General features: G+C 43.1%; 1 protein-coding gene and 1 long non-coding RNA gene across 2 annotated transcripts; one reads left to right on the top strand and one right to left on the bottom strand.

Moving 5' to 3' along the window:
* Positions 1-35,866: 35,866 nt before the first annotated feature.
* On the bottom strand, positions 35,867-56,520 carry E2F7 (E2F transcription factor 7). Its single transcript, XM_014963269.1, has 12 exons — positions 56,387-56,520; positions 52,898-53,173; positions 50,763-50,931; positions 48,094-48,378; positions 47,288-47,446; positions 46,089-46,226; positions 45,068-45,262; positions 44,355-44,439; positions 43,244-43,763; positions 42,106-42,391; positions 40,458-40,882; positions 35,867-39,102 (listed from the first exon to the last, which is right to left on the bottom strand). The coding sequence occupies exons 1-12, from the start codon at positions 56,465-56,467 to the stop codon at positions 38,926-38,928; spliced, it is 2,796 nt and encodes a 931-aa protein (XP_014818755.1). The 5' UTR covers positions 56,468-56,520; the 3' UTR covers positions 35,867-38,925.
* A 1,132-nt stretch (positions 56,521-57,652) lies between these two features.
* LOC106901145 lies at positions 57,653-67,781 on the top strand. The gene is made up of 3 exons (XR_001414256.1): positions 57,653-57,795; positions 58,165-58,275; positions 66,651-67,781. It is a non-coding gene; the product is annotated as an uncharacterized LOC106901145 (long non-coding RNA).
* Positions 67,782-72,089: the final 4,308 nt, after the last annotated feature.

Here is a 72,089-nt window from a genome sequence, read left to right as displayed (position 1 = left end):
GTAAATCGAAGACTTCCCCTTTCTGAGGTGCAATGGAGAAACAACCCAGAAGCTGCTGTGTTTACAGCAGGACGTTTGCAAGCAATGGGAGGATGAGGCCGACAGCCTCCCGGCTCAGCTCCAGCACCCTGGCCCCAGGCAAGCAACTCCCACGTGTGTGCCTCCACTCTGGCCAGAAAGAAGGGAGGAATAATTAACTCAGAGGTCTGAGAAGTGCCTGAACAAGAAAAGAGTGGTGTTTTGGAACAGGACCTCCGTCCAGCTGAGCCTACCTCTGCGATGCCCCAGCCAGACTGCTGGGGCTGCCCTTATCAGGGTGGGACCCACCAGCCGCGGGACGGAGAGATTAGCTGCTCCTATCACTGCATTTACTGAGATAAACTGCTCACACACTCACCTCATGGGGAGCCGTAAAGATTAAGGTTGGCAAAGTCCCTTGATGGTGAAAATGCTATTGAACAGCGCTAACGTTTTATCGCTGCTGCTTGCCGCTCAAATACTGGCTATTACATTTATTATTAAAACATGTTTCCCATAGAGCTGAAGATTGTAAGGCCATGAATAGTATCGGGCTGAAATCAGGGTGATCTTATTTCAAGGAATTCCAGAGGAATGAACAATAATTTGCCACTAATTGCAAAGAAGCTTTGATAAAAGCTCTGAACAGATTCCCAACAGCGCATATTTTCCAGAGCCCGCCTGGTAATTTTCAATAAACCCCAAGAACAATATGACCATTAACTATTTTGTTAAATGTCATCCAGATTTGTTCATATCATTCTTCACTGCACTGCATCTTTTCTATGCGTGTTTTCATAATTTATGGTGTGTGGCCACATTTGGGCTCGCTCAGTTATACACCCGCGGAAAGGCATTAGATGAAGGTCAAATGAAGCCCACAAGGGATGGGTGATTACCAGTCCCATTTGACTCTTCTTTAAAGAGCACAGAAGTTATCTTCTGGCTTGTGGCTTCATGTGCAGACAGATTGCATCTACACAAATTGCTTCCCACATGAAGGTTTAAATACGTGGAGTAGATACTTTCTTGGAGCGGACAAGGTCATGAGCAGTGTCAGCATCTGGATTGCAGGGTGAACCTCTCGGTGATGTCCTGTGGCAGTGTCTGCAGAACTGTGCACATGCACCACTTCCTCACTGAGTCTGATGGGGGAGGAGAAAGCGATATCTGACCCTAACTGTACAGCCTGGAGTTGGGCAGGACATCTGCCCATGCCTCAGCAAGGTCCTTGGCTGTGTTAGGAGGCTGTTGTTGGAGACCTGATTCAAGACCCACTGCGGTCTGTGGAGATCTCCACTGACCTACCAAGATTTTTGAATGAGGGTCTCTTTGTGCTGGAGCATGCTGAATAACACAGAATGTTTGCTGAAAAACATATTACCATTTCATGCATGGCTAGTGCTGCTCATGTTGTTTGATGGTTGTAAACGTCCAGAAAGCTATTTATGAGGCTATTGAAGGTATCCCAATTGCAAGAATACCATTTCATTATTGTGAGCACTTATACAAGGTGCAGGTTGGTTTTGCTTAATTTTCTTGCCATTTAAAGTTCCAATAGCAGTAATCAGAACCAGATGACTTAAGTTACCAGCCAAACAAGAAGACTGGCGGATGGTCGAAACGATTTGTAATACCTCATGGGAAAGTTAATTTTTCAAATTATTCAGCAAATGTTGCAAATTCACAGACAATGTTAAAATCTTTTGAATATTTTGTCATCATGAAAGATCTGTGTCTACACAGAATGTTATTTTAAATTAATATTTCAACTGGCTCATGTTTAATTTATTCTGTGTAGCTGGCCTGGTTTTGTCCTATTGACAGAGGAAGTAACAAATGTATGAATGTGCTCCGATTCCCCAATTCCCTATTTAATAAAATATATTAAAAAATTAAGAACCAGCTTTAAGGCACATCCCACTGCGTGGTTAGTTCTCTTAAGAAGATTAGCAGACGTTATGGCATCCTAGTCCTAGCTGTGCTGGGATCTCAGCTGCCAGTTGCTTAAAGGCTGGGGTCCCCCCTCACGTACACACAAGTCATTAAAAAATATAATTGTTGGTATTTTAAGTTGCCTAAATTAGGAGATGTCTTGATATTGTCTAACCCAGGAGATATGCTTGATATTCACTAGGGCAAATGCACTGCTGACGAAGAACCAAGAAAGAAATTGTATAAATGCAACTGATGATCTAGACAGGCCTTTGCTACAAGACTTCTTACTTCAAAACAAAAAAAAAATCAGGTATTATCTTAATTTTTTTTTGTTTAAATGCCACAAAAGATAATGCAAATTAGTTTCTTTGTACTTGAGATACACTGTACTTGCTAAACATGTAGGTCAGGTTTCTTTTTTATGCTCTGCTTTATGGTGTCCTCTCCACCTCATGATTCCATTGTGGCCACCGATCTGCCCAGCAATATGTCAGACTGAAGGTTCAAAAGAGAAATTTTGAATGTTTGAATGTCTGTCTAATAATTTAGATAATTTTCTAATGATTTAAATGGCATTTATAATAATTTAAATGATTTGAAATGCTGAACGTTGTCAGATGCTGATGTATTTTTGCTCAAAAATAGCCTGCAGCTTGTTATGCAATGAAGCCTCCTTGAGAACTTTTGGATGGCTTATGCCCAAGCAAAGCACCGGGAGGTGTTGGGCCGAATTTTTTTATAGACAAGAACATGACTATGTATAGTAGCAAGCAGTACCAAGAGACGACAGTGTGCTTATCTTGGGGACAGCAGTTTTCCCTCTGCTTTAAGTTACAGGAGCTGAAGAGACAAGGTGTCACTCCTCTGGTTTCTGAAAGCTTCTGCCCAGATGGCACTGTGCACTTGCACGTTCAATTAAATGATAACTTAAGTTTCCTAAAATACCTGAAAATCTGCTGTGGTTGCTCTCCACACACTTGAGCACAGATGTATCGCTCACCCATGGGACCAGCCAAATTAAAGATGGAACCTTTGAAAACTGGTGCAAATGTTAGCAACTTGTCTTTTTTAATAGAAAATCCATTATAAATGCAATTCCAGAGTCAGGCACAAAGCAAAGACAGCCCAGGTAGGACTGTCAGACAAGGTCTGGCACAGCTGTAGGGCTGGGAGGGGCAGAGCATGGGCATCAGCTTCCCCTGTTCACGTCACAGCCTCTCAGTAGGCTCTGCCACAGAGGACAAGCATTCAGTAAGGTAATTACTGAACCGGAGTGCTCAATGTGCAATTAATTACATATTCTAATTTGTCAACTTTAGTCTAATAATAGGAAAAAACAACCACAAACAAAAATCCATAGCAAAAACCACGATTAAAGAAAAACCTGGTTTTCATCCAGACAAATTTCAAATCTACATCTGAATTCTCCTACAGTCTAGGAAGCTTGTCCTTTCAAACATTTATGGTAAAAACCATGGATAACTATAATACCTTCATTTTTGCTAATTTATGTCCTTTTGTGTAATAAGCTGTTTTTAAATGACTCCCTTCTGACACCTTTATATGAGAGCTATGATTTCTTTTCTCCCTCACTCGCTGTGCTTTGCAAAGTCACATTACACTGCAACATGTAAAGCGTGGATAGAATTTGACAGTACTTCATACAAAATGTACTTTTCAAGAACAGGAATAATAAATGCCCAGGAAATTGCTATTTTTTCTGTTATTGTCCATTAAACCCCTGGAAGGGAAAAAAGTACACTGCAAAGTCACTAAAGGATCCACCAGCCCAACCTGTTTTTTAAACACAGAGGAAACTTCAGGATACAGTGCTGTGATTCCTGCAAGTAGGCAATTTTGAAGCTAAGAAAATTTCGTTCGGAAACCACTATTATAATTTGCAACTTTATTTATACTTTGCCTTCTATTCTGCAAATAAGTTTGCCATATTTTTGTTCTAGTATTAGGTGTTCCGTTTCAGGCCAGGCAGATGTTGTAAGGCCAAAACCTCAGTTGTCATTAGATTTGTGAATCAGTTCTGCTACAATAGGGAGCTCTAAAAGAAGTGAAGCCATCCAATATTTCTGCTATAGGAAATGAATATTCTTCCATATACTCAAAAGCATATTTTTGGTTGTTTAATGATAATATTATGTTCTTTTCCTGATTTACATATTTTGGCCCTTCCGAATACCCTTCATCTTCCAATTAGTTTCCCCATTACATGTATAATTAAAGACAAATCAGATTATGGTGATTAGCATATATTATAAACCATTTTACTAATTTCTGAGGGCATATTCCTACAAGGGATAACATAGAAATTAGAAGGCTAATTAGGCCAAAATTACCTTTGCTAATGAATCTAAGCAGTAGCTAAATCCTCTAACAAAAGAGACGATTTTGTGCTTTGGAGGTTGAAGGTGTGATTCTCAGGAATCAACATTAGGAGTAAATCTGGGAGTTTCAAGAAGATTTACAAAGGGCTGAGCTCCCAAACACCTGAACTAATTCTCTGAGAATCTGCTGCCACAGGGTCTAACTGTGGACATTCATAATACTGTAGAAGTCTGAGGGGAGGAGAAACACTTCTGCATGAAGTACAGCTCTTCCCACAGTTCTTGGGGCTCACAGGGAGAAAAAAAGGAGGTTTGAGGAGGGAGTGCCAACTTCTGCATGCAGTGTGAGGGTACGGTCAGGGAAGAGCGATGTCACCTGGCCAGCGGGGTTGGTGAAGGCAGGGTGGGTGGCCACGGTCTCGCCCCAGGGCTATTGCCCAGGCAAAGAGACTTAGAGTTGCAATGGATGAGGAATGGATGTGGGGTCATGGCCAAAGTGTCAAAGGCAGAGACCCACAGTGGAGGCACGCCAACGCTTCTATCTACCCACCTTGTAAGTGCAGTGGTACCACTCCCTTGTTCAACGAGGAAGTGTACTGAATTCAGGAGCAGCTGTAACAGATGAAAACATCTCTAGGTATTGAAGCACGAGCCCAGGGCTCGGGACACCCAAGGTGGTTTACAGCCACAGAGTGCGTACGCAGCATTTGAAGGTTGGTTAGTCCCAAACCTTTATGTGCATTTGAGTTATTGACTCTCCTTTGAATGGATGAACCAAAATACCTCTGAGGACTTTGATCTTAGTACCCCTATCCTGGAGTCTCCTATCTGTAAAAGGGAAAAAATAGTACTTTCTACTCTGGATATGCTAAGTATGTTGAAGAGAGAGGAGTGTTTCAACAGTAGAAATGAAAAGGCATAAAAGTACCTACAAACCACCAAAGAAGGACTGCCAGAGCTATTGCAGGCACAGTCCTTCCTCAGTCTCAGACTCATAGTGAAACGACACTATTCACTGGAGGCTTCCTTTCCCCCGGCTTCTCCACTGGGATAGATATCTGTGCTTGGCCTGGAACAGAGTGCTTCTTCCCCTCCTTCTTCACTGGGATGTATATTTGGAATATCACAGTCAAACTGTTCCTGTTCAACGGCTCTATTTTCAGATGCTAATTACCTGCTGAAACTTTCAGCCTCTGAGTTGAAGCTTTCCAGACCAGGTTTCTGCCCGGATTAATTTCATTTAAATGTGTAAGTAACAAAGCACAGCTATTCTTGTAGACAAGGAAAATATTCTCCCTTCATCTGAAGAAAAAAAAAAGAAGAAAGTGATAGATTGTTTTGAACAGCTTTGGTGTTGAAATGGGTGGGAGCAAGAAAAGACTGAAACACTATAGGAAAATAGTCCTTGGAGAGGCGACAAGGCTCTTGGTGTTCCAGTGAAGCTAGCCAAGGTTTGGGGATGATAGTTTCCATATGCACAACTGTTTTGCACAACTATTTCCCTGTATTCTACGTAAAATGAGGCAGTTCTGTGCATGGTGGTACTGTTCTTTGTACACACTGAAACACCTCACTACAGGTAGGGCGGATTGTACCTCCGTTGCTCCACACTCCATTGCTCCACAGTAAGTGAGGGTATGATAGGAGTGAAAACAAAGAGAACGAGCTTTAAGATGTAAAGATGTCCATTGGAGGTGATGGCTTTTGACCTGTCCAACAGCTGGGTAGCTTTTCTCTTCAAAAAACCCCAAAAGAATAGGAAAAGGCCTACTACTCCAGTCACTGAGCATGTGTGTAGGTGTGTGTAGGCTGCTCTTAAATGAAACCTGGCTTAGCTGACACCAGCCTATGTGCATCAAGCTGTCAAGTTTAAGGCAGTATATGGTATCAGAGAAAATGAACTCTACATTTCAAGAGGAGTATTTATGGACTTCAAAACTGAAAGATCTGTAGAGAACAGAACTAGGCAAAAAGGGTAGAGGGATTTTTTGGAGGAACTGAGGCTTACAAGGGGCTTGTAGCTGGTTTTCATGTCTATCTCTAGTGCAAGGGTTGCTTGAGAACATGGTCTCTCATTGAAGAACTTGGGAATCTCAGGGAGACTGATGGGACTAGTTGAAAACTACTGTTTAATAAAAGAAGCAGTTTTCCATGAGTGTCATTGGCAAAACTGTCTGTACTTCATTTAAGTTTTTGGCAAATTTACATAAAATTTTCATTTCTGATTTGGATACTGGGGAAAAGAAGACAAATAAACAAACACTTAGGGAAACACCTTTCCTCCAGATTCCCCAGACTCAACTTAAGCCAGACACCTCCTCAGCCTCAGCTTCCCTTGTTACCACCAGCCCTCTCACTCAGTCCCTCCCAGCCTCTCTGGTGAGGTGATGGGCAGCATTGGATGGTGGGTCTGCACATAAATGCTCCTTCTTGTTTTCCTCTGTCCACCAGCTGCAGAGGTGTCCTTTCCCTGGCGTGGGTCACGCATGAACACAGTCTGTCCAAGGTAATTCCTTTGTCACAGAGCAGTTCCTGCCAAGAGTGCATCTCCAGCCATGTCCCCAACAATGTTGTTTTATGTGTCTCCTCTGCATCGTCTCAGGTGGTGTGTCTGAGTGGGGTGCACATCCCTGCCCAGACAACAAGACATGGGGGAGGCTCAGGCTGGCAGTCCAGCTCCGGGAGCCTGCAGGAAGACATCCAAGCCCAGGAGGAGTGTAAGGGAGGTAGGTTATATTACACCCTTCCTTTAAGCATTTCCTTTTGGCTAGCTCAGGTTTCTGCCTCTTACCCTTCAAGGCAGGCGTAGTCAAGGACTGTAAATCCCTCTCTGGGAGGCAGCCAGCTGAAAGCTGGTCACTGCTGCAGCAGCTCTCTTTGTGGCTTTAGGTCTGTTTGCCTGTTCAAAAGATGCTACTGGTACATATACTGCTCCAAGCACAGAAGCCCACATGTCTAGCTTTTGTGGAAAAAAGCTAAATCTCAGCCAGAATTAGGTGAACATCGTTATGCACACGATCACTGGGCTATCAAAAAAGAAAAAGCTGAGAGACTCCTGGGAATGTAAAGCAAAATTGCCTTAAGTAAGTTATTGTCTTACATCCTGACTGTTAAATGGATGGGTTCCCTTCCATTCTCCCTGGCCATTGTTGCTATTCAGAACTTATGCTTCCTCTTCAACACAAGGTCTTCCTATGGGCTTGTATGACAGTTTTTCTGCTGGTGCCTGTAAGCACAGTGGTTGCCCTTCAGCAATGACTTGAAACAGTCATAAATCACAGCTCAGGCTGAATCCCTCTCACTGCCCTTCTGCACTGGCCATAAAGCCCTGCCACCAAAATTACCTTCTCCCCTTGGACGAGACCTACGTGGAGGCCTGGTCTGGCCAGCACAAGTGGAGCAGCTGGAGACCTTCTAACACATGTGATCTCCATCCTTTCCTACCCCTCCCTGACCGTACCAGGGGGTTTCATTGTTTGATTGATCTTTCTCCTTGTCCTTGTCCTCTGAGATGCACACCCCTTAGAGACCTGTCCTTGAATTTGAGATAACTGGCCTTATTCCTACTGACCATCTGTAATCATCACACATTTCATCTTGTTACAACATTTGCTTAACCTCAGGAAGGTTTTTTGTTGAGGCAAGTCCTAGGAGATGACCTGATTAAGCTCAAGTGAGTGTAATTTATATCATCTTGGAAGAAAGGTTTCCTGCAACATAACATGCAACAATTTCTTAGACTTTTCTTCCCTGTGGCACTTATAGAATATGTAAGCACAAAGAATTGCAGCCAAATATAGAATTCAAGACACAACGAACTTTAATTTTCTGGAAGAATTTATCATGGAGGAATCAGTGGGAGGTGAGAAGCAGAGCTTTTCCCTGTATTTCATTTTCCTTAGCTGTATGTGACAGTAGCTGTCTCTCAGCATGATCCTTTCTCGTAAGCATGCTTAGATGCAGCTGGATTCTGGCTAGACTGTGACGCATGGTGCCAAGCCTCTATTGTTTGGCTGAAGATGAGCATTTTGGAGTGGTTTTGCTTTAAAAACAACTATCCTCCAAACTTTCCATTCTCTTCTAGGTCCAGGAAAAGTTCCTGGTGAGGCATGAATCATGGGAAAGGTAGCTATGTAATGAGTGCAAATCTACCATTACTCTGAGATAATTTCTTCAGGCTGAAAGGTGAAAAAAACTCGGAAACATTTCCATGCCTGGGTAAGCATTATCGATGAGCCATGGCTAGAGCATCGCGCTCCAGGACAGACCTTTGACCAAAGAGCAGACAGACGCTGCCGGTTGCGTACCATCACAGCCGGCGGAGAGCTCCAGCCAGGCTTACGCTAGAAATGTTGGCTGCAACAGGAATGTTGGCTGGGCTGGAGGCATGTGTTTTAATACAGCAGATCCATGCCAGCAACAGCCGTAGTGGAGATGCAGTCATGCTAACAAAAAGTGCTCCTGCCAGTACAGCATATACGAAGTATAACAGCAACAGAGATTCCCTTTCCAGCTCTTGGCGTCTGCTTGGGGAGTTGAACTAGAAGCATCTGCTGTTCCTGTGCAAGCTGAAGTGATGAGGCCTTGGAGGTGGCGTTATCCTCTCCAGACTGGGCATAACACGCCTGCCAGAGCATGGTGGCTGCTGCTGTTCTGAGCACAGCCCCAGTAACCAGCAGTTCCCACTGATGGAACAGGTTGCACCTTCAAACAGGCTTTGGGTGCAGAAGGAGCTGGTTCCTCCTGTGCACTGGGGACTGCACGGATGTGCCTGTACCGATGTCTGGTCTCTGAGAGCTCAAATCAGGGCTAATCCCCATTGTTGATAAGTCCTTATAAAAATCCTTCTAAGAGTGGCAAATCTTGCTAAAGAGCCACTTGGCAAAAATCACAACCAGCTGGCTCAAGCAGGCTCAGCTAAACGGGACCGACAGCTTCTTCAAACCGAGCACCCTCAAGGCCCTGCAAAATGCACCCACGTCCATATGTTTCTGGAGACAGCGTAGCACGAAAGCCAAAGGGGTCTCGGGTAGATGAGATTTCGGCTTTGGTTGAGAGCTAGACACCCTGCAACAACAGCTTACCTTGTTAGAGGCTAGCGGGTGCCAGTGGGAGGGAATTTACATTCACCAGACAAATGCAAATTCCAGTGAGGAGATTAAACTTGTAAGAGCCTTACGGAAAATAAACATCCTGGTTAGGGAGAGAGGCTGGACGACTGGCACTAGGTATAACCATTGGATACTTAGACCTCAGCAAAGAGTGTTAATGGATAACTTGATACCCTAAGTGCTGAAGAAAACCTCAGAAGTCCATTTGAAAGGAGTTACAGAAACTCTCTGTGTGTCTAAGATAAGGAAGGAGGCCAACAAACTCAGCTCTGTTGAAGGCACTGGGAGTGATTTAAGAGACAGGAAGAGGATCTAAAAAGCTGTTAAGGCTGTGGAAAACACTGCTTCGAGGGGTAATGGGATTCTGATTTTCCCAACCTGAGGTGCGGGACACAAGCAGGGCAAAAGGAGTTTATTCTTAATGAAAAAGTAACCACTTGAGTAGAAAGAAGCAAAGGCAGAGCCTGTATTTCTATCATACTCAGTCATTTTTCTAGCTAAAGCATATGCTTTAGGAAAGGAAGAGAAGGAGGATGATACAGCAGAGAGTAACTCCTGCCAGACCTTTTTTTGAGAAACTCACACACACACAGACAAAGCATTTACAGATTATGGGGAAATGAAATACTGAACTACCTAGACAGAAGGACACGGACACTTCCAGGACACTGATGCTTTCAGATACTGGTAAAACTCAGTTCTGTGACATAACAATCTCCCTGAGGCTGCGTCTGGTCTATGATCACATTGAGTTTTTACCCACTAGGCCTAGATGATTATGGTCTTCCTCTCCTAAGAGAAGATAAATTCTTGCTCCTTTTTACAGCAGAGATCTTTTTTCTTGAGTCCATTAAAAGTAAATGCATGCATTCTTATATGCATTCTTTTAAGAATGTGATTTAATATAGTAGAGGAGGTCTGATTCGGCACCACCTCAGTGCTTGAAATCAGAGGGAAACAAGAATGAATAAACAACTGCAATGACTTCTTGGGTTTGGCAGCTTTTTTACTCACTTATTCTATTAACTTCTTGAAAGTGGAGATGACTACAGAATGTGCAAGGCCCTAAAAGCTGCAGTGCAATAAGGTGTCAGTGTTACACCTTCAGAGGCTTCACTCCAAAAATAAAAAAAGCCACTTCATCATGTAGGACCCTGGCTGTGCTATGGCTCATCTTTTTCATTCTTCTTCATTGCACAAAAACCAGTTTTGCAGATATAGCAGGAAATCCAGTTTCTTCAGACAGTGTCAGAAGACAGAAGCAGACAGATAAAGAGCAGAATTCATCCTACCCAGGAAGGTACAATGGGCTTGTTTAGATAAGAAACAGATTACGTTATTAAAAAATGATATATTTTAAAAGTGATTCCATGCCTTAGCAACCAGGACAAAAGTTGAGAAACCTTTCTAGCTACTGAACTACTTCTGAAGAGCTTCTGGTTGAGCTCACAGAGGAGATTTCAATGATCCAGGCATCTGTCAGAAGGGCAACTTGATGTAGTTCAGGCAATTCAGGCAGATCCTAGACTGATAGTCACACTTTTGTAATGTAAATTGTGAAACTGTCCACCGGGGCAATGCTCTCTTGATGTGCTGTTCACAGGAAGAGAAGAATTGGGATCAAATGGGGCTGCAGTTTCAGCTGCAGTGACCACAAAAGGGTTGCATCCGTGATCCAGAGGAGAGATGGGAATCTGAGTGGTAGAGTTAGGACTGGAGTTCAGGAGAGTGCACTCCAGCTCAGTGAGGAATTCGCTAGGTAGAATCCTTTGGAAAATGCCGCGAATGGGAAGAAGGCTGATTTTCAAAGAAAAAATAGGGAGAGCTCAGGGACAAACCGTCATGTTGTGCAGGAAGAGCGGGTGTTGCAGCAAGAGGCCAGCATGGTGAAGTAGGGAGCTTCTTAATGTACTCTAACACCAAAAAGGATCATACCAGGTACTAATAGAAGGGCAGGCAGCAAAGGAGTTGTATGAAACCATTGGTTGCCTATGTACATACAAAATTAGGAATGTCAAAGCCCTGGAGCTGATATAAGTGAAGGATCTTAAAGGGTACCAAGAATCCTACAGGTATGGTAGTTGCAAAAGTGCATGTAGATCTGTTGGAGGAGACGAGTTAGAGCTGGATGATATGGAAAATGCTGAGAAACTAAATTAACTCTTTTTTTGCTTTGGCTTTCAGAAGCAAAACCTGCTCCCAAACCACTGCGTATATCAGCACAATCTGAAGACTGGAGGGATAGGCAACAGTGAGGGAACACCACAGTTAGGCACTGGTGGGAGAACCTGGATGTATTCAGACAAGTCATGGTGATTGGGAGAGATCTGTGACAACAGGAAAACGACTAGCAGAAAGTCCTTAAGGAGTGCTAAAGGGGCAGCCTCAGGAACTTCACTGTGTGGAGGCCAGCCAGCTTCTCTTTGGTTCCTTAAAAGATAGTGGCACATCTCTTCTTGAAAGCCATTTACAGACATGTGACAAGAAGGTAATCAGAAATAGTTGACATGGACTGCCTACTACAACAGTGTGACTGTCTGTGTGGAGAAGGTGAGGACCATGAATATAATACACCTTAACATTACTAATGATTTTCTTGCCCTCACCCACAGCATTCTCTTTTGGAAGCTGAAGAAATATGGGCTGGAGACACAAACTGCTAGGTGGACTGAAGGGCAGCTGAACCTCTGGGCTCAAAGGATGGCTGACATTCAGGTGGTGGTCGTTTATGAGAGGAATACTACAGGGGTTGTTTAACATCTTCATCAATAACTTGTTCAATAACACAGAAAAAGCCATCAGCAATTTTGTAGAAGGTATTTAATTAGAATAAGCAGATGGCAAGATGAGTGGCAGAGCATGAGTGGAGTCTTCAATCCAAAAGACTTTTGCTAAGCAAGAGGGCAAGGCCAAGCTAAACAGCTTTAATGGTTTAACGAAGAGGAATGCAAAGTTTTGTACCTGTGGCAGAATAACCCTGTGCATCAGCACAAGCTGGGGAGTGACTGGCTAGTGGTAGTCCTGCTAGAAAAGTCCTGGGTGTTTATGATGGATGGGTGCTGACAGGGCACTCTCACTGCAAATAAGGCAACCTATACACTGAGCTACATCAGGAAGACCTAACATAGATCTCCATGAGGAAGAGCCTTGGGACGGCAACAGTCCTACTTTGAGTGGGAGATTGGATTAGATGACCTCTGGATGTATATTCCAATCTACACATCATCCTATAGCTTCAATCTCAACAACAGCTTAATCTCTGAATAACTTCATGGGTTTTTTTTCCCAGAAAATATGTATGAAAAACTCCACTGATCTATGCATCAGTGTGAACTTGAGGCAGCACTTGAATTTTCCATACAGAGTCATCTCCCTCCCCAGGCAAGAACACTTACTGTGAAATTATAAGGTAGGCAGAAAGTTATGAATGTGGTGTGTGAAAGTTGGGAGTTTGGTCATTTACACTCCTACCTTGGATATTTCTGACTGGCTTAAAACTATTTGCTTTATAGCTTAGTAAAGCGATGCCAGTTGTTATGAATCTTGATAGCTGGGAGGAACGGGGTAATAGTCCTTTCTTGTTTTCATTACTGGCCTGTATAATTGCAGTTTATAAAAGCAATGATTTCTTAAAATGCACTTTGTGTATTGCAGCTGTCCTCAGGCAAGAGGACAGCATGTCTGGTTAAACACTCAGCCTTTAGAGCAATAGCAGAAAGTCTGATATTCTCCTCTGAATCAGGTAAGAGGAGAAAGGAGCATATCCCTTCCTGAGGACAGGGGTTTGAAATGATATTTTCCATCTTGCTCTGGTTTCCCCAAACCCTTTTGGTACACTCATCTATACACCCACTCTCTTTCTAAATTGAAAATTGAATGCTTTGTGCTTTTGGGGATTGAGCAGAGCCACTGGGATGAGATCAAAGGCTTGTGGGAAAATTATGAGCTTGCCTTTCTCCAAGTAGAAACACAGCAGCAACCCTCCCAGGGTTCTATTGTTGCAAGAGGCATGAACGCTTTCACCCAAATTCATCCCATGGCATCCTAGGCACTTAATAAGGCACCTAAATTAAGAGTCTCTTTGTCTTAAGATCTCTTATTCCTGGAGACGTGGAGCTCTGGAATGCAATTTAGTCCTCCTATGACCTGAATTACTCTTTCAGGGTGTCTGTCTCTCTCTGGACACTAAGAAAGCCTTGGGTGACTAATGTAGGCATTCCAAACCTCTCTTTTTGTTTATCAGCTTGAAAGTCAGGATGTAAATATTCTGTCTATGTAAAGCTTACAAGTTGTGGCTAATTCTGTTGGCTGAATGATTCGGTGAGATGAGTCAGCCCAAGGCTGATACGTGGCTGATACACACTACCCAGGCAGTCTAGAGGATACTACAGAGGAAAGAAGAGGGTCATTAACATCAGTGACTCTGCTGTGGACAGACGGACAAGAGATAAGCTAAGGGTAAGGTCTGAACTTGAAAAACAGTGCCACAGCTGTGTGACAGCACAAAGGCTAAATACTGCCAACGTGCTGCAGCTGGCCTTCCCTCATTTTCTTCCTTTTCTTTCCCTCTTGGATGCATCAGACCTGCTGTGAGAGCACTGTGCTTTGCTGTGTTGGTCTGCACATGTTGAGGGAACAGACTTCAAAGATTTCCACGAGCCACATAGAACAGTTCTGACTCCCTTGCTAGCTGTTTGAAACTCTGAAACATAAGTCTACATGGAAGAAGACCTGCCCAAAAATGTCTGATGACATTTAATTGGTCTTCTTTATTCATGCCTTCTCTAGTCCCCCTGGATGATCCAATCTCACTGGAGATGCAGGCAAGCATGAGCTGATGGGCTGTTCCCTGAGCCTGTGCCTCCTGTCAGATGAGCTCTTCCAGAAGGCTTACGAGATCATCAGGGAAGCATCCTTTCAGGCATCATTTTGCACACAGGTGCTGCTGCTGCACGTTACCTGTGTTGCAGATAGTAATGAGCATTTCCTTAGCACTGTTGGATGGCCTCCTGTTAATTATTTCCTTACCAGGTACTCATCCTCTTAGACTTCAGATGCAGTGCCTGAGAAGGTCTGATTCAATCGTGTTATTTCTCAGCACCAGGTAAGATATCTCCAAGCTCTTCTTCTGAAAGATGGCACTCTCTTTTCTTCTGCCTTCTTCCATTCCAAGGCATGCAGTGATGTCTTGTCTGTTTACCACACTCGCCAAGTATTTTTTGGGACAGGTTAGTTCTGCTAGACTTTAAGAAATGTATCTGTTGCCAGTGTATGGGTGGAAACAGAAAGGGGTACTGCAGAGACAAGTTTTAAGTTCTGACATCGAGAAGGGTTTTGCAAAACTGTGGCCTAGGCTCCTAGCTCTTGACTTCAGGTGCGTAAAGGAGGTACCAAAGAGTCCAATCAACAGACCTGACTCCCTCTGGCAGTTAGGTTTTTTTTTAATTTGCTTCAGGTACCATCAGAAAGAGCCCATCTTTCTCTATTGTCCATTTTCCCTAGGCCAGGGCTGGGTTGTGCTGTGACTGTGTGTTGAAGAAGGTTGTCTGTATCCTGGAAATCCTCTTTCCTGCTGTGACCCTGGAAAACACATCCCAAGCCTCAAGAGTTGTTCCTATGAAATAAAGATGTTGGTACCCATAAAAAATGTTGCCTTTCCTGTTCAGATGGCAAAATACACGTTTAGCTTTTGTTTCATAGAGCTACCCACTTGTTTGAAGTTGAGAGCACACGCTGAGTGTTAGTTTCCTTCTTTCCTTGTTTCAAAGTGTACACTGCATGTCTGTATAGAAGTATCTCTAAGCGTAGGAAATCCTTCTTCCTTTCATTGTGCATCTATTGGCCATGTCACCCATTTGTGTAAACAAAAAGGCAAATTTTGAAAAGGTGGAAAATCCCTAGAGCTTAATTGAATTAACTCATTTTTTGCCTTTCAGTAGATTGCATTTACCCCATTTGCAAAGTATAGCACTCCTGAAACTTTCACATGTCCCTGAGGGATCCAAACCCCCTAGGGGCTCAAAGCACCAGATTAATCAGCGATGACTCAAATTGCTGTGTAAACCTAGCCACAGAGAAAGTGGGCTCCATCTCACTGGAAAACATCTGGAGGATATAAGTTATATAAAGAAATATAAATTAATAATTAATCTAGACAGAAATAAGTTGTATGGAGGTAGTTAACCATTGCAGAACTCAGAAGAGCTGTTCTGTAGGGCATGTGCTCTCAAGCCATGCTGATGGGGAAGGCTGTAACTACGCTGGTGGTGCTGACCACTGCAGCATCTGACCTTTCAGCCTGGCAGCACAAGAAACCTGGAGAATCTGTACAGCTTCCAGCAACCAGAGCAGTGCTGATCCAGCCCAGGCTAGCATAGGGGACCTTGCTTTGTAGGATTACAGCAACACCAGCTACTGTCTAGTCAAGTGTTTCTTTATGACTTTGAAGTGTATTTTTATTTTTTTTTTTTCATAAATAGATAGCTATCTTGTTTCCCCAAAGGAAAATAGAGCATGGTTTGCTTCCCAAGGACACCCTTGTGTCTATGTGCAGGAAGGAAACATCTGTTCAGGTGAGCAGGGGTGGTGAGGAGTTTTTGCTCTGTGCTGGTTTGTGGGAATTCATTGCAAACCACTTGAGTGTTTTATATAAAGTGGGTAGTTTGATAATGTCCTAGCGCTCAGGAATATTTCAGGTCTGGGGTTTTCCATTTGTTTTACTTTTTGCTTGTTGTGCATGAGATGCCAAAGAAAATTAAATGGAAGGGCCATAACTGCACTGGCATTAGATGATGATGTTGATCCAAAATGTTCACAGTGCTGAAGGGCCTGTTCGTAGTGATAGGGGCTTTAAATCTCACCTGTCAAGACCAGCTCTTAACAAAAACCTCTTCGGAAATCAGTGCTACAGGCCTAATCTGGCAGTCACTGCATTGGAAGAGCCCAGAAGATTTGTCTGTAAAAAGACAGCAGGGTGTCCTGTGGTGTTTCTAATCCAAATTGCTATAAACTGTAATCGGATCTGTAATGCCTCAGTTGTCTGGACGGGTGCTTTGGCAATTGTTTTCCTCTTCTTGTGGCATTTTCCCATTTATTTTTTTTTAGTAGAAATACATGTATAGGAAAAAATATTCTATTTTATGGAACTGGACAAAAGCTGGACAAAAAAATAAATGAACGATCAATTAGACTGAGCAGTGACCAACCCTGTTCTGAAGTAATTCCCAAATTACAAATGTTCCTCAGCTCTCTGTTGCTATCTCTTCTTCAAGCCTGGCAGCTCTCTTCATTCCCAGGCATTCCCTTCATTCCCAGCTTGTAATGTCTGAGAAGAAATGCTATTAAACATAATTAAACATATCTAGGAGACACAATCTGTCACTGTGCCGGTATCTATAATAACTGAGGCACAGAAGAAGAGAACTCCCTTTTTTGCAAGTGTAGCTCACCTACTACTCAGTAATGGTTCTGTCAAACTAAGTCTCTGTCCCCTACTGTTAAAAACTAGGCATCTGGTATAGTATTCATTTCCAGAAAATGGCCTCTTACTTTACTGTGATGATTTAAAAATACACCAGAAATGTATTTTCCTGCATAACTATTCATTCTGCCTTAAGAAAATAGAAAGAACAGATGGGACTCATTTTCTCTTACTTGGTCCAAACATTTCAACAGGTGGGTTATTTTCCTTACCAGCCTTTGGACTCGCCACTGTTCTTAATAGGATTATTTGGATAAATAAACTCATCCAACTTTGGCCCTTTATTAATCATACACCTGAAGCAGAACACACAGAAGTTAATGGAAAGAAAGGATGTCTGCTCTGGTAAGAAATGAGCTAATGTTGCTTTACTATAAAAAGGTATAAAATTCTTTTTCCCTGAAAAAAAAAATTAATTTTTTCGGCATAAATCTCCAGTTTTGTTTCTGCTGTAGTTCAACAAACACCAAAAAATGAACTGGTTGGAATGTAGCTTGGGAGGGGAAAAGAAAGAAGAATTATTGCAACTACCTCATGGTTTACAAATGTTCCAGATAGGCATATAGATGTCTCTCTTGTCTCAGAGTTATCCCTATACGATTTTGACACTGTTCAATCTTATTTCTCCTTTTGGGGGTCTATCTACCTCAATTACAATTGGAAGAAGAGAGGTTACAGTTTACTGTGCAGCAAAAGAAAGATAAGAAAATCAAACAATGAAACAAAACCAGTTTCTACTACACGCAGGAAAAGAAATTTTTCAAAAAATGAAGTTATGAAGTAAATAGAATGGACATTCTCCATCTTTTCCTTCTGGGATGAATGACTTAACAGTGCAAGGATGCAATGAGATACATGTATCAGTGATAGATTTCAATGACAATATTGAGATGGAGATCCTGAACAAAGGAAATCAAAAGCTGAGCAGCGCTGTAAGCAAGCAGATCACAGAAGAGATGCAGGTTAAACTCCCATATGTCATGCTAGATGTCCTTTGCCTGGTTCCCAAGCTCTGATCACTAGGGAGCTGAAGCTGTAATAAAATGTGCCAAGGGGTTGGACCTACCTTTAAAGTGAAATAATCTGATGCTGGGAGTGACTGCCAAGATTGAGGTGCTCTGACACGCCACCTTGTGTAAAGTTTCGTGCTTTCTCCTCATCATCTGGCCCTTTTGTAGAGGGATTACAGGATTATAGGTGCAATGGGAATGACGCTATGGCGGAGTAGAAGTAGGAGTAGAACCAAAGCATCCCTTGTACCTGATGACTGAAGGTGTAAATGACATCGATGTGTTGTCTTAGCATGCAAGAAAATACGAATTATGAACAGATGTAACAGTGGAAGAGGGTATTATCTGCTGTTTGGTTTTTTTGTTTTTTTTCCTCCTGGGCTGCCAAAAACTCCTGTTCGCTCAGATATGCTGGTAAGGCTCACTCATAGAATCACAGAGTAGTTTAGGTTGGAAGGGACCTTCAAATGTCGTCTAGTCCAACCCCCCTGCAATGAGCAGGGACATTTTTCACTAGATCAGGTTTCTCAGCGCTCCGTCCAACCTGACCTTGAATGTTTCCAGGGATGGGGCTTCTACCACCTCTCTGGGCAACCTGTTCCAGTGTTTCACCAACCCCCTTGTAAAAACTTTCTTCCTTCTGTCTAGTCTAAATCTATCCTTCTAATACCTTCGTCCCCCAGCCTGTACTGACAGCAGGGGTACCAATGAAACTCCCTTCCCTAGTTCAGTGCAAGTAAGCTGAAATAACCAATATCTATGAATGAAGTTGTTTAGATTAACAGAAGTGATTAAGCAGATGCTGTCCTGAGGATCAGGAGAAAGTGGTGATGAGCAGATTGCAGTAAGCAAGCTAAGAGCACTCATCGGGTGCCATTGCATTTGTCCTTAGTGAATTTGGCCCAGCAAATTTATCACCCGGTAAATGTGGAGATGGTTCCACCTGTGAATTTGAAGAGCAGGCATATAATTTTGATGTCTTTACAAACTCCTTCAGCTAGAACTGCCTTAGAACAGTTAGCTATGGCACCTGAGAGACTAGCCAGATCTATCAAAGCAATTTTTCTCAAGAAATCCTCATATTTTGTATATAAAGTACTCATTAAAGATAAGTAAAGCTGTGGAAGAGTGTGTAGGTAATTGCACTGTACAGGAATTTCTCTTTATATCAGATACTATGGGAATAAACTAAGCAGAACAGAGAGGCATATTTGACAAGAGGTAGAGGAGATGACCCTTCACAAGGTCATTCTGTTTCTGGATGAGACATTTCTCGCAGCTGCAGTACTGTTCTGCTTTGGATGAGAAGGGTGTGCGATGTATTTTTTAATGAAATATTTAAGACACTGTTCCCAATGTGAATGTGCTCTAATGAACACTGTGTACTAATCTCTGTTAATGTTGACTGTGCTTGTGACCTTGAATAAATCATTGCATCTCTTTGTGTATATCCCCATCTATGTCTTTCTCACAGATACATAGTGAAGATTCATTAGTTAATGTTTACAAAGTGCCTTGAAGACATAAATACAGTTATTACTTTAACAACTCCGAAGTTTATGAGATTAAGAGGGCATTTTACCCTTTGCATTCTACTCACCAGTTGGAGGCTGCAATAACTGTCCAATAAATAAATGCATTATTCATATTAGTCTTTACACATAGCTGTTATCTGCTACTAAATGTCTTTATAATTCTTTGTGGTCACTGGCTCTCCACTATCTATGAGTTGCTAATCTTTTATAGCAGTTCAGGAATAAATTATGTTCATTTTTACAAAACTTTTACACTAGATATGAATATTTTTTGCATGCACTAGTATGATTTGTCTCTCCAAAGAACTGCAGCATGATTTTTTTTAAATCATTCCTTTATGCATATAACATAGAGCACCTCATTTCCCTGGCATACAGCAGAATCCCATCTGGACCTGGGGTTGCCATTAAAATGAAATAAGATTGAAATTCATAAGTTTAATGTGTGCTGAATCTGTGGAAGACATTGGCAGGTATTGTTGTAAGTGTCTTTTCTGAGCTTCCAGATGAAATACCCAACTGATGTACCTCTGCTTCTTATGTCACAGTTTAATATGCTGCAGGAGGTATCTCTAGCACAGGGAAGCAATAGAAGTCTTGATGACAGCTATTGTAAAAGTGTGAATGCTCATAAAAGCCGGACTAGAAATCACATATATTGCTGAACCTCAGGTTTCCACCAATGCAAGTGAGATCAGACTTTGTTCCAAGCTGGCTGGTAACATTTTTATTTTTTTTGTCTTTTTGGCAAAAGGAAGTGCCAGTGCCATGGAAATAAGCAGGAACTGTCAACTCTTAGAGTAGTTCAACTTTCCTCTGATTTATATGTTGATATATGGTATCTATGCTCACGATAAATAAGTGTACAGTTATCATCCATGCCTCCATTTCCCTATGTTCTTCTGTTCTTTTGTACTGGGGTTGAATGAATTAATTTCCACCATGAAGAAGGGACAGATATGTGGAAATATGGGGAACAACAGCTGTGTCTGGCCGTCTGTGCCGTCTGGCACGGCATGAAATGCCATGAAAAACTGGATGAGGTTACTTTCCTTCACTGGGAAAGGTTACCAGTAAGAAAGATCAGGAAAACCATGAGCATCTATTCATTGATGACACGACCAAGTGTGAAGCGACAGGTTTTTTGGCTTTGCTGCCATCTAGCAGAAGACAGACAGCCTGACACCCACTCACCTGCTGCCACAGAGGAGCAAATTAGATTCCTGAGGTAGATGGGGGATAATGTGGATTTATGGCTTTGGTCTGACCTGGCCATTCCGACCTAAGGCCTCTGTGTGTTGCTGTCAAAAGGTGGCTTGGTTTTGGAAGAGCAGTTTTTTAAGGCTGCTATTCCTTCCTGCTTGTCTTTACTTGCCTTAGCTGGAGAAGTCTTGCTCAAGTGCAGAACTAGCTGAGACTCACTTGTGTCACTGGAGGAGTGAACCAGGCTGCTGCTGCATCGCCGGTACGCTTACATTGAAGGAGATGGGTGGCAAAAATAAAGAGACTTAGAAAAATTCAGATAGGCCCTCTGAAGACAAAACTTCACAGCGAGACAAGGCACTTTTTTTCTTTCTGGGGAAAGGAAAGCACTCCTCATGTGTGCAGAACACATTTAATAATAATCAGTTAATAATAACTGCCACCTTGATCTAGGTTTGGTCAAGGCTCATGCTAAAAAAACCCTTTTAGCTTCTGAAGCATCTCAGGCAAGCCACTAGCTGATTCTCGGTTTACACTGCTTTATCATCTGAACGGTCTTGAACAAAGCTTAGTTACGTAATGATCATGTTAGGCTCCTAAATGAGTTTCCTTTCCTGTAATTACTAATCCTCCAGCTTCCCTCTTCCTTGCAATCTCATTTTCTCCTGCAGTGTATGCTCTTTTTGCAGAGACAGATAACAAGATCTTGCAGACAGTCATTTATGGTCTGTGTTCATTAGTTCACAGGCAAAGGAAGCCAGGCAGACTCTACTCTGATTTTCCTTTTGTTCAATGGAAACTGAACATTTATTATGGTTTTGTTGCTGAGGGAAAGTTCAATTGCTAACGTAACACAGGCTAAAAATTCACAGAAAGAGAAATGTTTCATCTTCTGGAACAACTGAGCTCACATGCGTTTTCCAGAGAAGGGAAAAACCTGCTAAACCTGAGTAGAGGAAATTGAAATGTGCTTGTGAGGCTAACAAATATTATGATAATGTTGCGATTAGGCTCAAACTAAGGATTAACCAGATCACTCAGCATGAAGGTTAAGCTTTAAAAGAAACTGAGGCAAGTTAAGATACAGGAATATGATCTCTGAGGTCCCTTCCAACCACTACAATTCTGTGATTCTGTAATATACCGACAAATCACCCGGGTAAGTCTGCCCTGTAGCAGTGTTCACTATATGATTGAAAGCAAGTCATTTTTCCTGCCAGATCAGATTAGATTGACTTTTTTTCAAAGATAAAGTGAGAAGTTTTATTCTCATTCTTTTTCTTTTGGACATCACACTATGGTGAAGCTCATTTTTCTGTGAGGAATACGTCAGAAGCAATGAGACCCACACTCAGCTGAGTTTCTGGGCTGTTGCTTTTCTCTGGGGCTTATGAATTCAGCACTAAATCATGTTCTAGGTCTCGAAATTAAATTAGATGTCATGTGAATGTGAATAAGTGTTAGGTAGTTTAAGAAACACCCTGCAGGGAGAATGTTGGCCAGCTTCCTTCCCACTCAGGTGCAGGTGGCCAAGGAAGGGCTCAGGGCATGTCTTGCCTAACTTGCTGGAGCTGTTGGCTGGACAATCCCCTTCAGCAGAGCCTGGGGAAACTCTCAGTGGGAGAGGGCTGGCTCAGTACCTTCAGAGCCATAACTCTTCTCAGTGCTGGGCATCAAGATATCATTTGTCAGGACCTGTGGCCAGGCTGGAATAGACATCACCACATGAATGTCCACTTCATATTGACAGGGTGACAGGCTGGAGGAAGGGAGTTGGGGGCTGAGGGTCTTCCAAGAAACCACCTGTGGTACTGCAACAGCCCCTCTCTTCAGGTTAGTTGGTATTTGGTGTGATTTCCTCCCAACCCGGGCCACATAATAATACAATCAACCAGAACTTAACGTAATGGTCTAACATGAAAGAAAGAAAAGGTGGAGAGCAACAGACCAGAACCCTGATCCCCCTGGCTCCTACTGTTTGAAGATAATAACTATAATCGATCACTCCTGACAACACATGGATCATGGCAAGAGAGGGGGGGATACTGAGACACCCGGATCTGGCAGGTTCTGGGCTTGTGTAACAGATGGAAAGTACCGAAATATTCCATTGTCTGGGCTGGGCCGGAGTGGAAAAATGCCTGATGAAAGTCAATTATCTTAGATCCTGTAAGTAGTGATTCTAGTAAAGACTCTTTGAGCTCTTCTGGATTGCAGTGGGCTGTGGCCAGTGTCTCCCCTGAGTTGAGACGCTGCTCAGGTTGGCACCTTGAGGCCAGGGCAAGAGAATCCTTCTAGAGGCCCAATTATTGCCTGTTGAGGAACACTGATACATTGTGAGTATTTAACCTAAACTAGAGAAGGGGAAATTTTGACTATAGGCTAGCCTCTCTTCCATCCACCTCTATGTTTGTGATACATTCTAGTAAAGACTCTTTGAGCTCTTCTGGATTGCAGTGGGCTGTGGCCAGTGTCTCCCCTGAGTTGAGACGCTGCTCAGGTTGGCACCTTGAGGCCAGGGCAAGAGAATCCTTCTAGAGGCCCAATTATTGCCTGTTGAGGAACACTGATACATTGTGAGTATTTAACCTAAACTAGAGAAGGGGAAATTTTGACTATAGGCTAGCCTCTCTTCCATCCACCTCTATGTTTGTGATACATACATTAGCTTTATGGATGTGGATGTTCTTCTATCTGTTAGTGAACATGTAGGACTTTAAAGCGGTATCTGTGGGCTCTTTGAAGTTGCCCCCTATTAAGAAATTGCCTATTCTAGCAATCAGAGACTTGTGTACATGCACACGCTTGTATGTTTTGCCCATATGTATATGTATTGATTTGGGATACCTTATAGTAAGTTACTGTGAATTTTCCCGTCTTCAAATCTGTAATTAGGTCGACATTCGATTATTTTGTTCACTCACTTTGTAAACCTCTAAACTGGTTAATGATTAAGTGTTGCTAAAATTAAACCTCTTGATCTACCTTGCATCATTAATAAATTTTTAATTGCTGCTAAATCATAATCATGTCAAATATTTTCATCTGAGACATCACCATGGGCCATCAGGGTGCGTGTGCCACCTGGGTCCTGTGGGACCCTGCCCTATACACTGCAGGTGATGGGTTATCCTTGTCTTAGTCTCCTTTTAATTTTGCAGTGGGGATATTCCTAAAATATTTTATTTCATAGGCCTTCTTCAACTATTTCTTTTTCATCAAGTGCAGTAGACCAGAAGGGGATGGTGTCTTTGCTCAGATGTGCATCAGTATCCAGCCCTGAAGCACCCACACCCTCTGGTGTGGTGCCTGCAGTGGGGTGGCATGGACTGCATATGCTTTTTGTGGGGCTCAGCCTGGCAGAATTTCATGGTTAGCCTCTGCACCTAATTAAGAAGGGAAACATTCATCTATGCTTAAGTAAAATAAATGACCTTAACCAAGAGAGAAAATGAGAGAATAATTTAAACCTTAAAACAAAGTAGCTTTCAAAGAATGTTGTCAGTGTCACCTAAATAATTGTTTTATGTCCACTAAAGTCAAATAAAATAGAGTTGTTTGTAAAAATGAGAATGTCATAAGCTTAAAAAAGGTGCATTTAAGCCATCCGAACAACACTATTGTGGCAGTACTATTATGATTTTGCATCAAACTACTGGTACCTTTACAATCATTTTAGTCTTTCTGAAGTTCACCTCAGTGCATCTTTCCTTTGTGGATACAGAACTCCTGGGAACGCTAAGGAACTTTCCTATTTTATGTTTGTAAAATCAAAAATGGTTGAATTAGGGTTGTTTTGAAGTGAGTCCAAACCTGCTCTCTGAAAGCAAAGAGTCTTGTAAACCTAAGTGCCAATCAGATTTCAAAGAAGGTAGAGTTATGTGCGTGCTCTTTAAATTATTCTGACTTACTGCTTCTTCCTCTATTAAATCACTCAAGGCCCTTTAAGCAGTTTCTGTGACAATTTACTTACATTTGGTCTAGCAATTGCAACGGAGCAGGTCTATGCCAACACAGTCTCCATAACTGTAGGATGCTATTGGTAATTCTCTGAGTATACTTTAACTTGAATTAAATTTTCAGAGCAGGAATTATGTTTTCAGAAATGTGTGTCAGGTAATAAGGCTCTCTTACAGTGCAGGCTCCCAAGCTGCTTTTTATGCAAGCAATAACTGCAGCTAATTAGAGGAGGCAGATTGTTGTGTCTTTTCCTTTGTAGAGAGTATATGGTATTGTCCAGAAAAGGACAGTTTGTCCAACCAACACAGAGCTGGCTAATACAGGTTTACAAAAGTCCAGTATTGTGTGGTGAATTTATGGGCTACTGATAGCTGACCAAAAGCAGGAAATAGCAAAGCTTCCTAAACCAACACCATCTCTAATATAAATGTGGTTTTATGACTTTTGATATACATTGCTAGTATTCATTCACTCTTCAGTATGTTTTATTCATTCCTTTTAACATAATGGCTGGTTTTCGCAGAGGAGGGAGGAGTGGATTTTTTTTTTTAAATGTCCTCTCTATAAGATTTTGGCTTCCTCACTCACATGAACAGTTATTTGTGTGAAAATAACTGAATGGACAATTTTGCTTCCAGCAGTGACTCTACAGATTCAGCAGATGTCAGTTAGGCATAGACATGATGCTCCAGGAACTGCAGTTCTGAAGCATGATGTTGCCTACACTGAAACTACTTCTGTCTTGTGAAAGCTGATAGCTTTGTGGAAAAAATGTCAAGAGCTATTAAAGAAAAAGCTCCCTGAAAACTATCAAAAGCTGAAAGCTTTTTAAAAACTTCTAGAAAGAATTTTAAAGTTTGCAGAAAATGTGAGGAGTGGTATCTTTGTCTCCAGGATGGAAACCATGAGCAGAAACATAAATTATTTTCTGTGTCCCCCTGCTGTTGAGATATTTCCACTCTCAGAGAATTTTGGGAAAACTTGTGTCTGGGTAGAACCACAATGAACATAAGGAAAACTGAAAGAGATGCCAAGACAGTGTCATCTATGTAATTTAAACTGTTTGTTTAGAAATGGGAAAAAAACTTTTTATCACACATAGATTAAGTTTCTTGCTCAATAAGAAAAGCAGAATTACTCACTGTTTTTTTGGAATGAGTTCCACATGATCACTCTCTAATGCTGGGGAAGAGAGTAGGGGGAGGTCTAACAGGGAGATACCATCCATGGAGGCAGTAGCATCATTTGATCCTTGGCACAGCCAGTGTCTTCAACATCATCTGAGACCAAGACTGTCAGGTTAGTAGCTATTAATTTTTCATACAGAGGCAGCAGTTATGCATCTTAACACTTGTTTGAAATGTCCATCCAGCAGGAAAAATGCCCATTACAGAGGTTATATACTGCGTCATAGCCCGTAGCCTGAAGAAATACATGTACCTGGCTACCAAGGGGGAAAATGAGGGCAGGCACTGGCAAGTCAGCTGGACCCAGAGGCTTGTTTCTTTCTTGAAGCTGAGCTAATGTCAGCAGTGCTGTGTTTCTAGGGGCAAATACTGCATTCATTCCAGTGTGGGCTCATGCTAGCGCTTGCCGCAACCCCACACCAATACATTGACTTGCTCAGGGCCTTTCTACACCCCTCCTATGTGGGGCTGCACATCACATACACAGGTGAAAAAACCACATTTTTGTTAAGGTATATTTGGGTCATGAGCATATTTGAGTCTAGAGTGTAGCATTACAGATTTGGATATATAAGGCCACCACCAATTTGCAGTCACCTGGTGAGACCATTTACCATGCAAAACTGATCGGCTGCAGTTTTGCTGCTGCTGAGGGCTTGTGGATGCTTAAAGTGGAGATAAGAAAGCTTCTTGCTCAGCCTCACTGTTAGTATTTGCTTAGAAATCAGCAAGCTATTCATGTGGATAAAGCTTTCATAGCTCAAGCATGTCAGTACTTCTCTAGTGAAGGATGCTTTAACTTGTCTGTCCTCTGGGATCCCCATTATTAAGATGCACCTGTGTCTAGGACGGTCTGAAAATCGCAGGTTTCTTAGGGCCAAAATAAACCTTTTTAATGTTCTGTTTGAAGGAGGTGTTTGGAAGCAGAACCAACTGGAAGAGCACTAAAACCTATGACATAGCTGTGCTGTTAAGAGCTTGTGGAGTCCATACCACTTCTACCAGCCCACACTTCTCTTCCTGCGAAAAAAAAAAATAAATAAAAAATCAAGCCCTACATAGTCAAATAGTAGTTTTATAGGGTAGTGTCTGTGTTAGCTAGACCACACTTCTCTTCCTGCGAAAAAAAAAAATAAATAAAAAATCAAGCCCTACATAGTCAAATAGTAGTTTTATAGGGTAGTGTCTGTGTTAGCTAGACCACACTTCTCTTCCTGCGAAAAAAAAAAATAAATAAAAAATCAAGCCCTACATAGTCAAATAGTAGTTTTATAGGGTAGTGTCTGTGTTAGCTAGAAAACCCATTTAGCACTTTTCTCAGCTCTTCAAATACAATATACGTGGAATGGATATTAATGTGATTTTCCTGGCCACAGTAGATAGGGTTCTGGGAATGGCTCACAGCAATCTGTTGCTAAGGAGAAATGTTGCTTAGTTTCATATCAACTGAAATATTTTCAGTGTGTATTGCTCCCGTTCCAGATATGCATTTCAATGGTTTAAATTCAGAAATTATGAACCTGTAGATACCCCTAGTCATACTTGACTCGGGTGCCAAAATGTTGATAGGACAGAATTTCATTGAGATAAATGCAGTGAGAAGATTTATTACACGACATGACCTTACTGCAGGCACTCAAAAATGTTTTGCAGTGAGACACCTTAACCTAACCAGCGTGCTACCAAGATGTTTTTCTTAGGCATCAATTTTATTCACATCTCCAGATATACCCATTATCCTGAATTTACTTAGAGAAGTCAGTCCTTTTCTCTTCTTTTACCCTACATTTCCTCCAGGAGCACAAAGTTAAATCCTGATTACTTCTCTTCCTTAACCAAACTGTGCTGAATTATTTCCTGATGCAACTTCATTAACTTCAGCACAGTCTCACCAAGGATTAGCTCGTCCTGCTCACCAGTCCTTAAGACAAAATAATTTAATCAGAAGTAACTGATATAACCAACAAACAGCCCAAGAAAGATTCTTTCCTTACCTTGATGTCCACTGTCTTCATAGTCTAAAAATGTTGTGTGACACAGGCAGTCTCAGATGCTTAAATGCCCTCAGAGTGGTGTGATTGATAGCCTCACAAAATTGAAAGCTTTAGGAAGCAAAGATCAAAGCAAGCTTTTATACTTTTTCTGAACAGGTAACAAATTCTCACCTTGTAGTACGTCATAATATGAATTCTGATATCTTTCAAGTGATATTTGATCCATGTCCCATGTGGGTTTTTTTTTTCTATACTGTGGCATGATGGACATCAAAAATGAGTGACTCCTCCCTAAAAATCTCCTGAAATTGTGTCACTATGCAACAAGATATTAATCAAAAAAAAAATCTATCCCTGAACAACAAACCAAAATTGCACTGCTGAGTTACAGATTCATAAAAATAGGAGGTGATTGTGGTAAGGCTGAGTGATGACTCTATTAAATGGAAAGTTTAAAAATTTCCTCCAGTGTTTTATATATATAGATATTTATGGATATTTTACTCATGGTATAACTTCTACTATCTTGAAAGCAAGCACAAAAAGGTTTGACTCCTCGGACAGAAATCACAAATGTGATTTATGGATGCAAACTGATCTATGGATTTCCACTGACAGATCTCATGACTTCATCTAAACTAGCAAAACTTTTATTCTGCAATCTCAGTAGAATTGAAAGTACCTACCTGTCATACAAATGTTCTTCTGGAAAAAGCACTGTGCCGAACAGCCCTCTGTTATCTGAAGGACAGGATTCAAAACTTCTCTAAATATCAGATGAATTCTCCATTGCTTTTTTCAAGAATTGCTACAATGAGGGTAATTCCCTCTCTCTGCTTTCAGGAGCTTTTCCATATTTCCTCTTTATTAGTATTGCTATTGATTTCTAAATGCCAAGTTGGGACAAGAAAACAGGGACTTTCCCTATAGAAGCAGCATAATTAAGTGCCCCTTTTAGTCCTGTCTCAAAGGACATGGGACATGGGAGACTGGCTTCTCCACTCCAGATTGCCCCCAGAAACAAGGTGGATGGGTGAGGGTGGTCTTGCCACAGAGGGCTATGCCTGAACAGATGCACCACCTTCCAGACTGCACATGTATGTGCATTTGCCTCAAGTTGTAACATCTTTCCCATTTTATGGAACTTAATTAGGGTGTTTGTCCAGTTTGCGGTCTGGAGAAGGATGGAACCCATCAGGATGTGTCATAATGCAGCGACATAACAGGAAAACATGGGAGGAGACCAGATGTTTGTACAAGGGTCTATCATTTGGAAATGCAGGATGTTTGACTCAAAGGGTTTCACCCTCAGTTAATATAAACAGGCAGAGGCAGCGCTGCCTCCAGCTGTTGTGCAGTGCTGTACGAACAACAGAGCTGTGCCAGCTAGTGCAGTCCCACAAAAGACCAGGTGAACAGTTTCAGGGGTCTGTCATGAAAAAGCATCACAGTGCAGTATACTCAGTAAGTGACTGCTTGGATTTGCTGACATTGCTGTCTTTGCAGAATTGCTTCCAAAGCTGTGATCATCTTACAGTTGTTTCACGTTTTCCTAGCTTGAAATGGAAATGACCTAGCTTCTATTCTGGTTCAGCTGTAGTTGACTTGCTGGCTGGCTGCTGTTACTGCAATGGTTTCTGAATTTCTTTTATTATTCCCCTCCTCCACAACATCGGTTTCAGTTTAGCATCTTTTGCTCCAAGTGTTTTCAATGTCTTTTTTTATTTTACCTCTCACATACATTTCCAAGCTGCTGTAAACAAGCTGTATTGCTGGTGGGCAGACAGGAAACAGCCTGAAAGGACAGGAAGGACATAAAAACTTGAATTCCCATCAGAATAGAGCTTGAGTATCTTCAGCTGTGGTTAGGCAGGTATTTGCACTTCTGGTGGGGCAATTAGACCCTTCAGTGCTGGGCTGTTGGAGGGGATACGCAAACCTCTTACAATACAGCTGTCTGATAAGCTGCTAAGAACAAAAATTCATCAGTTCTAGCAAATGCTAGATATAGCCTGAATCTGTTTGCTAGAAGAGAGCTTTAGCCAGACGTAGCTGGGCAAAATTCCCCTTGTGCCCCGAGGGTGGGTGACAAGTGAGTACTGGTGTCTGCTGCCATCATCCAAGTAAGGGTTGTGTTCAACTGGTGCTGTGTGGGTAACATATAGTGACTGACCACAGATCCTCTGGTTGGAAAGGGCTTTAATCCATCTCATCATGCTGCTAGTCATTGACCCAAACATTCTCCGTTTGAAACACACTGCTGAAGGGGAAAGCTCTTTTTACTCCCATCTGGTTATGAGTAATCTTCTCAGCCAGCTTCCCTTTGGCCAAGGAGGGGCCCAGTACAGGAACGGTCTCTCCTTCCTAATTACAGGCTTTACCCTTCAGTTTAACACGGAAACACTAGTAATTAGAGCACAGAAATGCCAGTAGGAATATATGAACATGGAGTCAGTTTACAAGGTGATATGTTAAAGCTGATTCAAGTCCATACACAATCTCTTTCTCATTATGGAAGTGTAATTAATCATTTTGTCTCATTATCACACTATTGGATTAAAGTCATTTTAACCTTCCTCCCTGTCTTGGTATCTACTCTGGCACGACAGAAGCCAATTTCCTTTGGAAAATGTGATTGAGCTTCTGTATCTGTGTGGATGTGGCTCTGCAGAGATCTTCTAGTATTAAGTCAATTGTAGCCTTTTCATCGATCACCTGAACTTGAATAACATGTTAAAGTCACTGCCTTGGAGAACATCTCCCCTCTGCGTCTCTCGGCTCCTTTGCTGATCAGGGCTGTGGCAAAGACAGTGAAAGGCAAGAGCCTGTTCCTCCTCGCCTTTGGGAGCTGCTTTTCAGCTGAGGCTTTACCGCTGGTCCCACCTGGGATGCATGGCAGCTGGGTAGCATCTCTGCCTGCTGCTGAGCTCTCTGTCATTTTCACCTGGACCTGGACCTGCTGGCTTGGCTTCCTGGCTTGGCTTCAGACCAGCCTGGTCACTGAGCTGGGTGATTACTGAGCTGCATATGCCCCTGGCCGCTTTCTCTGGAGCTGATCTGGACCCTCATGTGCCACTTAGCATCCTGGCTCCTTGTTGTTGAGGCCTCTAGCTCTGCCAGCCTTGCTATCACACTTGCCTCCCAGCTCTCCTTCCCTGGGGAGCAGCTAGCTCTTGCAGCACACAGACACAAGTTTTTAGGACTCATCTAAGTCTACTAATAATCCGATGATCTTCACCATGTCTCCTCTCCACGGTCCAGTTCTGAGACAGGTCTGAAAGCAGTTTAACCCAAGTGATGGGCAAATCTGAAAGCCATAAGCTCCATAGCCCAAGGCTCTGGGCTTTAGCTCAAGATTTATCGAGTCACAGCACTTGCTTTCCTGCTTGTCAGTTGATTCCCTGGACACTTGATGCCCATTACCCTATTCCTGCCAAAATTTAGGAGTGAGGTCAGTTGTGGTAGGCATTAGGTTATGTTAAGACAAGGTGGCCATGGAGAGAATAGAGGTCAGCAGAACCATGGGAAGGAGAGACTAGGTTTACTGCAGTAAGGGGGATGCATAACATCACAGGGAAGGACCTTTCATGATGGATGTTACTCATAAAGCGGAACAATTGTGATGCAAGGCAGAGACTTTCATGCAATTTTGCTGTGGTTCATCTGAGATTCATTTCATTGTCCCTAATTAAACTCTCCTTGTCTTCAGAAAGCCAAAGGGAGGCTACAGACACATCTACCTAGCAAAATAAATGGTGGGGACTTTGCTAGGGAAAAGCTGAGAGGCTGGTACTTTCTGTCCTCTGGTTTCTCTAGGACAGAGGAAATGGACTCAAGTTGCACCATCATGAAGTTCAGATTGGATATTAGGAAAAATTTTTACACTGAAAGGGTTATTAGGCATTGGAATGGGCTGCCCAGAGAAGTGGGTGAGGCACCATCCCTGGAGGTATTCAAAAGATGGGTTGACATAGCGCTTAGTGATATGGTTTAGTGATGGTATTTTTTTATCAGAATTAGGTTGATGGTTGGACTAGATGATTTTAAAGGTCAGTTCCAACCTAGACAATTCCATGATTATTTTAAAAATAACAACTTGCTAGGATTGTGCAAGAGTTTGCAGCTTGCACTAGCTTGAAGACATATCTGAAGAGACTTCTTAACTGGGAGAGGAGAGGGACTGGTGCCTGAGTGCATCCTTTTAGCCTCTGCAGAGGCTCCTGGAGCTCAGCCCTTGCTACTCAGACAGGGCATTGCGTAGTTATCTGATTATAGTAAAATATATCCCTTGACTGCTTCTGCGATGTTCTTTCCTCTACAATTGTATATGCTGGGAAGACTGAAAAAGCTTTCACTTTCTCAGCCTCTTAAAACAATCTTTCAATCTTTTATCTAATGCATTTTGAAGTATTTTTTGTAAATGTCTTATAATGGGCTGCAATCTATGTGATTTGAGCCTCACACTTATGAAGAGGAATCTTACATTAAAAATCAATGGCACATAATGGTCAGACAGCAAGAGGAGGTCACTTCAAGACCATCAGACTCATGCTGCAGGAGCACAGGGGCAGGTTTTGATGCCATCCCAGGCTCTGCCATGTCCTCAGGGGCAGCCTCTAACAATGTGAAGTCCCAAGCAAGGCCGAGCAGAAAACCCTTAAATTAAGGGCTAAATTGGCTAAGGCCTGAATAAAGCCCTGAGCCGAGGCCTGTGGGATGGGGTTCAACAAGGTCAAGTGCCGAGTCCTGCACTTGGGTCACACCAACCCCAGGCAGCGCTACAGGCTGGGGGCAGAGTGGCTGGAGCTCCCTGGCATTAAAGGACCTGGGGGTGTTGGTCGACTGTCGGCTGAACATGAGCCAGCAGTGTGCCCAGGTGGCCAAGAAGGCCACCAGCATCCTGGCCTGTATCAGGAACAGTGTGGTGAGTAGGACCCGAGAGGTGATTGTCCCCCTGTACTCAGCACTGCTGAGGCCCCACCTCAAGTACTGTGTCCAGTTTTGGGCCCCTCACCACAAAAAAGACATTGAGGTGCTGGAGCGGGTCCAGAGAAGGGCAACGAAGCTGGTGAGGGGTCTGGAGAATAAGTCTTATGAGGAGAGGCTGAGGGAGCTGGGGTTGTTCAGCCTGGAGAAAAGGAGGCTGAGGGGAGACCTTATTGCTCTCTACAACTACCTGAAAGGAAGTTGTAGAGAGGTGGGGGTCGGCCTCTTTTCCCAAGTCACAGGAGATAGGACAAGAGGAAATGGCCTCAAGTTGTGCCAGGGGAGGTTCAGATGGGATATTAGGAAAAAATTTTACACTGAAAGGGTTATTAAGCATTGGAATGGGCTGCCCAGAGAAGTGGTTAGAGCACCATCCCTGAAGGTATTTAAGATGAGTAGATATAGAGCTTAGTGACATGGTTTAGTGATATTTTTTTAAATCAGAATTAGGTTGATGGTTGGACTAGATGATCTTAAAGGTCCCTCCCAACCTAGACCATTCTGTGATTCTGTGATTTTCAGATCAATAAATGTACTTGTCCATGTGTTACTTAATGCCTGCTTAATGGGGGTGACCCTGCCCTGTGTCCATCTCCCTTTTCCCCTGCACAATGCCTCCACAAGCTAGATCCTCAGCTCTTTTGAAGCCAGGGGATATTCCTGGTTGTCTGCCATTGCTCTGGTTTTAGAGAAGTCAAGGACTGCTTTGCTCAGTGTAGTGCAGCAGATGATGAGCGGGATTATGCTCAGAACCAGGAGACAGATCTTCGTTCCCTTCCAGCCAATGTACATTAAGAGTGAGTCTGCTGCAGCCACTGGCATTGTGTTACTATGAAGGAAGACAGAAACACAAGTATTTTCCATTTAGGCCTGGAGTGTCTGCAGAGACATTTTTCACCAACATCTTCCAAACATCCAATGGTGAGGTGTCAGTGGCTGGTTTTGTCCAGGGCAAGCCTCAGAGCAGAGCTCCAGCCACCTCCCCCCACACATCTTCTACCTAATGTTCGTTAAACTCCTGGTGCATTTCAGCCACAGGACTAATTGTTACCAGTTAATCAAGGTGCAGGGTTATTAAATCACAAGTTCATTGGCTGTCAGGGAGACGCAGAGACTGTGAAGAGGCGAAATGTTTTTCTTAGCATTGAAGAATTGTCTTCAACGTAAGGGAGTATGTTTCCTTCTGGACAATTTATTGTTGTGGAGTGAAATCTTTATGCCTACATCTTATTTTCTAGGCTTTAAATTGTTTCCCTTTTCTTCCAGAAAGATAAACCTGTTCCAAATTGGCCTATTTCAGCTGTTGCTACAGGTAGATAGCAGGCTGCAGTGTTTCACGTGTACAGGGGATTTGTGTGATACCCCTGCAGTGCCCTCGGTACCACACCACACCTCGGGGGTAAGTCTGTGAGCTGCTGGTTCACAGCTGTCAGCTCTGAAACAAGAAAGCAACTGTTGGAAAAAAAACAAGTTTCATGCTCCCCTGCCACCCAAATTTGGAATGTCATCTATGAAATTAAACTGCTGTCGCATCCAGGGTGAGAAATATCCAGCCAGAGACGGGGGAAAGGCGTGAAGTCTGATGTCTCACGTTCAGGGGGAAAAGGAGAACTTTATTTATTTGGAAAATGGAGGAGCTCTGACTAGGGCAGCCCTTTTTGTCCCCTGGGAGGTCCCGTGATATGAGACGTGGAGGTCACGGTGGTCTGCAAACAAGCAATGCAGCCGTTTGCCCGCTCACCAGCAAAGTCACGGTGGCCTCCGAGGGGAGCAGGAGAAGGCTTTGGGCCTTTGGAGCTTCAACCGGCACTGACTGACACCATTAGGATTCATTTCAGCGCTCCAGGAGGCCCTGGAGAAAGCGCTTGAAAACATATCCTAAATTCTCTCTGCATTGCTGCTGCAATAAGTGAATTTGGAAAGAATCTGGAAAAGGGATATTTTTCTCTCCCGGCTGGCTGTCTCTGGGCTGCCCAGCCCAGGCCATGGAGCATTAAGACGTTCATCCACAAATGCCACCACTTTTAATTTTCCCTTTTTATAGAGAGAACTAAATCAGAGGGAGTTTGATGTTCCTCTCTAATTATTTTTTACTTCCAAAGGGGAGAGTTTGAAGTGCACCAGTGAGGATGAGAACTGCTGGAAGCTACCGCCCTGTTCTTCCATAAGGAAACAATGGCCACGGTCCTGCCAGTGGGGCTGGTGTGGGGTCAGGGCTTCCTAGTGCTTCTCATACCATACTTAATCTTATTAAACTTATCGTCCTTCCTCTGTCACTTGAAAGGGAAAGTTATTATTGGTGGAGTCACAGGTCAAAAAAAAAAAACCCATAACAATATTGAGTGAGCTGCTGAGGTTTCCTTTCAGAAATGAGTTTTTGAGGAACTCGTCCAGTCGCAACTCACAGGCGTTTTGCAGCTGTTGTTGGTGACACGGGACATTAACTCACATCTAATTGTGGGGCGGAAAAGGGCCATACTGGAGTGGCTGAAGAACCGGCCATTGAATTTAACGGGAGCAAACTGGGATTTGGGTCAAGCCACGTCTTATGTGTGTGTGTGATTAGGGAAGAGAAAGGGGGCGGTGGCCACGTCCTCCAGTTCCTTCTGGTTTTTACAAGAGGTTGGTGGTTTTTGAGCCCGCACAAGCCAACGCCAGCTTCTGCCTGTGAGGAACCCAGGGCTGCCTGGCTCTCAAATGCCTGTGGCCAGTGTCCGAGCAGACATTGCTGCCACCCTGTGGACAGCTGGGCCCCCATGGTGGTGAGGCTGGGACCACCTCGCACGGCTTGGGGCCAGGGCAATCAGGTGTTCCCCTGCCCAGCTGCAGGACTTTAAGAGCCCGTTTGGATTGTTACATTGTGCCTGCAACAAGCTGGAGCGGGGATCATGCCCATCCTTCCTAAAATAGAGTGGCCGGGATGAGCTGTTGTCCTCTGCTACTCCTCTGGCAGAGTGGCCGGGATGAGCTGTTGTCCTCTGCTACTCCCCTGGTGTTCACATCCAGCAGGGACTGCTCACCTGGATGGGCAGTGGATGGGTATTTCTTTCCAAGGGCGCCCTCCATACTGAAATCACAGCCTCAGCCTCGGTTTGAATTCCATGTTTATTCTGTAAAAGTTTAATATTTTGCTAAAAGATAGTATTAAAAAAAATATATAAATTCAACCCAACAGTGTGATTGGAGTAAAGCTATATGCAGACAGCTAGAAAGATGGCTAGAGAGCAGGAAAAGCAGGACGTCTAATCACTGAAGAAACAGTTACAAACAGCAATAAAATTAATATCTATATTAAACTAGCAGTGCAAAGATACAAACTGGAAGCAGCTTTACATTAAAAATACAGCTTTTTAAATACAGAAATAGCACCAATTTACAAAAGACGATCAGAAATGTAAACGTGGCAGGTAGATTCAAGTATAAGTTATACGCCTACCCTCCTCAGCAACTGTCTTGGGACAGAAAGGTTTCACAAACCCTGCAGAACCTCCTGGGTATGCACTTTGCCTCAGTGCAAATACAAATTCTGCTTCTCCAAAGCTACTTTCGCTGACCGAGGAGTTGCTCCTAGTTTATTTCACTTCTTAGCTTTCAACAAAGGCAAAGATAGGAAAGGAAAATTCATTCCCTCCTGACAACCAACCCTCCTCCCCCCTTGCCGGTCTGGTACCACAGCTCAGGTTGGGCAAGTAGCACTGATCCTTTCGCCACCTGACTGCTTCACTGGTCCCACTCCTGTTTTAGTGAGAACTTTGCATTGACAAAAAATAGGACAGCAGATCAACCCCCTCTTTCTCCCAGGGCCAAATCGGCTCTCGCAACCGTGACCCATCAGACAGTTTTGATGGTGAGGGAGTGGATGCTCGTTTCCAGACCTGCTGTATTTACAGGAACTCAAAACCGGAAGCGGGAAAACTGGGAATTGGAAAACCGAAGATCCGTTTTGAGTCCCTGCATTTTCAAGTATAGTTAGGTTAGTTATGGCACAGAAAAACATTGCCGACAAAGCCAGGCAATTTTTGCAATGACGCTTCAACCGGAGCAAAGAGGCAGTATTAGCTCTGATCCTCCTCTCTGCTCCCAGCTGCCATTTCACTAAAAGGCTGCACCGTACTGGAGGGGAAGAGAAAAGACAAGGTTTGGAGAATCAACGTCCACCGTGTCCTCCTGAACCCTGGCAGCCACTTCCAGCCCCAGCAGCACCAAACGCACACTAGCAGAAGCAGCGCCGGGGCGGCACCGTGCCAAGCACACATTGCTTTCCAAAGTGAAACTATTTTAAGTTGACGTAGAAGAAGAAATAATTCAGAAGCAAAAATTGTAAACTTTCTCGGCTGTAGTGTAATTAAAAAACAACAAAAAAACCCACCTTAAAATTTAGCAGTGTGAAGATTTCTCTTTTCCACCCCTGAAATTTCCTGTGATAATTCTACCATAGATTTTCTTTCAAGGAGGGCTAACCAGCCCTCCTTATAAGGCTGTTATCAGTCTATTCTAAGATAAGGCCACATCACTCAAACTCCCAGCTTCACTAAAATTCTTTCTTAAACTCCATTTTCATAATATATTTCATTATAAAAATAGAAAAACCTCATCAAATCCCCAACCCCTGAAGTCCTACCCTCCCTTAACCAACGAAGTAGCACATCCGACAGTGTATCTACCCTTGGAAAACCAGTACCAATGAGCGAAGAGCTGATAACGCTGGCCCTACGTGTGCTAAAAATCCAGAGCAACGTGATGTCGACAGCAACACCTTCTGTCTTTTACACAGGAAACCCTGCAAATTTAATTGCAGATTGCTGCACCAGTGAAAATATACCCGAGCATAAGAGCATTAACTCTTAAAATTATGTCCTATATTATTAATAGCACCATGCATTATTTGAGGAGTCCGAGTGTTAATTGTTAGACTTTTCTTCCTCTTTATCTTCTCCTAAGGAATACAGGTATTTTTTTTCCCTCTTCCAAAATTCACAGCTCCTGCTCTTCTCAGCTTCTTTTTGTGGTTTAGATAGATACTCGCCAAAAGATCTCCCTTGTCTTCCAAGTATGCTCAAATGCTCTACTAACTAGTCATGAAATTCCCCTAAGGAAGAGTTAGGCACTTAAGTACATACCCCTTAAGTAGACTTAAGTAAACCGCTAAGTAGGCACTTAAATAGACTCAGGTTAGACTGAATCTAATCACGCGGTTAATGACTTATCAGTGTTCCTTGTTCATAAAGTCTAGACTAGATTTTCATCAGGAGATGAAATCTAAGCACAGCCCTCTCAATGGCTGGCCACTCTCCAATTACTGTCAAACTTATTTAAGGAATCAGGTTTTGTATTCCTTACATCTAACTTGTATATTTTGCTCAGAGTAAAATTCAAAAAAAAAACAAACCCAAGGACTAATACAGTTCATTAACACAATTATAAAAATGTTAACATTCACAGTTATTTTGGTCTTAATATTTTTCACATGTATACATTCAGTCATATTGTGTTAAGTTATTATTAGTTTTTTCTAACCACAAGTGCTGGGCAAATTGTACAACAACCAACTGACATTCAAGTAATCCTACCCTGAGAAAATCTGTTACTCTGAGGCGGCAAAAAAAACTTCTTTGTACTAAATCCCACTCCGATCTACAAAATAAATAGCATGATGCTGCGCTGCAGAGGCAGGATTTGACAGATTGGAACCAAGGAAGCAGTTGCTCTCACAACTGCAAGAGTTTATCATTTTCACCACAGATTCACTCAGGGTAAGTAGAGTACCTGGGAAAAAATGCTTACCCCAGATAAGTGCTAGACATCTCACTTAAGACCGTGGATAAAGAACCTCTGGGAACTCCAAGAAGATCTGTTTGCATCTCCTCACAGCAACAGATTTTTCCAAATTAAAACCACAAATATAACTTGATGCCCACAAGGCCGTGTGAAGCACAGCATCCAAATTCAGATCAGTACTGAAGAAGCAATTCAGTAAGAGGTTTTCAGTACCAAGGACGATTTGTGAAGGAGGTGGTTAACAGACCGGTGGGTGAAGAGATCGAGGGGAAGCATGCCAGAAGGGGTGACATTTTAACATGCTCCTCTTGTCAGGGAAGAGCTTGTTCTCTTGTAATCGCTACAGGGTCCTAGGACAATCTGCCCACCCTTTGCAATGAGTGGAGTTAGTCAGGGCTGGTACTAGAGATTTCCAGTCTCCTCTGCACAGAGCTGGCATTTCTGGTCTGGTTGCCTTCATTTTTCTTCCACGCAACGGGGTCTCCAAGACTTCCAGGAGTTTTGAAAAATGCCTCATGACGTGCAGGACGAATGTTCTTGGGAGTGAGGGGAGCTGACGAAGGCTGTTTGTGAAACAAAACCAAAGTGATTCAGTCGGGTGCTCTCAAAGCCTCCATGCAAGCCCACAAACAGCTTGTAGACATTAAGCCCTGTACCCTGCTACTATGGGGAGCCACATGTCACACATCCTTTCAGAAGCTCCCCATGAAAAGCTCCAGGTTTTGCCCCTTTTTGTTCTGGAGCTGTCTGCCAGTACATCATTGGGGGAAGCTGAAAGCCTCTATCTCATTTCCAACATAAATGTATTCATGACCAGTTCATACTCTTTCATTCTTATGCCAATCTTGTCCTTTAGCTTAAATGGCTCTTTCCCTTCCTCGATGTTTTACTTGCTTTTGTTATTTGTTAGCATCAAAACAGATCTAAAATTAATTTCCTAAACCGTGGCCACTTGTGTTTTAAGTGTTACTCTACCATAACCTCTAATGTTAGTTAGTATCTCTAATCAGATCAGCTGCCAACTAGTCTCTATTTAAGACTTTTATTAAAGCTTGAACAAGATAAACATAAAGTAACTTTCATAAAGCTTCCAGAAGTTCAGTCTATTTGTGATTGCACTAGACAATAGGAAAACAAATCACAGATTTACGAACGTAAGCTAAAGCACTGCCAAAACATCACTGCTAATAGTTGTAAAGACCCAAGTAATACAGTGTGACATGACTGTTTTATGTCACTCGTACTTCAAACAAATTCATTTTAAAAAAGAGAACTTCATTTATTTTTTTATCTAATGTGCAACATCTGCTTCTGTGGTAGAATTTTGAAAAATATCTTTATAAAAAAAAAAAATCAACAAAACACACAAGAACGGTTTTCCCCCCAGTTCTGATGCTGAACAGAGATCAGAATGGGGGTGAGAAGGTAGCCCGGGACACTACTCCCTGAAAACTGCTGTAGTCAACTGACTCCTGAATTATGACAATTCTTCCTAATGTGTCCACCTAATGCGTTTCCATTGCCATTGCATAACACACTTACAATGACGGTGTCAAATGGGGAAAAAATATTTACTCGGATTTCTGGGGAAAAAACTTTATAGCAATAGAGAAAAATATGAGCTACAACGATTTTTTTAAAGATTAAAATTTCTATTATTTTAAAATTCCTGTAGGATTTTTAAAATTCCCCACATCACCATTCAGGGCTAGAGATTCTCTGCTGGGCTATGTCTTTAACGCCACCCCAAGCCCTGCCACTGCTACAGATGGACGTGCAAACTAAGTGGAAGACACCAGCTCCAAGCGTGCCAACTTTCCCCTGCGACACCCCAGCCCTAGCCCGGAGCACAGGCACCTTTGCTCCCCGGGGCCTGGCACCGCTGGTCCATCGGCGCTCAACCACCTTTGGCTCTTACCTGCTGCAGCTTCAGAAGGGTCACCGGCTGCCCCACACACACCGGGGAGTCCAGTTGAACGGCGCCACAAGACCTGGCAAGCACGGGGCTGAGGTGCAGGGCGGGATGAGCTGGCTGCTGGGGATCCACCGACGGCGCGGGCGAGACCCCGGGGGTGACCATGGCCGTGGTGCCGATGAGGACGGGCGCTGTCGATGCCAGGCCAGACACAGTGAAATTCATGGAGGCGGCCGCCGAGAAGGAGCCATCGGGAACTGGGGAAAGGGGACTGGTGACGGTGGGAGAACAGACGACAGGGAAGGAAGCCAGGGCTGCTGATGGCACCATGAGGCAGGGGACGCTCAGAGAAGGTAACTGGCTCGCAGCCAGGCTGACGGCACCAGGGGCTTGGTTTGCAGAGAACAGGAAATTAAAACTGCTTAATCCTAAAGCAAAGAGACAAAAAGCAAGGCGTTAATACAGTTGACAAATTGGAATTCAGCTATTATAACTTCATCTAGAACAGGAAAGAGGGATGACAGCAAAGAACGAGATAGGCTGCCCAGGAAGAAAACTGTAACAAAAAGAATAAAAAAGAAGGAAGAAAACTGTCACAAACCCACGGCTCTTTTGTCAAGTTCCCTTTTCCTACCTGCCTCCACCTCCCCACCTACTGCCTGTTCACTATAGTTGCATCCATTTACTCTGTTCACATCAAGTACCAACCACACACCTTGCTGTTTTCTGCTTCTAATTTCAGATACAAGCAACATCTTGACTAAAGAAACTTTTTTTTCCACTAACAGGAATCATGTCCTCTGCTATATGAAAACTATACTCTGCTTTTAATGAGAAAAAAAACCCAAAACAAATGGAAAACGCCCACAAAGATAGACTCCAAAGACTCTTCTTTTCCTGAGAACAGCTGAAATACTGTTTTGAAACAGAAGCTGCTCCATTTTCCAGTTTGTCTGGGAAGGATCAACATTTTCAAACCGAGCATCTCCATCCCGTAAGTGAAATCCCCACTCTGTGCCACAAGTGAATCAAACACTAAAGTAGTAGTCATGGAAATCTGCCACACGTATCCTGTTTCCACAGAAGACTCCTACACTTCACACAAACACAGACACAAAAAATGGTGGACGCAAAATCCTCTTGCAATATTTCATCTACTTCCTTCCCATCTTTACTGTGTCCTACGAGCAGGTCTGGCTGCACTCACAATGACTCGGTTTTTGTGGGGTCATCCTGATGATCCACATGAGGAGACAGGACAAAGTTCACAAATGACTAGATTCACCCACTGAGGGAAACACTATTGTACTATTCTGGCTGCCTTACTGTCAAACCTAGACTTCCAGCTCCCCTGAGTTTTCACTGCTGGATAGGTGTCTTTTTTTTTGCTGCACATAATTCAAGCATGCAAAACCCACATTATTCATGTATATTAATTTTGGGGTACCTCAGAAAAATGCCCGTATTGTCAGAGAAGCAACAGTTCATCTGGAGTTAAGAGAATCTGGAGCTATTAAACTACCATAGAGAACTGCTGACAGTTTTTGTGCCACATATAGACTTCTTCACCTCTCTGTAGGTCCCCCTCTTTGAACAGCTCATTGAACAGATGCAGAAGTTTGATGCCCCCGGATCTCAGGGCTGTCCTTACCAGCAGTAGGCTGAACATAAAGGTACTGTGGTAGGAAAGGCTGATTGGCATTTTCTTTAGAGATGTGCTCTTTTCCTGGAGAGGGTTCATCAGGGTCTTTATTCTGAGACCATTTTTCTTGCTCCTGAGAATCTGAAGGCTTAGTAGACTCCTTGTCTGTAGACTCCTTTTCTGCAGCCTCTGGAGCAGCAGGACTTGTGAGGTCAAGATGAAAAGCTTCTAGATGTACAGCAGATGTACAGCCACTTCCTGGGGTAGATTCTGCCTTGGGTGACTCAAAAGGCTTCTAAGCAAAAATAAAAGAGGAAATGACAAGTCCAAACCAAAATAGCACAGTATAATGTCTCTTGTGCACTTTCTTCAGCTACAGAGTAAAACGTGCACCTGTGAAAGGGGTAGCACAAAACTCCTTAGCAAGTCCCTAAGCTAAAATTTTGTTTGTGATGCCTAAGCCATGGGCTGCTGTTTGCTTCCAGTACTTGCAAACACCAGATCAGAAGTATCTGAGCTTAGGGATCCATTTCTCTTTATTGACAAGGAAAAACACCTGTTTCAAATAGCTTATATTCAAACACTGATAAGACCTTGAGCCCGATCCCCATTTTTTTAAGAAAACCATGAGATAGATGCACTTCACATTCACCATCATCTCCTCTCTCACCAGCCTGCTGTGGGCAACACTGGGCTTGAGAGACAGGGACTCGGGCTGGAGAGTAGGGGAAAAGCACAAACCACATTTGCTGCAGCTCAGTAGGGTAAGCAATGCTGCTGCTGTTTGGGAAAGCCCAAGCTAACAGAGGAAGATGAGGAGTAATAGTCACATTGATTTCCTCCCTTCTGGCAGGCTGTTTTGTCAAAGACAATGATCAAGACACTGATTCCAAAGAACAGTGGACCATAACTTCACTATGCAAAGCCATCACAGTCCATTTTCCTCTGGTGATGCAAAAACATCTCCCAGTTAATGCCTATACTTCCTGACACAGCACCCTTACCATTTTGTTAACGTGTGGGAGGCAACATTTGTACCTGTAACAAGAGTGGTGCAGTGAATTTTCACTTCTGAAAACATCGTCTTAAGAAGAAGTCTTTCCTTGCTAACAGGAAGCCAAAGTGATAATGAAATTCACTTCCTTACCTTGGGGACTACAAGGGAGAGGGGCACATCGCTCTGTTCCATGGTCTGCTTTTTAGCAGCTGGCTCTTCATCATCTATGGGTGCAGAGGGCGACGTGCACTGGAGGGAGCTGCGTTTCTGGCAGGCAGCTGGAGGTACGGCCGCCTGAGCTTCTGCACTCCTGCTTCCCACCTCTCCTGTGGTGGGCAGGGTCTCCCTCAAGTTAGTTTCCTGAAGACCGCCACACAACATAAAAAGGGATGAAGATGGGAAGCACAGGAAGGGTTGGCTGGGGAGCAGGGTAGGTTTTCCATTTTCTGTTTTGCAGGCTGCTGGCGTGGAAGGATGTAGAGCTCGGCTGCTGACCCCATTTAGCAGCGAGAGGTTTGGCACATCTGCCTGAACCACAGGGAAAACTGCCTGAGGCAAAGGGTTAACACAAAAATCAGAGTCCCCAGGAAGCGGAAGAAGGGATGGAGGTGAAGTTGTGCTTGGGTTCCTTACTGAATTTAATACCGTTTCTGTGGCACAAGCTTTATTCCTAAAGAAAAGTAATGAAAAGAGGAAAAATATTTAGTCCAAAACTAACCCCCTATTTTATCCTTAGAAGCAAATAGGTACATTGTTGAACATCAATATGGAAAAATCCCCCCCTGCTCACTACTTTTAAACAGTTTACAAGGAGGGACACTTTTTATTATTTCTAATTACAAAGAAACAGATGTATCAGGTTTTTGGCAGAAAAATAATGCTTACAGCTGCACTTAACTAGAGCCAATCATGCACAAACAGCTTCAGATTAGGATAGGTGTAGAGAAGAGCCACTGATATGACAGAGATGCTCTTCCCTGGAGCCCTGATTTGCTTAGCCAACAGGTCAAAGGAGGCAGGCATGACCTACACAACCACACGTGAGATGAAGAACTACTGAATCTAAAGGACAACAGCGTTAGAAATACACACAGTACAAGTTGCCCATTAAAAAAACAGCAAGCCACGCTAAGGCCTATCAGCATCGAAATAATGAGACTCTCTGGCAATTTTCTACCTCAGTCCCATCAATGGAATCTAGCCCTGAACTAAACATAACAAGCACGAAGCTGAAACTGGACAGGAGTTAAGACCAACCTACCTAGTATCTTCCTCTATTTTCTGCCTGCAGACAGCTGCTAGATTTATCATTTTGGAGCAATATTCATCTGAATTCACAACACAGGCTGAAAGAAAAAGGAGCATTCAATTAATAACAGGTAGGTTTACCAAGTATATTTTGATACAGGCCATATAAAATAACTGATATAATTTTTCCATCCTGGCACATTTTTATAACATCCACTAATCACCTAGAGCCAGAACCTGCAAGACACTCAGAACTCTCAGTCCTACCAGAGAGGTGCTCGACATCATCATTTCCTGTAACAGGGAACAGTGAAAAGCCCTGTAATTGCTTTATCTGTTTTAACAGCTATCCATTAGATTGTTACAGTAAATTCCACTATATTAGGAACCATAAAATAAACCAAGCTTTTGTGGCTAAAGAATCTTTATCTGTACCAAATTTTAACAGAAGAAAACTGTAATATAGTTGCAGCCAGCTGAGAACAGAAACATTTCAAGCCAGTATGGCCCAGATTCATCTCATCTAACTTTAGGCACTTGAATGGAGGGTCCAAGTCAGAAGTCTCATCACATGGACAATAGAAATATAGGCACCTCCCACGGGTAATTTTTATATATAATATAAATTTATTAGGCTGCTTCACCCAGTCAAGTGCCTTAAATTGGTGGGCCCACATTTGGGCAGATCCAGTGGGATACAAAAGAACACGTTTCCTTATTATTTACCTTGCCTCTCTTGACGTGGGCTGTTGGGCTCAGAACTGACCTTCCTTTTGGTCCCTTCACAAGGCTGTGTGCCGTTAAATGAAGCGTGACGTGTAAACCTTTGTTTTCCAGTAGCACAGCTCTGATACGGGGCACAGGCTCCCCTCTGCGTCCGTGGCAGAGGATCAGATGTTGGGCTATGCCCTCTCAGCTCATCTGTAGGAACATCATTTTGTACATCGGTCCTTCAGGGAACACAGCTCATCCTTTAGGCTTCTGCCACGTTAGCAAACTTGGCCACAGGAGAAGAGGTAACCTCTACAACATCCCAAACCCCCCAACACTGAAGCCGACCTGAGCTTGGTAAGCACTGACAGACAAAATAAGGGCTTCCCTCCTTTCCATTCCATGGCAGCAGTAGCTGCAGTCTCGTGTGTATAGCCCAGAGAAGAAAGGGTGCTACAACGGCATTAACACTATCTTTCAGTTTTACTTGGTCCTGGCACTGGCCTGACCCAAATACATTAACAAAGGTCTTTCCTTTGCTCTGTCTTCTAGCCAAGAATCAGAAGGCTAGAGATGCTCTGGCCCACTGCCTCCTTCTTTGCAGACAACTCTTTTGTACGTGGGGACATGTGCAAAATATTTGCAGAGCAAGTATGTTTGCATGCACAAACTTTTACTGTCTAGCTATGACAGGATTACAGAGATTTTGCAACTCAGAAAAGCTATGGGTTTGGAGCTGTAGGATTTGGAGACGTAGATATTGTCTGCCATTGCTTTACAATTCATACAGTTATTCATAAAATTATGTAATTTGGTGTAAAAATACTGGCAAAACACAGTATCCTTCAACATCCCTTGACAGCTCCAGCGCTTGAGCATAAAGTCTAACACGGGCAAATGTTGAGCTGGCCAGCAGTTAATAGTCACAGGGTGGACAACAAATGCCAAGCCACTCTACACATGGAAAACAAACTATTGCCACTTGGGAAGGGATTGTCAAAACAAAAAGGCAGGAGATGTGAGCTACACAACTTACCAGTCTTTCCAGGGAATTCCACAGGCCCGATCCACTTGAAGGCCGGTTTGCGCCCTCGTTCTTCCGTGACATGAACTTTCTTGATCAAGCCTAGGCTGGTGAGAACATTGGCGATATCATACAGTCTTCGTACCTTTGCTAACAAGAAAGGGCAGAAACAGTCAAGACAGTCCCATTTACAATGTACAGTACATATTTACATGGTAATTTCATTCCAGAATATGAGATTTCATAGGTAAGGTGGGTAAAATCAAATTGGGATGGAGTTAAGCTACCTCCTATGAAGCCTGCCATGCCATCTCCCACCTGCTTGTTGCTGCTTCTTCGTATCTCAGCTGCTCATCTGTCTTAGCTGCTCAGGTTTAAGCTCATCTCCCTCATTTTGATGGAAATGGGTTACTGAGTGATTACATCAACAGCTTGCCCAGAAAAGGCAGCTACCCCTTTATGTGGGGTAAAGACAAGCACTCAGGGAAAAGAGGCACATGAGTACGCAGCTGATCGCAAGAGGACATATATTTATCACCTTAAAAATGTAACACTCTTAGAAAAATCTCTGTGACTCCAATAAATAACATGTTTGAGCTGAATATGATACCCACAGGTCATCCAGCTAAACTTCTCACATCCCTCCCAGTATTTGGGGCAGAACTTTAAGACTGAAGTGCAAGTTCTTTATTTTAAACGTACTTTAAAAGGTAAAAGAAAAGTCTTTATTTTAGAATAATTGTTTACTAATGCTGAGTTTTTCCATGTTGTCCAAGTACTACTCTCCACCAACTGGAAAGCAAACTGTGCCATCCAGCTCTGAAAGATTTCTGGATTGAAAAGGAGAAGTAATACATTTCTGCATAAAAGAAAAAGAGTTCCATAAAATTAAACGACGTTTCATTTCAATAAGTTCTGAATCATCATTCAGAACAGTACAGGAAACAGGGTTAAAGTATGAAAAAAATTCTAACAAAAAAGAAAAAAATTTCTTCATTCTGAAGCTAAAACTTGGAGATTATTACCAAATTGTCTCTTCCCCACCCCAAGCTCTGTTTTCATTAACTGGCATTTGCAATTAAAAACCCAGACCGTATTTCAGCAAAACATTCCTGACCTGCTCTTGCCATTACCTGCTGGAGTCATTCCAAACATGCCCCCATTTTCTCTACTCACTGACTGATTTATTGGTCTCTCAACGGCCAGCTTACTTTTAAATTTGCTGTGGTCCACTGTGTCCTGGGTTTCTTCTATCAGTATCTTTGCTGCGATGTCCAGAGTGACTATCTTGGTCTTGGAGACAAGGAACAGCATGACAAACTTTTGGCTCATAATCCGCAACGACTTGTCCTTTCTGCTGTTTGCAGATGCTGTATTACAAATAATACCCAAGCCTCTTAGCATATGTCATCCATCACAGCCAGAAAACTAACAAGTAGGTTTTTCACACACAAAAGGGGTAAAGCATTTCCTTGTCAGGAAGCAGAAATCTTTCGAAAGGCAGCAAATAACTGAATAATGCAGACAGAAGTCTCTCTTCAAAAGGCAATAAAAATGAAAGCTTGCAGAAATAGCTCTTAGGAAGTCAGAATCCAAAGCTGATTCTATGTTTTGTTACACAGTTTTGTGCCACTTTAATTTTGTGACCCCAATGGACTTTGCAACTTAAATATTATGTATTATATGGGCAGCATGCAAACAGTGGACAAAGGGAAGATGGCACCTTCTGTCAGGATAAAGCATTTACTATCAGGTACACATGGGGAAAGACGAACTGGAGTGTCTGGCAGAAGTTCCTGCCAGTCTGGAGGACAGAGGGAAAGTCCGTCCTGAAACCCATGCTAGGGACAGGATAGAAGGAAGAATTCTGTCACCCTCACAGTGAATTCAGCACCTTTTTGCAAAGAATAATTTTTTATCATTTAATTTAAAAGCAAAGCAAGGGAAAAATTCACATAATACACTAGAGAAAGAGAATTGTGCCTGTGTGTAACATCACACACATTAGTTATCTTACCAGAAGTGCAATCTGCTTCTGAAAAGTCCAGTAATGATCTGTCTTGAGCATCTGGAAGAGTTTCCTTTTTCCGTTCTCCAAATTTGTACTCCAAGTCCTGCTCCTTCTGCTGGAAGAAGGTCATTAGCTCTCCATACTGCAGCTCGCCTGCTTCCTGAAGTGTTTGCAGAGTCTGACTCAGGTTGTGCCGGCCATGCCAACAGTACTGGTTCTTGGCCACACGGCTAACCAAGTGCAATGACTCCAGGACGTTCACTATATCGTAAATTCGTCTTCGCTCAACTCCTGTTTTAAGGTGGGGGGGGGGGAATAAAAAAGACATAGATGCTCATCTAGTTTTAATGTGCTCTTTAGCAGAAGCAAAACAGAGAACAGACTGTTCTCTGAATGTTCACAATACATTTTTCACTGTTTCACCTGGACACATTACATTAGATCCATTCAAGTTTGCACAATTAAGAATTCACTTATGTATGGCCAGCCCCGTGGTATGATGTTCATTATCTATTTTGATAACTGCCGGCCCAGCCACGCCTTCAGCTCAAAGCATATGCACTGTGTTTAGAAGAACTGATTGCAGTCTGCCCAGTCCCACTCACTCAGACCTATCCAGACAGCCCTGAGGCCCTTCTTGTCAGAGAGCTTTGGAGCAAGGAAAGGGTCCGAGCCTGGCACTGCCACAGGGCAGATATAAAAGCCCACTCCTACAGGCACCAGTGGGAATGTGGTCCTCCACTTGTATTTCCAATGGCATCACTACTTGCTAAGCACGTACCAAGCAAAGGAGCATCAAGGCTTCACAAGGTGCAAAGTGGTGGAGAATGAGACCCACTGCTCCCAAATGTAGCAGAAAGAAGTCCTCAGTGCTGGCTGGGTCTGCACCACCAGGAAGTCTATGAAATATATCCAACTTGGGTTCAGCCTGACTGAGGGGACTGAATATGAACAGGTTGGTGGTTCTGCTCACTGTCCCGAGTACGTGAGTCCAGCACTGCTTGAAGCGTGGCTGTTATATATAACACAGTGCACCAGCATATAGCTGGTGGCATCACCTGCACCAGATATCCCACAACGGTTAACACAAGCTGAGCAGAGCAAGTGCTAGCCAAGGGGAAAGGTTTTGAAAGACTTCCCTGCGGAAGGCAAAGCCTTGATGTATCTGTTTACCCATCTGGATAATAGTTACCAGCCTCAAGCAGATATTAAGATAAAAAATTCATGAGTATTTCCAAGCGTGTGGAGATCTTGGAGTGAAACATACTCCCGGAAAACAAGAATGCTACACATATCCTGGTGTCTGTCAGGTACCAACAGCACAGCCCCCTTCATGGTCTTTCCATAGGTCTTCAGTGAACAAAGCAACATACATTTGTAGCAAAAGCTGTCTTACAACCATCATTTGTTACACAGAGAGCAGCAACATCAGCAGTGACTAATTTTGTGGTCCCTGAAGCAAGTGGATACAGTCAAGGAAAAGCAAGGAAGTGGAAACCCAAGGGAGAAGAACAAGCACAGCCCCTTCTAGGATCCCGACAGAAAGCTTTAAAACAAAGTTTCTAGTATTTAGGAAAGCTCAGTAACCCCACTCCCAATACAAAATAAAGTACTACTCCTGTTCAGCTGTACAAAGCTGGAGCACAAGCATCTCATGCAAACACAGAATGGAGTAACTGCAAGATCTAAAAGAACAATTTGTTTTAAAAGTAATTTATTTAACTGTTTACTTCGTCTGAATTCTCTCCTATTTCCACGTCCCATTATAAAGGCCAATAAGTAAGTATTTCAAGAACTTTCTTAGCAGAGTCCCAGAGGACATCACTCTTCTTTTCCCTTTCTTCCCCAGACACATTTCATTTTTGCTACCTCTTTTCTGTTAAATACCTGAGTTCTAAATGTGGATACAATATTTATTTAGTTTAAGTCCAATTACGTAGAGCCCCTTCCTAGCTGACAGACAACCTCTCCAAGGACCTGGACCTTTTTGGTTTTGGTGTGATCTGGCTGAGTGCTCTCTCCCAAGTTTTATTACTTCTCTCAAATATGTCATTAATATTTTATCTAAGACCAAACCTAACAGCAGACCCAGCAAATAGGCTACTCGGTACCTTCTTGCCACCTCAATACAACACATTTTCTCATTCTACTCTTGCAGGTCTCCTGGTAAACTCCCCTCACAAGACAATATTTAAAGCTAAGATAACCTTGATGAACCATGAGATCTTGGAAGCTACAATGTCAGGCACATCACTGAAGTCAGGCAACTGATTTCCTACACCTACTAGTCTGCAATTGTTTCCCCAAATGTTCCATTTTGACAAAATTTGTTGTTTATAAGTCCTCCTGCAGAGGGTTTGTAAGTCCTAACTCCTTCAGTGTTCAGCCAACTGAAAATTTAAGAAAGCAACAGAGTTGGTAAACAGCTAGAAGATAGATCTGTCTAGCAAAAAGTACTGTCAGAAAACAGATTTCAAAATGGTAGCATTTTCAAGCAGTAAAGACACTTAGGAACATTAGGCATTTCTAACTCTTGATTAGTAAGATTAGAAGAGCATTCAGATCCAGAGAAAGGCAGACCTTGGACATACTCTGTAAGAAGGTTGATATTTTCAAGGCCCTTCTGTTGAGTCGCCCCAGGTGATCAGTTACCCCATTTCTGCAAGCATACATACCAAGAATTGAAGCCACTTCATCCAAAGAAATAGTAGTTTTTTCTGTTGACAACGGATAACTTGGATAGCGAGCTAGAAACTTTTGGCACAAGAGTCCTAAGCTTTTCTGTTTTCTGCTGGGCCTCTGCTTTTCAAATTCATCAACCGTGCTGTCGTCTATCATATCATACTGTTAAAAAATAAATGTTAACCCTTTAGTGCAGAGCTTCAGAAGCAAGGCATAGCCAAGCGAGGCATATTTCAAATGTTAGCTATATTTAAGCTTGGACTTTCTAATAAGGAAAAAACCCTGGTCTCCTTGCAAGCACAGAGCACTTGGGTGACACATTTTTGCTTGCAAGCTCTTTTTAATTCACCACATAAGGTATCTACAGAAAAACTCTTATCTGCGAGATCATACAATAATGGTTCTGCATAAGGAAACAAAACAATAAGACCAAACACCTGATACGAGCAGATAGTAAGATCCTACTTGGAAGGAATGTTCCTTTTTGAGAGGAGGAGGAATATTCTCTCAAACACCAGAAAATAGACAAGCCATTAAAAAGTTCCTGCATAATCTCTTTCATGAGATTTTACTGCCCTTTACAGTGCCTCTGTAACTTTAAAAAAATGGGGGCTAGGGGAGGCATGGTGCTAAGAGACTATAAAAGGCACCAACCAGTCTCTGAACCTTAAACTTGGTTGGGCTGTTAAGTTAACCCAAGGGTGGCCTGAATACGGTCTTTCTATCCCTGCAGGGGAAAAAAAACAAACAAAACAACAAACCGTGACGGCAAGAATGTATGAAAAGGTATGTTTATTGATTACAAAATTAGAATGATGGAGAATTTTTCTGCACTGGCAACTTTGTGGTTTTGCTTCCATGTCAAAAAACCAAAAAGGAACACCAAAATGATCTCACCCTCTCGCAAAAAAAAACAACCCTAAGAGTGGTGGCAGCTGTTGGAACCCATGTTTCCTTGCTTTTGAGATATTTAACTGTCCTTTGTTGGCTGTGACTACATGGCCTTGTAGCTCTGATTGAATTATTTCAGTTTTATCTCGTATTCTTACAGTAACACTTTTACATCTTTTGTAATTCATCTTTCTGTGAAGAGAAAATTATTAAGCGTAAGTTTTATAACTAGAAAATATTTGAACTCTTTATGGTAGCCACCTCAAAAATGCTATATTTTAGCAGGCTTGGAATGCTAATGAACTAACCTTTAACATTGACTGTTTTCTACTTACTGGAGGCTATGTTAGGAATTCTGTTTAGAGAACTGTTTTCTCCTTTATGACTATCTAAACTGGAGAATTCTCCAGACTGCCACCACTGCAGATGCTGTAATATATACAATTGTAGAGTTATCTGTACTTATCAAATGATGCCTCTCAGTTGGAGAGCCGCAGAACTATCCGCTTCTCAGTAAAATCACTAATTAAGGATATTCTACAAGAAATAATCCAGCAGAGGGAAAGCGGTGGTTGGAATGAAAAAAAAGAAAAGGCCTGGATGAAGGAAAGTGTAATGATGCTTATTACAGCCTGATGTCATCCTCTCCATGGCCAGGCTCCCTAAAGTGAGGACAGGGATCAGCCTCCACTTTGCCTAAGTCTTGGCAAGTAAAAATCTTCCTAATGCTTTACCATGCTGTCTGACTACTGGTTTGGGGGCTGGGATGGAAAGGGGGAAAAAGGTTTCAACTGAGCACTCTGTGGGGCTGTTGTGGACAAGGTATAAGATTTCAAAAGTATACTGAAAAATATGCCCTCTCGCTGTCAAATAGCTTTTGAAAATGCTGCCCATCTGTTTAAGAATGATCTGGCAATTTTCTTTCTAATGTGGTTCAGAAAATAGTGTCAGAAATTGGGGAAAATGACACATTTGAGCTCTACTTCCTTCACTGTCCTTTTGAGTAATATTCAGGCTCTTGAGGGGTCTCGGGTCAGTTACAAGTAAGAGAGTTACTTTTAGTCTTTGAAAGTCCTACTGTTCAGCCAGTGCTGTGTAGGCAACTACCCTTGGGGATGTTTTACAGCTCTGCAGTTTCCCACAGGGAGCAAAGGACCAGTTGGAAGAAAACTGAGGCACAATTTAAACAAGGTCTGAGTCCTAATTGAACATAAGGTAATTGTTGTCCGAGTCTCACCTGTAATGAATCAGGTGTGTCACTCTGCTCACTGTTTTCTATGGGTCTGAAGAGCTCCTTCTTCTTCTCCCTGTCCCTCATGTCAGGGCTAGCAGCACTAACAAGAATCTTCAGGTTAGCAGTGGGCGTCCAGGGATCAGGCTGAGGTCTGTCAGTGAGCTTAACAGGTGTAATTGGATTTCTTTCCGGGGTGCAGCCTTTTTGCTTTGATAAATCAACTGGCTCATTCTTAATGGGAGTCTTTGGGGCCATCCTGGATCGATCAAATATGTTTTCCTATTAAAAACAAAAAGGTCTTTAGACACAACAGGAAAGAAAACAGTTCAACAATCAATTTAATTGTTCTTATGAAGGTAATTTTAGTGACTCATGCCTTGGTACTCATAGCTATATTTAGCACAATTTTTCTGCCTTTGCTGGAAGCGATAAATTATTCTACATGGTGGTGTACTGGAAAGAGTGTATAGGAGGTACTGCCCTGAATTACAGAACCTGAGGTCAACCAGTCCAACCTGTGGCCACTCAGGCTTTGAAACTGACTGTTATTACAAGACAGCACTGCCCAATGAACATAAATCATCAAACTGGATCGAAACTGAAATAATGCATTGGTCACATTACACTTAACAAGACAACACAGTGTTCTGCTTGAAAGGCCCCCAATGAAAAGCCATGCAGGGGATGCAGCTCAGACTGTCATAAAATGTCAAACTAAAGTGGATGTAACTTCATGTGCCCATGAAGCAAGCTTTGCATCTGCACTATCTGCTGCCCAAAACTACCGAGAAAATCTCCATACTTGTATTCCCTGAACACAGCTAAGAGCTGCCAGAAGGAAAATCAGCTGATTTTTATCATTCTTTGAATGAAGCTCAACTCCCTTCAGTCCCTAGCTGCAATCAAACTTTTTTCATATTTCATCTTTGTGTCCAATTTTACCTCTTCCTCTTAGTGCAAGAACTATCACTACAGATCAGTGATAGAAGATGATCACTACAGATCAACTAACATCAAGGGACCGACTGAAGAAAGCATCAATGATATCCTTGCGCAGAGATCCCTTTTTGAGCAACAAGGCATCCTGCTTCACCCTAGCTTGTTAGTGCAAATACTTCATGAAAACTAAAGGAATGAAGCAGACAGGATGTCATACTGGCTTTCTTTCTGGGATATCAAAACCTGAGGCCCAGGTATCCTAGACCTGGCACGGAGACCTGGACTTCCAAAAATGCTCATGCAGAAAGTTGTTTCTTTTTGCCCAGGGAGATCAATGTTCTGTTCTTAGATAGTCCAGCTATCATTTGACTCTCCTTACTCCCCTACAAACAGGACCCTGTTTTCTTGGAGTTCTAGCTAATATTGCTCAGTGGTTTCTAGATTTAGTCACTTGAAATGACTACATACACCTTAAGTGAAGTGAGAAAGTGAAGCAGACACTACAATCAGAAAGCTAGCAGAGCTTATAACTTGCTGGAATTGGGACTGAAGCCCTTGGAACCACAGGAAACTGCTTTCAAACTACAAATCAGGCTTGAAGTCATTTGCTCTTTGGTCTAGCTGTGGCTTTTTTGATGTTGGTCTCAAACTGAGCAAGTCTTCATGCTCAGACTAAGATTACCACTTCATTTTTATTTTTTTTTTAATTACTTTTAAAAATCTAACATTGCAACTTTGACGCTGGATATTGCTATGTATTTTGTGCTGCAAGAAGTCCAATTCTGAAGTGGAATACAGCCTGAAAGAAAATGTTAAGTTACCATTGGTTTTCTGTAGGAACTTTCCCAAGTTAATTTTGCCTTTTACTTGGAGCAATTCAGCTATCACTAGCTGATATAGATATTTAAATAGGTGATTCCAAATATCACCTTATCAGGTACAGTCTAGCTAGAAAGCAGAAAGAAGTAATAACTGAAGCTGGATTTTACTAGGAGCACTTCTGTAGCATTCAAACTGGAAATTAATTTGGCACATCAAAAGCATTGTACTCTGAACACTGATGAACACTTCTGCATATGTCCACCTATGAATTGCCCAAAAGGATGTAATGAATATATTTCCTTTTAGAATTAACAGTTAGTCAGTTGTAACTTACTACACAGTGATAAATAGGGGTCAATTTAGAGGCCATGATACTTCTTGGAATATATGTTCACATACTGTTGGCACTCAATACATTCTTGCAATTTCACATTTGGCAGTGAATCAACACTTAATCTGTAATGGAGAAAGTCTACCTTCCCCTCAAGTTCCTGTTCACTATGACTGGTACCAACGGAACTGCAGTGAGGGCAGCTGAAGCAACCTGCTGTTCCACTACCTCAAATTTTCATGTTTGTGCAAATATCACAATGAAAAATGTAGTTGCGCTACACGAGATGTACACATCTGCTATCAACTTTCCAGATCTTTATTTTTGATATGTCATAATTGCCTACTAAGGTAAGAAATGCTTTTACACCCTCTCCTTTTTTCTTTTTTTTTCCCAATAGCTGCAATGCTCCTGGCTGAATTGTACAAAATTGCAAGGGCAGCTGGTAGAAGTGTGAGATTCACCTTGATCCAAGCAGAGATGGCTTACAAATACAAGAGAACGGGAAAGGCTGGCTTAACGAACTCAGTATACAAGCAGGAATTGAAACAAATATCTGAGATAACAGGAGCTCAGTCTGACAAGAACTACGTGATCTTTGGAGGACTCAGACTGACCATGGACAGCAGGTCATGAATCAGGTCTAGTTCAGGAGACGTTTCTGAGCAAGATATGACTGAGATTAGATGTCCCGTTTCCTGGCTGGTGGGGCAGGAGAGGAATGATGAGCTTGTTCTTTGCTGAGTGGCACTGCATAGCCACCCTATGGATACAGGCATACTTCTCCAGGCCAGCAGGCCAGCATAGCAGACATGTGCATCAGCACGGTCCAACTGCTGCTAAGTAACCGGACCATACCATTCCCATGTCACGTCGGGTCTGGTGTTGGTTAACTTTTGAACGGTGAGCCTACACACAAGTCTCCTCTACCTTACCCAATGGTAGCCACTGGGATGCTTGAGATTGCCTAACGAGTTTTCCTTATTGAATGAAAGCTAAAAACCTGTTTCCCTGAGAATAATGCCAGAGTGTAATGACTTCACTTACTGACAGCAGTGGCCTCACTCACGGTCGCTTCACTGGATTGTCTTTTTACCTTAGTGGTAGCACCGGACACCCCTGTGCTCCGAGAGCCACCAGGTAAGACGCAGCCTCACGGACCACCAGGGCAGGACGGACCAGGCGCGCGGGTCCCACGGGCGGCACACCGAATGCTGCCGCGGGGACCGAGCGGGACACCACCCGGGGGCACGCGTTCGGCCCGACCCACCCCCAAGCCCCCGGGTCGGGAGCTCTGCACCCCCGGCCACCCCCACTCCCCGGCCCCGGGCCGCCCCAACGCTCCGCACCGAGAGTAAGGCGCGAGGGGACCCCTCACCCGTCCCGCCGCCCCCGCTCACCTTCTGGGCCGCCTCGGCGCGGCCCCGCCGCCCCGGCCGGGCGCTGGCCAGGTCCCGCAGCGCCAGGACGCTCACCTCCATCTGCAAAGCCAGAAGGCGATTTGAGCCCGGCCCTTAAGAGGAGCCGTTCCCGGCCCCAGCGGGACGCGAGAGCAGCGCGGCAGCTCGGGGCTACCCTCCCCAGCCGGCCAATCAGGGCCTGCCCGCCGGGGAGCCCCGGCCGAGCGGCCGGCCAATCAGCGGACGGGCAGGCGGCGCGCGGCAAGCAGGGCTCCCGCCCGCGCGGGCCCGCTTCGCTCCTTTTCTGCGCGCGGGCGCCGCCGGCCCTTCCCTCCCCTCCCGCCCTCAGCTCCCGCCGCCGGGCCGCCAGCGCGAGGCGGGCCGTTGGCGGGCGGGAAAGGGCCGCCTCAGGGCGAGCGGGGCCGGGCAGGTGGGGCTGCCCCCCGCCAGCTCCCGCTGTCCCCGCCGGGGGGGAGCGAGCCTCTCCCGGGCCGCTGTAGGGCCGAGTCTGGTGCTGAGGGGCTGATTCCTGACGGGAAAGAGGGTTCGGGGAGTTGGGGGGGTCGGAACGACGGGGACCATCTTGCCCGGCGCCGTCTGGATCACGCCTTCAGTCTCTGAGGGGGGGAGGAAGGGGCTGAGGCGGGTGCAGCCGCTGTCCCTCGGCCGCCGGCCCGCGGAAAACGGCGTCAGCTCGGGTGGAGAGCGGCAGCCCGGGCGGCGGGGGGCTGTGGCGGCTCCCCGCTGAGTGGCTGGGGTGCTGCTGCTGCTCCTCCCGGGGTGCTCGGTGCGGGCCGGGGGGGCCCGGGCAGGCAGCCTGCGGCACAGCCCTGGGCATCCCGGGCGGGGGGGGATTCTTCACCCCTGAAACGGGTCGGCTGCCAGGAGGATAAAGCGGGCAGAGGCTTTGGGGAGCAGTCGGGACACAGGAGAACTTTTTACCAGCCCTTGGTCAGCCTGCTCCATGGCTGCCCCCGTGCCGAGATTAGGGAAGGATGGAAGAAGAGCCCTGTCCAAAGTTAACACGCCAAGCGCGGGCAGCCCGTGGAGCTGTGCAGGGATGAATTGTCAGTTGGTCCTGTTTTGACTGTGGAGACGCAATGTTATGAAAAAAATGAGAGAATAATTGTCAAAATAATAGCAGAATTCCTTCAAGCTTGAAAGTGAGTGCTCTAAGCTTGAGACCCATTCTGGAGAAATTTCCTCTATGCGGTATAATTAATTTTGCTTTTTTAATTGAGTTTGTACTTAAGGTTGGGGTTTTTTTGTTATGCTAATGACAGACATGCTGCTGCATTATTCCTGTCTTGTTTTGTCATAGGAGGATTTCCTTCTCAAATCACTCATGGGTTAGTAATGAGTCGTCACAGAAGAAAAACTCCAGTACGCAGTTCTGATAACTTATACAAGTACGCATTTTTTTATTTTTGAGGAACAGAAAAATTCATTTTTTTTTTCAATAGGAATGTAGATAACAGAGATATTAAGTCTCTTGTGTTAACTTTAATTTATTTGTTTTTAACCTACTCTAATATTTTCAGCAAGCTCCAGTTTGTTCAAGAGAATGAAATACAAACTTCCAGAGAACTTCTTTTTAATTAAAAAGAAAAAAAACCCTTTACGCTGTTCTTGTAAGCCTTGGTCTTTTTTATTGTCTAGAGGAAAATTAATTCCATAATTGCAAATTGCGTGTCTCAGTATGTATTGGATCCATAGCAGTTATTTATGGAAAGAAACATTTCTAATTAATAAAATATTACTATTTCTCTCACTCACAGGAAGTCTGAAAACAGACTCATGAGAATCGTAAGAGATGCAGAGTCATGGAAAATCTAAACAAGAATCTCACGTTGCAGACTGACATGCTCAGGCATGAACTCCAGGCCAAGGTAAAGACATTGAGAAGAGAGTTTAGCAGCTGAGAACCTGCTTTTGTGCTGCACACTCAGTGATATCAAATCGCCTTCTGGCCCCTTCAGTTGTCTACTTAAACACAAATTACTTAGAAAATTAATTATCAGACCTTTGTTTTAGATCTGTCACAGGAAATTGTGTATCTGTTGCCAATTAATAACATCTATGATAAGGTATTACATGCTGTGAAAGTTTAATAGATCTAACTGCGTTTGCAGCTCTAGTACAGAGACTTTCTGGTTAAGAGCTTAATGGTGGTCAGGACCTGACTATTTGAGTCACTTGCTAAAATACTGTGACATGTGCCTGGAGAAGGTCATTTGATCATTGCAACGGTTGCTTCTGGCCTTAGAAATCTGGTCGTTTATAAGCAGTTAAGCAGAATATCTGTAGGTTGGCATGACACCTGGGAGGCATAAGTCCAGATACTTGTCAACATCACCTACAGGCTATGCAGGCAATGTGGCACACCTATTCGGGATGTTTCTGAGTTGTAATACCATCGTTCTGCTGCTGGTTACTTGATGCTCAGGGCTTGTGACTTTTCTTACTTTAGGTTAAGGATGGCTCTGAATATAAATTGCCGTTACTACTAACGCTCTCTATGAGTCATCAAGGGAGAACTAATTTGGATCAAGTTTGACACCTTCATTTAATTTTGCTGACGTTTCACAATGCACAGTATTCTTGGCAGCCGAACTGCTGGCTGCTTGAAGGAAGCTGGCTGAAATTATGTAATAGCTGTGTTCTGGAAAGCCCACGGTCTGTTGAAGATGAGACGAGTGAGTCAGATCTCTGACAGGCTGGAAGCCCAGCCTGTTTGCCAGGTGAAATTCAGCCCTGGAAGGTGTGGTGGGGTCCAGCATGTGGATGAGAAGCAGAAAAAAAAACGGGTCAGAGGGAGAGAGGGGGCGCTCCTGTACTTAATGGGGGTGCTAGGGCCCGCTTTGGTGCTGGGTATGATAAGGGCTATGAGTTGTGTGTATAGATCAAGGTGGGAGAAGTGAGACGTAGCACCAGATGGGCAGCTGTGGGAGCTTCGGTGGGTGTGAAGGGACACTGGGTGCTGGTTTAGTCTGAGGAAATGATGTCTATTTCATGGGAGGTATTGGCAGTGATTTGGATACGGTAATTACTCTTCTGTAATATGGAAATGAGAATGTTCAGAATTAACGTATTAAGCTGTTACCTGATGTGAGGAACATATATAACATAAAATACACTGTTTTATTAATCAATGCTAATCTTTTCCCTAAGATCAATACATATTTAAGTATTGTAACGCATTTAGTAAGCCTATTCTTTGTTCAGTGAAATAAACATCCAAATCTCCTCTGATAATGAAATGTAAACCTTAACTGGTTAACATGTTGAGTTAATCAGAACAAAACTATAACACCGCATTTCCTTTCCTGGCCGTAGCAGCTGAAAGAAACTTGCTGATTATCAGATAAGATGAGTTATTGCAGCCATACACACATATATCATAATATGCTCCAAGATGATTTTATATCAGGTGATCAACTAGCAGGAAAGAGTTAACAGACTATTAAATTGAAGTACAAGTGCCTGTTCTTGAGTGCTTTTATTATATGACTGTTACTGGACCAAAAACACCTGTCTGATTATTTACAATTTTGTATCAATGATACATGGACTAGTATATATTTTTCTATTTAATGTGAATATCATTAAGAATTAAATGTTCCCATTTATTTCCTCTCATGTGTTTCCAGACTTGAAAATACAGTATTTCATGCAAGCAGTGGTGAAGGTGCCAATTCTATGTGCTATAAAGCCAATGCCTTTGGCAGAGGAGATGGATACAAACAAATCATATCCACGTATCCAACAGTAGTCTGTCACAGAATAGGAAATAGTTTTGAAGACATCAGTACTTTTAAACCTGTATGACTTCTTGTAATGCAAAAAATATGATGGGTCAAAGACCTAGTAGTTCATATCTCCTCTTCCCATCTGCCTTTTCCTATGAGATCAGTTATGCTGGAAAATTATATTTCTCTGTTTTGGCTGATATTTGAAAGTTCAGCTCAAAAGTTCAGCTATGAGTGAGGAAGAGACAGATCCCGGCACAGATCAGATTATGAGGCTTTGTTTCCATTAAAAGCCAGACTGAGTCACCCAATTGCTGAGTCATCAGGGAATCTGTGGGCACCAGTGCTCCCACCAGTGAAGGCAGTGGCATGCCTGGTGTCTTTTGCTGATTCTTTCCCAAACTGTCACTGGCTTAGGTGTCATCTCCTCCCTGGGGCAGCTTGGAAGTTCCCACCTTTATGTGACCTGAGGCTACCTTGAGCTAGGCATGTTCCGCACCAGCATGGGAAGTAGATGTGACCATTAGACATTCATGAACAGCCAGAAGAGGTTGCATTACAAGTGATCCTATGGACATTTGGCATTAGTAGCAGTGGCTAAAATACACAAGCAGGGCTGGGAGTGGGACCTGGACCCAGCAATGCCCTTCTCTCACCATGCTGTGGGGTTGCATGCTTTTGAAGTTTTTATTTGCTGTGATAGAGAGCCCTAACTCTGAGAGGAGGGACAGAGAGGGGCCACAAGTAGACCACAGCTGGGTGGCTCACAGAAATGACAGTTGAGATATGCACATTTGAAATCATCCCTGTAGTGGAAGGCATTGAATGAGTCTCCCTTTTTTCTGAGTGCTCTGCTTAACTGCTCTCTCAGTATCATTGCCTTGTCCCTTGGCTCTGTCTTATCTGTAAACAGAGTAGGTGATTTCCCTGGATCCAGATCAAGGCAGGCGCTGATGGTGTTTAACCTCAGGCTACAGGTGGAAGAAGAGCTTCAGATCCTCGGTATTTCCCATTGCCTCATTCTGTTTCCCTGTTGTCTAATTCAGGTGCAGCCCTGCTCAGGGCTGGAGATTCACAGGAGACAGCCAGCTGTTAGCCCAGTGGGTAGTGTAGGTAGGCTGGTTTGAGAAATCCCTTCTGGGAGCTGAGCAACTGGCATGGCCGTGCCTTAGTCCTTTTATGGGTCTGATCTCAAGTAACCTGCCAAAGGTCACATAAGGAAGCAGGTAGCTCACTAAATCATGTCTCCTTAATTAGCCTTGCACCTGAAAATCACTTCCAGCTGCGGCTTTTACAAAAAGCTGAATCCTTCACAAAGGTAGCATTACACGGCCAGTGGTTATTGCATACTGAAATTAAATTGCTATTAATGGTCAGCTCCCTGTAAGGTTATAATTTCATTACTCTTCTCTGAGTGGGATACAGTTTGCTTAATGTCCCATACCATAAACCTCTCTACTGTGGCTTCATGCAAATAACTTTTTAGTAGAAAGAAGTGAACAAAGAATCAATGTGTTTAGTGCAAAACAGTTTAAAAATTATTAGAACAATTAGTCAAATGTTACATGAGGATACCAGAAGGCCACCGTGATAGTTGGTTGAAGCCCTGTCTTCCTGCACACCGTGTGGTGTCTTTACCCTGGACAGCCCTCGGTGTAATAGATACGGGGCTGTGGATATCTTTCAACTGGTTTCTATACCATAGAGACACAATGTGGAAACTTCTCTGTCTTGTCAGGTTACCTTTAGTGAAGAGGGCTCCAGTACCCCTGCTTAGCTTGTTTCAACTCATCCTAAGATGAACCAGGACCTCACAGCACAGGATGCTCTTCAGGCACAAGAGCACACACCTCCCATGCAGCTGCAGTCTGCATCGATTCAAGTTAAATTCTAGAGTTCCTTGTTTCTTCTGTGGAATATTGAGAAAATACTCCTGCACAACCATTTCTGCCTCAAATTCACAGGAAAGATTTGTTGTTCCATAAAACCGTCAGTAGTTTAACTCAAAGAAGGATGTGCTCCATTTTGTAAATATTCAGAACTGCTTTCTCCTGATCATGTGCTACTATTTCATTGTGCAGACTGGTTCAGCAGCACTAGTGTCCTCCATGGACCTGCCACCTGAAAGTCTGGCTGTTGGAATTGGCAGTGAAATAGAATGCCAAGTATCTTCTTACAGATGAACGGATTTCTTCCTGGTTTCAGTCCAAAAAGAAAGGCAACCAGCCTCCCTCAATCATTAAAAAAATTCTCTTGAGATCAAACGGGATCTGAAAAGCAGGCTTTTACCTGGAAATTATGATCATAAATGTTATAACAGAAGTCCCAATATGACCTTGGTGATATGCTACACGGAGAATTCTGTAAGAACGTTTACAGTCAGTGATGCAGTCTATCTGCAAAATGTCCTCCAATGGAGGAACAAAATCAACAGATGGACAGGCATGAAAGAACAAAGTCCCATACTTCTTAATTTTGTAGCACAATAGTCCTGGCAAAGGTGACCAGACATGCTCCTGACTCATTTCATTACTCTGCCCTGTACACTTTGATCTTATATGATTGTCCCTAGATTACAAAGCCAGAAGGACCATTAGATCAGCTGGTCTGACCTCCTGTGTGCTGCAGGCCATTAAATTGCATGCATTACCCTTGTATTGATCCTAAGGACTGCTGCTTGGCTAAAGCTTGTGTTCCAGAGAAGCATGTGGTATTGATCTGAAGACAACAAAAGACTGTGAATCCATCATTTCCACTACTATTTGTTTAAATATGATCCCATTGTTCCTATTAATTTTTTTTTTCCTTATTTCTAATTGGATTTTGTCTGGCTTCAGTTTCAAGCCACTGGTCCCTGCTATGCTTTTTTACCCTAAACTGCAGGGCCTTTCAAGTGTTGCTTTTTCCCATGGCAGTATTGGAACCATGAGCAGGTTACCTCTTGCTCATTTTAACAGACTGAGAATAAGAGCCTTTGTTTCTCACTAAAAGCCATTTTCTGATGCTCTCAAATGACTTCTGTTTTTTTTAACAGCTACTCCAATTTTCTTGCATATGTTTTTAATATACAGATATGTAAGCTTTATATTTTGTCACTGTACGAGTCTCACTAATGATTTATGCAGGTGCAAAATTGTTGCCCGCCACTGATCTGCACTCTCTTAGAAAACTGCACTGCAGAAAGATTCTCCTTCAGTGGAAGTAAATTTGAAGCTTCACATGGAGATTTATAATTGTATTTTATTTTGGGGTCCTTAATTTTTCACAAAGCAAAATATTTCACAAAGCAAAAAAGTGTATGTATCCATGGAAGTATGTATTTTGATTTCTTCACCTGGCCATCCTTCCGGGAAGCTTGTGGTTTCGATAAATTCAGCATTTCAATCAGGATGGAAAAATGTATTGCAAAAGTTTCCAGACTCTTCTGCTCCTTGCTTCTGGTATGGAGATCTCACTAGTCCTCCTGCACTGCACAGATAGCTCAGTAATAAATGGCTGGCTGCTGTGGGCTCTAGATCTTTTGAAGCCACTGCTGGGTAGCCCCAAAGCTACTCAAAGGGACCCACGTTCCCTCTTCCTAAATGAATAACTTGGGTGTCTACAGACATTTTTCATTTGCAAAGGGTTCTTCTCATCAAGCAGTCCCGATCTCCTATATGACAACCCTTCTCATCTGCAAATTTTATCAGTTTTTACTTTTTGCCTTTGTTTAAAGTTTGCACCTTCTGAGAAGACAGGAGGCACAGCTGTCCATTTACAGTACGCTTTGGCAAGTTAACTGTGCATCAGCGAAACTGTCACTGGAGTCACTGCCCATCAACCCAGTACAGAAAGGAGAGTAGTTTCTGCTGGTCCCTCATATTATGCACACGCTATGCTTAAACAAAACTCCTAAAGGCAGGGTGACTAAACCATAAAGAAAATCACTTCCTAATAAGCAAAAATGGGGAAAATCTTTACTGCCATCAGGACTGAAGAAGCTCTCAGATATTGACAAGGAATTTATTAGATCCAAACTTGAAGTTATAGAGCACCTTAGGCAGACTTCACTCTCTAAGAGTAGAAAGTTGTTGTCAAAAAAAGCCTCTGCATAGTAACCACCAAACCCCAGAAGTCAGCTTTTTGGGGAAGAAGGAGACCTGGGTTTTTCACCTGAGCAGTTCCTGCCACCTGGGAAGATAGTGGGCTTGAACCAGGGCTGAAACTGGGCTACCTGCCCCATCACCATCAGCTGTAGCTACTGTCAATAACTTGCTCTAAATTGATACAAATATATTTGCATGGCCAGTATAGCATAATGCATTTGGTTTATGTAGTGGGAGCCAGAGCTCAAGTATGATTTAGGCTTGTAGGGGATGTCAATGCCAACTTGTAGGTCCTTGACCCTCGGAGTGGAATCTGAAGCCCAGTGCCAGTCAGATTCAGCATTTGCAGAGGTACATGCCACACCAAACTCTAAAGCCCACATACTTAGTGGGAAGCCCTTTTCACCCAGACAACAGGACATAATAAGGACAAGGCTGAGCCCCTAAGCTCAGGTTTCTCAAAGTGTCTATCCTGAGTGACAGAGCCTGGTGCAACGATCTTCAGAGCAACTGAACTTTGAGGTGAAACTCAAAACTGTACCTTGCACAGACACTCTGGCTTTTGTTTCAGAAGTGTGTTGCTCAGATGTTGAACCCAAGCCGGTGCTGTTGGACCATGCACTCAAGCTAATAAACCCTTTTGCAGTGCCGGAGAGCTTGTCCCTATGGTCATGGTTGCAGCCTCCTTCCTTCCATTGTGGGTGGCCTAGTAATCAGAGCTACTGTTACTTATGTCACTTTTCTTTCTGCCTTGCCCCAACTCTTCCTTTTTGCCCCAAGGCCACCAGCCACTTTGCTTGGAGCTGCCCTAGATCTGTCATCTTTTATGCAGTGGTATCTCTGCTACTTTTCAGTATTTTAGTTCTTGGAGTTCTGAGGAAAGACAGCTCCACAGTTCTTCAGGGGGCTAATTGCAGTCTGGCAGAGCGGTGGTGTTTACTAGTTGGACTGCTTCCACCCAAAAACACTGCTTCCAGACCGTAGCGTGGAGTGATACAGGTGCACTCGTGCAGAGCTGTCCCTGGGGTAATAAACTAGCACTAAGCTGGCTCTGCACAGAGCCATATGATGTGTCTCCACCTGCAGCGAGGTTAGTCTATAATCCAGATAAATTGCCAATGAGTAACAGAGCAGAGCTGACTATATATCTGAAGTCCCCGTACCACTGCATTTTTAAAAATAATGACAGTAAAAGAAAGCATTGCATTTGATAGACGGTCAGAGCTTATTTGACCTGCAAAGGAACAAAGACATTTAGCACCTTAGAGGAGCAGGCCCTGAATCTCTTGGTATTTGTAAGGATTTAGTATTATACTTACAATGCACTTCAAGGAAAATAGAAGCCATCTGATACTTATGGTTGGCACATGAGGGCTGTGATTTAATGAAATTTCCTCCCTGATATGAAAGGAGGCTCTTCGAAGTGGAATAAACTGAAATACCTATGTGTAATGATCCTGTCGGGGCTAGAGAACAGGATAATGTTGTTAGCCTATAAGTTTTGCAGGATATATTATATTACAAAATGTGTCTTAAAGATTGCTCTAAATACATTTCCATTTCTCTGATGTTTGTGAGCCAAGAGAAACATTTTCCCTTTCTCCGATGTGTGAATGTGGGTGATTTGGTAGGGGTCAACCAATGCCATAAAACTAGCACTAGAACCCAAGCCTAATGGGGTTTAAAATGCCAATACAGAATAGAGCTGTGAGTTTCTTCTAAATAAAACCCGGGTATCTTTGTCTGATGCTCAAGACATGCCCTACAAGCATCGCAAATCAACTGGGGAACTGCTAGGAATTTGGTGCATTTTAAGACCTGACTTGCTACAACAACAGTCAACAATCAGTCAGCTGCAGTGCAAGGGATTGGATAAGAATCTAATTTACAAGCCCAGAAAGACTGCCTGCATTTTGAGCAGTACTGGAAAGTTTCTCAAACTCATTTATTTATGTTATTTTAGAAGAATACAAACAATGCTTCTCTTGGAAGCAGAGATAACATTACCTTGCCTGAAATATAACTGTAACACATGCCCTCTGGGGGAGATAATAGAAAGAAATCAGAGGAAGGACAGAGAAGGATGTCACTTAGATTGGGTCTGGTCAGGCCTATTGCCTGCAATTAACTTGTGTAAACACACTCGATATCCCTTCTATTAAAGGCTCCCAGTTACAGCCATTTAGTCAGTTGCAGGAAGGATACCAGATGCAGGGAGGTTACCTTGTGCAAAAGTGTACAACATCCGTGTCACCCAGTAACAATAGTTAGTGCTGGTGAGTACAGGGGGACAGAAGAATGGTCCCTGTTAGATTAAGTCAGAAGTCTGAGTAGCCCTGTCTCCCACAAGATGCAGTAGCAAACACTCAAAGGAGGTGCATAAAATCAGAATACACTGAAAATTATCCTTTCCCTGATCATTCTTCCCAGGTCCAGCACTTTGGGGAACTTCCTGAGAAGGCAATTGCATCTAGACCATTGTGTTGAGCATCTGCCTCTGAACTTAGCCTGCACAAAGTGCCTTTTGAACTCACCTGCACTTTTGGCCACCTCAGCGTTCTGGAGTGACAAGTTCCACAGTGTAATTACACAGCATGGGAAGTACTTGGCTTTGAAATATGCTGCCTGATGGAGTACAAAGGTTTTCTTTACATTAAGCTGTCTGTTAAAACAGTGAAAATGAACAAATGAAAGGTCTGCTGTGGTATCCTGCTATAAGATTTATCACCAAGTGTGTTAATGCTACCATTTGATTTGCGGGTGTAAATTGCATATTTATGTGGTGCTGCTGTTCTTATTCCCCAAAGCCCTCTAGAGTGTATGAATGAGCTGCTCTGTTTGAGCTGCAGTGTGTGCAATCAGAAGCTTCTGGTTCCTTTGGGAATTCAGTTATAGCATGAAATTAATCTCTTTCAGCTACTCTGGTTGAGCAGGTGAAAAGTGAAAATAATTATCAAAGCTTGGTGGCCTCTAGTAATTGTGTGAAACCTCTGAATATGCCTGCACTGCAGCTTGCTAACATAGTTTGCAATTGTCTGAAATGACACAGTGCTTAAAATAGATAACAGCACTGTTTTCCTCTTGAATGGCTGGAGAGCTGCACAAACCAGGTAGTCAATCACATGCCTTTAAAAAGCCACTCATTTTCAGTGCAAGCATTGAGTGAATTGCTTATTCAAAGTATCCACTGTCCTCCTGACATGTCCTGGGTAGCTGGGAATGCTAGTAATTAGGCCCAGTGCAGTGACTGTCTTTTTAGATGGAATAACAAGAACTGATTTTACTGGTACTGCCTACACTATCAAGAATGCAGTATCTAACACAGAGAATTGGCACCAAACCTTAAATGGAAGCTAATGCTACTTTTTTTTTTGGCTGAATACCAAGGATGGCTAAATATAAGCTCAGGGCTTGCTTTTGTTGCTTGGTGAAAATTTTTAATAATCTAGCATCTAGCACTTAACCCTTCTCACTCTCTAAAGAATCAGAATAATTCTCAGAAAAGTAAATGACTGCTTTTGCTCTTTTTTTCCGTTAGTCCTTTTTTGGTCTTTTTTTAAATGTTCAATACAAATGAGAAATTTAAAGACGCTCAGGAGGGCTGTCAAGGAACCACCTGTTCTCGCTCAACAAATATGTAAGCAAGTAGTAATGAAAAAACAATAGCAGATATATTCTGTCCTTTGTTCAAGATTAGGCTTGATGGTACTTTCATTGCTACATCAACAAAAAATAATAATTACTAGAGTCAGAAAGGGACCTGGATGTCTAAATCTTGGGAAACTCACCTGAATGGATTCCAGAGTCCACAGTTAAGAGGCTCATACTCCTGCCTGGGAGGTTGGGTTATCTTGGAATAACAATTACACAAACCTGCCCCTGAGACCTGACCTCCTTGGCTTTCAGGAAAATATGATTAATAGCTACTAGAAGAGCTTGCCATCCAAAATCCAGGAGGTGTTTTCAGTCTTGCATTTCTAACCAGGTTGTGGCCACAGGAGGATGCTTGAAGCACTGGTTGCAGGCCCAGGGGAGAGGCAGGATTTCAGATCATCCTGCGGTCAGCTGGGTTAGGCTTGTCCCAGGCTGAGCACATCGTGTGCTGAATTCCTAATTCTGCCCTTTCTGCAGCAGGACTTTGGCTTTAGGAATTCCACACACAGCCTGGCAATGCCCAAATTCAACCTGAAATTGACATGCAGCTGGGGTTCAGGCATAGATGCTGAACGTTCCCAATTACGTTGCATCTGGGCTCTCCTGTGTGATTTGGAGGAATCACACAGAAAGGTATCTGCAAGTTTGGGTTCCCAGGGCACAGGAGGGAAATGCTGAGTGATATGGAAGAGGAAGTTGCATCCCAGTGCCACCTCCAGTGGGGCATCCTGGTTGCCCTTATTTCAAGAACAGCAGCTATTCCCAAGCATTCAACTCATGCAAAAACATGGCTCTTTTTGTGCAAATCGCAGAACAAATGAGTCTGCTGCCACTGGCTGCTGACAGGTGACACTGATTCAAGGTCAGAATCTTGTTATCATTGCTAGAGATTAGCATGAAGTATTTACAGGCATGAAATGTCTTTGCTTTGCTTGAAACTTGTAGATGAATTGGTTAAAGCTTCTGCATTCCACTGGAAATTGGAAAGCATGCTAAGGGCAAATTATTCAACAACTACATGTGCGTGTACAGTGAACTTAGTCACATCAATCATAAATGTGCCTAATTGAAGCTCTCAGGGTTTTGCTTTTCTTATGCTGTCTGTGTAGATGTAGTGTGATATGGAGTAAGATGTTCTTCATGAAGATGCTGATATTTAGAATGACTGGCTGTCAGTCAGTATCGATTCTGGAAATCAGCTGTTGCTGGAACGAATTTGACAGAATAAAAGGTCTAAGTGTATACCTGTCACTACTTATTTGTCCTTCCTGGGCATTTTTATAGGTGTGACACTGGCATCTGAAATGAAAAAGCATGTTAATAGTTCAGAGGTGAAAACAACAGTTGATGTATAGGATGTGGTAAAAAAAAAAAGAATTCTGTGGGCAGCCTTCTGTTTGCCAAGTAATTTCAATGACAGTACATTGATATTCAATCTGTTCACTGAGCAAGGTAACTCAAACTGAAGTGTGAAAGGGCCTATTAAATCAGAGGGAAGGACAGAAGGACATGCTTCAGCTACCATATTTAAGTCCTTTTACTCTGGTTTATACTATCACCAGATTTTACTTTAGAGATGATGTCGGATTTTTTTCCCCTTACTGCAGCATAGGGTCTTGCACTCCTGCTGATTTTTCCAGACAGTTCCTGCTCCAAGAATTCCTTGCCATCCTGAGGCTCCCAATGTTCTGTACTCTACTTGTAGCATGCCCACAACACACCTTTTCATATTTTTAATAATAGAAATATTTACCTTTTGGTAAGTGGATGAGATACTCTGTCCTTTCAGAGTAGACACTCTTGGTTTTTGTTCTGTGAGGCTCTGAAAGACACAAGGGATTTGATACATTGCAGAGGACAAGTGTTTAAGAACTTTTCGTGTCATTCATGGCTACTCACCCTGTGTGTTGTTATTGAGACCAATGATTTTGACACACCTCTTTTAAGTAATGACATTCCCTTATGTAAATATGAGTTTCTGAAGTGTATTTAAGAGATGTTCTCAGAAAGGAGCGTATTGTGTAATTGCCTTTTGAAAGAAACTGCTTTTTATGACCAACCGGACTTCTCTGTTCAATATGTTGTTTGATATAACTAGTCTTGGGCCCACATTCAGACATCTGATTTTGATCAACTGGATGTCAGTAGCATAATGAAGTAAAAGGATATGACCAGCTTGATTCTGCCTTGACTTTAGTCTTTAAATATACTAGCTAGTTCTTGTCAGCTTGACGAGGAAGTGACAGAAAAAGAAATTGGAGGTGGAAAGGAAGTTAAATTAGTTATTAAATGTTTGGTGTGACTGTGCTGGAGGTGTAGTAATTGTCCTTGCTGTTCATTCCAGTCTCTCTGCCCCTTGCCTGTCTGGAGGTCACTGCCAGCTGAGCTTGTTTGGCTGACTGCTCTTTAAATCTCTGGAATGATTTGGCTTAACAAAGCGCACACACTCTCAAATCCAAGTTATAATAATTTCATACTTTCTTTAGCAGGTGTGCTGGTTTAGGAGTTCATGCCCTGGGTTCAAAAGGAGTACTTCTGACCCCAAGCAGTTGCCTGGCCAAGCTCTCAGTGCAGCTCCACGAGTGCTTGACACTATGGAGAGGGACAAAATATCTGCAAGTAGGAAGAAAAGAGAAGCAGGAGCTTCTTGAGATAGGATTGCCTCTTTTATAAGACCACGTGGAGCCCAAGGATAGGGCTGGCATCCCATGGGTGTTATTTCTGCTTGCCAGGGGACCGCTGACCTTCCCATAGCCCTCCCCCTCCTTCCCATCTCCATTCTGCAGTTCACCAGCACCCTTTAAACGTATGCTGATACAACTTTTTCTGTGGATGCGATGTATGCCAGACCATAAGATATACCAGGCTTTAAAAAATGTCTGTTTGTGGCATGTCTGTTGTGGACATTTTTAATCTGGATCGTTTTACTGATATGGTTTAGAGTATAACATGCTAAACAGTTGCCTCAACGTAATACTGGAGAAGAGTGAAGGAAATAATTCCTGGAGCCCAGAAAGCAGCAGCAGGGAGAGGAAAATTCTTCTAAATTGTATTTGCAGGAAAAGAAAAAAGCAGTAGTGCTCAACCTGTCTCCTAGAGAAAAAGTGTCAGGATTTTGTTTCAGCCAGATCTGGCTTAGCGAGCCTTCTCCCTTCAATTGACACAGCTGAGCTGCAGGGGCTGGGGCTGGGTCTGGAAGATGTAACTTGCCTAACCACTTCAGAGACACAACCACCATATAGAAGCCCAACCTTTCTCTGTAGCAGACTGTATCTATAATGTGTCTTCACTAGTCTGGTGTAGCTGATATTGCTATATGCAAAACTTGTATCACCTGAAGGAGATTTGGCTTTTTCATGCAGCTTGTTGAACTGCTCAGACAAGCACAGTGCTACCTGAAAGGATCTTCAGATGTTACTGTGTTAGAGAGGAGTCCTGAGATAGCAAGAGATGGTAAGCTGTGCCGTAACACAGCACTCCCTTCTGCATGATGGGCAGGAGACAGGGCTCAGCATGTGGGGAGAAGTGGCAGAGAGCTGGTATACATGCCTTTTGAAGACACTTCTTATCCAGGAAAAAAAATGTTTTCCTACATCTTAGCTATTGTGAAATGCAGACTTGGCAGAATGTATTTTTTATCTTAGCACTAGTATGTCAAAGTTATGGGTTTGATTCAGCAACAACTTGATGAAATTTTGTGGCCTGAGGTTTTTGTTGCTATTTCTGCTTTGTTTTTAAACAAAGGAGTTCAATCTAGATGAGCAGAATGGTGCTTTCCAGGGCTGGAGTGTATGAAAGATTCATTCACTTTTACTGATATTCTCCTTTGTAGTTACGAGGCATAAAATAGCTGCTATAGCAAACTTTATTAAAAGGGGGAAGGCTCTCTGAACTGGTCTTGCTTTACCTGTTAACTGTTAGTTGTTTCACATTTTTCAGTTGTAGATTAAATGCAGTATTTAAGCCTATCAAGCATTGATACAAACAATTTGTAGGCAAAGTAGGTCATGTTATACCACTTAAAGGACCAAAAACGCGTGTGAGCTTTGAAGCCAAAAACATCTCTAATGCATTGTCAGTTTTGGTGGCTTTCAAAACTTCTGCTTAAGTTCTAATCATTCTTAAGTTTTTTTCAGACACCCAGGGCAGCCATTCGAAACCAAACCAATCTCGTCAGCATTCTAGTCAGGTGTGTCGAAACAGCCCTTACTGACG

The sequence above is a fragment of the Calidris pugnax genome, unplaced genomic scaffold, assembly GCF_001431845.1.
Source record: "Calidris pugnax isolate Ruff unplaced genomic scaffold, ASM143184v1 scaffold44, whole genome shotgun sequence".
In the NCBI taxonomy this organism is placed as follows: domain Eukaryota; kingdom Metazoa; phylum Chordata; class Aves; order Charadriiformes; family Scolopacidae; genus Calidris; species Calidris pugnax.
Note: the sequence above shows the minus strand (reverse complement) of the source record. Positions and strands in the feature narration are given on the sequence as shown.

What these genes read in the sequence shown, in the direction of transcription:
- E2F7 (XM_014963269.1), bottom strand. Translation starts at nt 56,467, where the DNA reads ATGGAGGTGAGCGTCCTGGCGCTGCGGGACCTGGCCAGCGCCCGGCCG. An exon ending in AAAATAGAGGAAGATACTAG is followed by an intron (nt 43,764 to 44,354) that starts GTAGGTTGGTCT and finishes ACTTTTCTTTAG; the next exon opens with GAATAAAGCTTGTGCCACAG. An exon ending in TTATGTTCAGCCTACTGCTG is followed by an intron (nt 40,883 to 42,105) that starts GTAAGGACAGCC and finishes TCTTTGCTTTAG; the next exon opens with GATTAAGCAGTTTTAATTTC.